The following is a 72,089-nucleotide window of genomic DNA, read 5'->3' as shown; positions in this document are numbered from 1 at the left end:
TCTATGGTTCATACCCTCCGATACTACTCATAGATTTATCAAAATAAGCAAACAACACAATGAAAACAGAATCTGTCAAAAACAGAACAGTCTGTAGTAATCTGGAGGTTTCGAATACTTTTGTAACTCCAAAAGTCCTGATAAATTAGTAAGTCTTAGGCAATGTGTATATTGATCTATTTCAGTTGGAATTGATATTTTATCGCTCTCTCGTAAAAAATGAAAAATATTTTTGTGAGCGCATACTTTCTATTTTTATCAGCAAGACTAAACAATAATCACCCAAGAAGATCCTAAAGGCTTTACTTGGCGCAAACACTAATTAAAACATAAAAAACACAATCATAACAGTAGCATAATTGTGATAACACACAAGAATAGAAAGTAAAAAAACAAAAATAAATTTATTCATTGGGTTGCCTCCCAACAAGCGCTTTTTTTAATGCCTTTTAGCTAGGCATGATAATTTCAATGATGCTCAGTGGCGGAGACAGGGGGACCAGCAGGGGCCCTGCCCCCCTAACATCATCTATTTGATGCATATTTTCTGATGAACAGTGCAAAATTGGTGATGATTTGCTGCTAAATTAATGCTTTGGCCCTCCTCAATCAGTTTTAATAGCACTTGGCCCCCCTAATTGATTTTTTTTGGCTCCGCCACTGATGATGCTCACATAAAAGGTAAGAATTGCAACATAAAGAGAGCATCATGAAGAATATGACTAGCACATTTAAGTCTAACCCACTTCCTATGCATAGGTATTTGTGAGCAAACAACTTATGGGAACAATAATCAACTAGCATAGGAAGGCAAAACAAGCATAACTTTAAAACTTTAAGCACATAGAGAGGAAACTTGTGTTGGGGAACGCAGTAATTTCAAAAAAAATTCCTACACACACACAAGATCATGGTGATGCATAGCAACGAGAGGGGAGAGTATCGTCTACATACCCTCATAGACCATAAGCGGAAGCGTTATGACAACGCGGTAGATGTAGTCGTATGTCTTCACGATCGACCGATCTAGTATCGAAGATACGACACCTCCACGATCTGCACACGTTCGGCTCGGTGACGTCCCGCGAACACACGATCCAGTAGAGCTTCGAGGGAGAGCTTCGTCAGCACGACGGCGTGATGACGGTGATGATGTTGCTACCGAAACAGGGCTTCGACTAAGCACCGCTACTATATTACCGAGGTGGATTATAGTGGAGGGGGGCACCGCACACGGCTAAAGATCAATGATCAACTTGTGTGTCTATGGAGTTCCCCCTCCCCCGTATATAAAGGAGTGGAGGAGGGGGAGGGGGCCGGCCTCTCTAGGCGCACCCCAAGGAGTCCTACTCCCACCGGGAGTAGGATTCCCCCCCCCCTCCCTTCCCTTTGTTGGTTTTAGGAGAGAAGGAAGGAGAGGAAGAAGGAAGGAAATGGGGGCCGGCCCCCTCCCAATTTGGATTGGGATTGGGGGGGTGCGCCCCCTCCTTTGCTTCTTTCCCCTCTCCTCCACTAAGGCCCAATAAGGCCCATATACCTCCCGGGGGGTTCCGGTAACCTCCTGCTACTCCGGTATACTCCTGATTTCACCCGGAACCATTCCGATGTCCAAACATAGGCTTACAATATATCAATCTTTACGTCTCGACCATTTCGAGACTCCTCGTCATGTCCGTGATCAAATCCGGGACCCCGAACTACCTTTGGTACATCAAAACACATAAACTCGTAATACCGATCGTCACCGAACGTTAAGCGTGCGGACCCTACGGGTTCGAGAACTATGTAGAGATGACCGAGACATGTCTCTGGTCAATAACCAATAGTGGAACTTGGATGCTCATATTGGTTCCTACATATTCTATGAAGATCTTTATCGGTCAAACCACATAACGATATACGTTGTTCCCTTTGTCATCGGTATGTTACTTGCCCGAGATTCGATCATCGGTATCTCAATACCTAGTTCAATCTCATTACCGGAAAGTCTCTTTACTCGTTCCGTAATGCTACATCCCGTAACTAACTCATTAGCTACATTGCTTGCAAGGCTTATAGTGATGTACATTACCGAGAGGGCCCAGAGATACCGCTCCGACAATCGGAGTGACAAATCCTAATCTTGATCCATGCCAACTCAACAAACACCATAGGAGAAACCTGTAGAGCACCTTTATAATCACCCAGTTACGTTGTGACGTTTGGTAGCACACAAAGTGTTCCTCCGGTATTCGGGAGTAGCATGATCTCATAGTCATAGGAACATGCATAGTTATGGAGAAAGCAATAGCAACAAACTAAACGATCCTCATGCTAAGCTAACAGATGGGTCAAGTCAATCACATCATTCTCTAATGATGTGATCCCGTTAATCAAATGACAACTCATGTCTATGGTTAGGAAACATAACCATCATTGATTCAACGAGCTAGTCAAGTAGAAGCAAACTAGTGACATTCTGTTTGTCTATGTATTCACACATGTACTAAGTTTCCGTTTAATACAATTCTAGCATGAATAATAAACATTTATCATGATATAAGGAAATATAAATAACAACTTTATTATTGCCTCTAGGGAATATTTCCTTCAGTCTCCCACTTGCACTAGAGTCAATAATCTAGATTACATTGTAATGATTCTAACACCCATGGAGTCTTGGTGCTAATCATGTTTTGCTCGTGAGAGAATCTTAGTCAACGGGTCTGCAACATTTAGATCCGTATGTATCTTGCAAATCTCTATGTCTCCCTCCTTGACTTGATCGCGGATGGAATTGAAGCATCTCTTGATGTGCTTGGTTCTCTTGTGAAATCTGGATTCCTTTACCAAGGCAATTGCACCAGTATTGTCATAAAAGATTTTTGTTGGACCCGATGCACTAGGTATGACACCTAGATCGGATATGAACTCCTTCATCCAGACTCCTTCATTTGCTGCTTCTGAAGAATCTATGTATTCCGCTTCACACATAGATCCCGCCACGACGCTCTGCTTGGAACTGCACCAACTGACAGCTCCACCATTTAATAAAAACACATATCCGGTTTGTGACTTAGAGTCATCCGGATCAGTGTCAAAGCTTGCATCGACGTAACTGTTTACGACAATTTGTTTGTCACCTCCATATACGAGAAACATATCCTCAGTCCTTTTCAGGTATTTCAGGATGTTCTTGACCGATGTCCGGTGATCCACTCCTGGATTACTTTGGTACCTCCCTGCTAAACTTATAGCAAGGCACACATCAGGTCTGGTACACAGCATTGCATACATGATAGCGCCTATGGCTGAAGCATAGGGAACACCTTTCATTTTCTCTCTATCTTCTGCAGTGGTCGGGCATTGAGTCTGACTCAACTTCACACCTTGTAATACAGGCAAGAACCCTTTCTTTGCCTGATCCATTTTGAACTTCTTCAAAACTTTATCAAGGTATATGCTTTGTGAAAGTCCAATCAAGCGTCTTGATCTATCTCTATAGATCTTGATGCCCAATATATAAGCAGCTTCACCGAGTTCCTTCATTGAAAAATTGTTATTCAATTATCCTTTTATGCTATTCAGAAATTCAGTATCATTTCCGATCAACAATATGTCATCTACATATAATATCAGAAATGCTACGGATCTCCCACTCACTTTCTTGTAAATACAGGCTTCTCCAAAAGTCTGTACAAAACCATATGCTTTGATCACACTATCAAAGCATATATTCCAACTCCGATAGGCTTGCACCAGTCCATAAATGGATCGCTAGAGCTTGCACACTTTTTTAACACCTTTTGGATCGACAAAACCTTTCGGTTGCATCATATACAACTCTTCTTTAAGGTATCCATCAAGGAATGCAGTTTTGACATCCATTTGCCAAATTTCATAATCATAAAATGTGGCAATTGCTAACATGATTCGGACGGACTTAAGCATCGCTACGGGTGAGAAGGTCTCATCGTAGTCAACTCCTTGAACTTGTCGAAAACCTTTCGCAACAAGTCGAGCTTTGTAGATAGTAACATTACCGTCAGCGTCAGTCTTCTTCTTGAAGATCCATTTATTCTCTATGTCCTGCCGATCATCGTTCAAGTCAACCAAAGTCCACACTTTGTTCTCATACATGGATCTCATCTTAGATTTCATGGCTTCAAGCCATTTTGCGTAATCTGGGCTCATCATCGCTTCCTCATAGTTCGCAGGTTCGTCATGGTCAAGTAACATGACTTCCAGAACAGGATTACCATACCACTCTGGTGTGGATCTTACTCTGGTTGACCTACGAGGTTCGGTAGTAACTTTATCAGAAGTTTCATGATCATCATCATTAGCTTCCTCACTTACTGGTGTAGGAATCACTCGAACTGATTTCAGTGATGAACTACTTTCCAATAAGGGAGAAGGTACATTTACCTCGTCAAGTTCTACTTTCCTCCCACTCACTTCTTTTGAGAGAAACTCCTTCTCTAGAAAGGATCCATTCTTAGCAATGAATATCTTGCCTTCAGATCTGTGATAGAAGGTGTACCCAACAGTCTCCTTTGGGTATCCTATGAAGACACATTTCTTCGATTTAGGTTCGAGCTTATTAGGTTGAAGTTTTTCACATAAGCATCGCAGCCGCAAACTTTAAGAAACGACAACTTGGGTTTCTTGCCAAACCACAGTTCATAAGGTGTCATCTCGACGGATTTAGATGGTGCCCTATTTAATGTGAATGCAACTGTCTCTAAAGCGTAACCCCAAAATGATAGCAGTAAATCAGTGAGAGACATCATAGATCGCACCATATCTAGTAAAGTATGATTACGACGTTCGGACACACCATTACACTGTGGTGTTCCAGGTGGCGTGAGTTGCGAAACTATTCCGCATTGTTTCAAATGAACTCCAAACTCATAACTCAAATATTCGCCTCCATGATCAGATCGTAGAAACTTGATTTTCTTGTTATGATGATTTTCCACTTCACTCTGAAATTCTTTGAACTTTTCAAATGTTTCAGACTTATGCTTCATCAAGTAGATATACCCATATCTACTCAAATCATCTGTGAAGGTGAGAAGATAACGATATCCGCCGCGAGCTTCAATGTTCATTGGACCACATACATCAGTATGTATGATTTCCAATAACTCTATTTCTCGCTCCATTGTTCCGGAGAACGGAGTTTTAGTCATCTTGCCCATGAGGCATGGTTCGCAAGTACCAAGTGATTCATAATCAAGTGATTCCAGAAGTCCATCAGAATGGAGTTTCTTCATGCGCTTTACACCAATATGACCTAAATGGCAGCACCACAAATAAGTTGCACTATCATTATCAACTCTGCATCTTTTGGCTTCAATACTATGAACATGTGTATTACTACTATCAAGATTTAGTAAAAATAGACCACTCATCAAGGGTGCATGACCATAAAAGATATTATTCATATAAATAGAACAACCATTATTCTCTGATTTAAATGAATAACTGTCTCGCATTAAATAAGATCCAGATATAATGTTCATGCTCAACCCTGGCACCAAATTACAATTATTTAGGTCTAAAACTAATCCCGAAGGTAGATGTAGAGGTAGCGTGCCGACGGCGATCACATCGACTTTGGAACCATTTCCCATGCGCATCGTCACCTCGTCCTTAGCCAATCTTCGCTTAATTCGTAGCCCTTGTTTCGAGTTGCAAATGTTAGCAACTGAACCAGTATCAAATACCCAGGAACTACCGCGAGCATTAGTAAGGTACACATCAATAACATATATATCAAATATACCTTTCACTTTGCCATCCTTCTTCTCCGCCAAATACTTGGGGCAGTTTCGCTTCCAGTGACCAGTTCCTTTGCAGTAGAAGCACTCAGTCTCAGGCTTAGGTCCAGACTTGGGTTTCTTCACTTGAGCAGCAACTGGCTTGCTATTCTTCTTGAAGTTCCCCTTCTTCCCTTTACCCTTTTTCTTGAAACTGGTGGTCTTGTTGACCATCAACACTTGATGCACCTTCTTGATTTCTACCTCCGCAACCTTTAGCATTGTGAAGAGCTCAGGAATCGTCTTATCCATCCCTTGCATATTATAGTTCATCATGAAGCTCTTGTAGCTTGGTGGCAGTGATTGAAGAACTCTATCAATGACACTATCATCAGGAAGATTAACTCCCAGTTGAGTCAAGTGGTTGTGGTACCCAGACATTCTGAGTATATGTTCACTGACAGAAATATTCTCTTCCATCTTGCAGCTGTAGAACTTACTGGATACTTCATATCTCTCAGTCCGGGCATTTGCTTGAAATATTAACTTCAACTCCTAGAACATCTCATATGCTCCATGACATTAAAAATGTCGTTGAAGTCCCGGTTCTAAGCCGTAAAGCATGGCACACTGAACTATCAAGTATTCATAAGCTTTGCTCTGCCGGGTGTTCATAACATCTGGCATTGCTCCTGCAGCGGGTTTATCACCTAGCGGTGCTTCCAGGATGTAATTCTTTTGTGCAGTAATGAGGATAATCCTCAAGTTACGGACCCAGTCCATGTAGTTGCTACCATCATCTTTCAACTTAGCTTTCTCTAGGAACGCATTAAAATTCAATGAAACAACAGCACAGGCCATCTATCTACAACAACATAGACATGCAAAATACTATCAGGTACTAAGTTCATGATAAATTAAAGTTCAATTAATCAAATTACTAAAGAACTCCCACTTAGATAGACATCTCTCTAATCATCTAAGTGATCACATGATCCATATCAACTAAACCATGTTCGATCATCACGTGAGATGGAGTAGTTTTCAATGGTGAACATCACTATGTTGATCATATCTACTATATGATTCACGCTTGACCTTTCGGTCTCCAGTGTTCCGAGGCCATATTTGCATATGCTAGGCTCGTCAAGTTTAACCCGAGTATTCCGTGTGTGCAAAACTGGCTTGCACTCGTTGTATGTGAACGTAGAACTTATCACACCCGATCATCATGTGGTGTCTCGGCACGACAAACTGTAGCAATGGTGCATACTCAAGGAGAACACTTATACCTTGAAATTTAGTGAGAGATCATCTTATAATGCTACCGCCGAACTAAGCAAAATAAGATGCATAAAGGATAAACATCACATGCAATCAATATAAGTGATATGATATGGCCATCATCATCTTGTGCCTTTGATCTCCATCTCCAAAGCACCGTCATGATCACCATCGTCACCGGCTTGACACCTTGATCTCCATCGAAGCATCGTTGTTGTCTCGCCAACTATTGCTTCTACGACTATCGCTACGCTTAGTGATAAAGTAAAGCAACTACATGGCGATTGCATTTCATACCATAAAGCGACAACCATATGGCTCCTGCTAGTTGCCGATAACTATGTTACAAAACATGATCATCTCATACAATAAAATTTAGCATCATGTCTTGACCATATCGCATCACAACATGCCCTGCAAAAACAAGTTAGACGTCCTCTACTTTGTTGTTGCAAGTTTTACGTGGCTGCTACGGGCTGAGCAAGAATGATTCTTACCTACGCGTCAAAAACCACAACGTGGTATAGTGATTGCTTCTTGATCGTCAGAAACAACCCTGTTCATTGAATCCGATTCAACTAAAGCTGGAGAAACAGTCACCCACTAGCCACCTGTGTGCGAAGCACGTCGGTAGAACCGGTCTCGCGTAAGCGTACGCGTAATGTCAGTCTGGGCCGCTTCATCCAACAATGCCGCTGAATCAAGAATCAACTAGTGACGGCAAGCAATATGTATATACCCATGCCCACAACTCCTTTGTGTTCCACTCGTGCATATAACATCTACGCATAAACCTGGCTCGGATGCCATTGTTGGGGAACACAGTAATTTCAAAAAAATTCCTACGCACACGCAAGATCATGGTGATGCATAGCAACGAGAGGGGAGAGTATCGTCTATGTACCCTCGTAGAACGTAAGCGGAAGCGTTATAACAACATGGTTGATGTAGTCGTACGTCTTCACGATCGACCGATCTAGTACCGAAGATACGGCACCTCCACGATCTGCACACGTTCGGTCGGTGATGTCCCGCGAACTCACAATCCAGTAGAGGTTCGAGGGAGAGCTTCGTCAGCACGACGGCATGATGACGGTGATGATGTTTCTACCGGAATAGGGCTTTGCCTAAGCACCGCTACTATATTACCGAGGTGGATTATGGTGGAGGGGGAACCGCACACGGCTAAAGATCAATGATCAACTTGTGTGTCTATGGGGTGCCCCCCTCCCCCGTATATAAAGGAGTGGAGGAGGGGGAGGGGGCGGGCCTCTCTAGGCACGCCCGAAGGAGTCTTACTCCCACCGGGAGTAGGATCCCCCCTTCCCTTTGTTGGTTTTAGGAGAGAAGGAAGGAGAGGGAAGAAGGAAGGAAAGGGGGGCCGCCCCCCTCCCAATTCGGATTGGGCTTGGGGGGCGCCCCCTCCTTTGAGTCTTTCCCCTCTCTTCCACTAAGTCACAATATGGCCCATATACCTCCCGGTACTCCGGTATACTCCCGATTTCACCTGAAACCATTCCGATGCCCAAACATAGGCTTCCAATATATCGATCTTTACGTCTCGACCATTTCGAGACTCCTCATCGTGTCTGTGATCAAATCCAGGACTCCGAACTACCTTCGGTACATCAAAACACATAAACTAGTAATACCGATCGTCACCGAACGTTAAGCGTGCGGACCCTACGGGTTCGAGAACTATGTATACATGACCGAGACATGTCTCCGGTCAATAACCAATAGCGGAACCTGGATGCTCATATTGGTTCCTACATATTCTATGAAGATCTTTATCGGTTAAACTGCATAACGATATACGTTGTTCCCTTTGTCATCGGTATGTTACTTGCCCGAGATTCGATCATCGGTATCTCAATACCTAGCTCAATATCGTTACCGACAAGTCTCTTTACTCGTTCTGTAATGCTACATCCTGTAACTAACTCATTAGCTACATGGCTTGCAAGGCTTATAGTGATGTACATTACCAAGAGGGCCCAGAGATACCTCTCCGACAATTAGAGTGACAAATACTAATCTTGATCCATGCCAACTCAACAAACATGATAGGAGACACCTGTAGAGAACCTTTATAATCACCCAGTTACGTTGTGACGTTTGGTAGCACACAAAGTGTTCCTCCGGTATTCGGGAGTTGCATGATCTCATAGTCATAGGAACATGTATAGTTATGGAGAAAGCAATAGCAACAAACTAAACGATCATCGTGCTAAGCTAACGGATGGGTCAAGTCAATCACATCATTCTCTAATGATGTGATCCCGTTAATCAAATGACAACTCATGTCTATGGTTAGGAAACATAACCATCATTGATTCAACGAGCTAGTCAAGTAGAGGCAAACTAGTGACACTCTGTTTGTCTATGTATTCACACATATACTAAGTTTCTGGTTAATACAATTCTAGCATGAATAATAAACATTTATCATGATATAAGGAAATATAAATAACGAATTTATTATTGCCTCTAGGGCATATTTCCTTCAACTCGATATTATTGCAATTCCTACAAGCATATATCCCTCCCTCATAAAATTTTCAGTAGCATCATGAATGAATTCAACAATATAACCATCACATAAAGCATTATTTTCATGATGCACAAGCATAGAATTTTTATTACTCTCCACATAAGCAAATTTCTTCTCATGAATAGTAGTGGGAGAAAATTCAACAAATTAACTATCATGTGAGGCATAATCCAATTGAAAATTAAAATCATGATGACAAGTTTCATGGTTATCATTATTCTTTATAGCATACATGTCATCACAATAATCTTCATAGATAGCAACTTTGTTCTCATAATCAATTGGAACCTCTTCCGAAATAGTGGATTCATCACTAAATAAAGTCATGACCTCTCCAAATCCACTTTCATAATTATCACAATAAGATTCAACACCCTCCAAAATAATGGGATCATCATTCCTAAAGTTGATACTCTTCCAACCCCACTTTCATCAATATAATCATCATAAATAGGAGGCATGCTTTCATCATAATAAATATTCTCATCAAAACTTGGGGGACTAAAAATATCATCTTCATCAAACATATCATCCCCAAGCTTGTGGCTTTGAATATCATTAGCATCATGGATATTCAAGGAATTCATACTAACAACATTGCAATCATGCTCATAATCCAAAGATTTAGTGCCAAACATTTTAATACATTCTTCTTCTAAAACTTTGGCACAATTATCGGAATCCTTATTTTCATGAAAGACATTAAAAAGATGAAGCATATGAGGCAACCTTAATTCCATTTTTTTTGTAAATTTCTTTCATAAACTAAACTCATGATAAAACAAGAAACTAAAAGATTCGATTGCAAGATCTAAAGATATACCTTCAAGGGATACCCTCCCTAGCAACGACGCCAGAAAAGAGCTTGATGTCTACTACACAACCTTCTTCTTGTAGACGTTGTTGGGCCTCCAAGTGCAGAGGTTTGTAGGACAGTAGAAAATTTCCCTCAAGTGGATGAACTAAGGTTTATCAATCCGTGGGAGGCGTAGGATGAAGATGGTCTCTCTCAAACAACCCTGCAACCAAATAGCAAAGAGTCTCTTGTGTCCCCAACACACCCAATACAATGGTAAATTGTATAGGTGCACTAGTTCGGCGAAGAGATGGTGATACAAGTGCAATATTGATGGTAGATGATACATCTCCAACGTATCTATAGTTTTTGATTTCTCCATGCTATATTATCTACTGTTTTGGACATTATTGGGCTTTATTATCCACTTTTATATTATTTTTGGGACTAGCCTATTAACCAGAGGCCCAGCCCAGAATTGTTGTTTTTTGCCTATTTTAGGGTTTCGAAGAAAAGGAATATCAAACGGAGTCCAAACGGAATGAAACCTTCGGGAACGTGATTTTCTCAACGAATAAGACCAGAGAGACTTGGACCCTAGGTCAAGAAATAAAACAGGAGGCCACGAGGTAGGGGGGCGCGCCTGCCTACCCTAGGCGCGCCCTCCACCCTTGTGGGCCCCCTGTTGCTCCACCGACGTACTCCTTCCTCCTATATATATCCACGTACCCCCAAACTATCAGAACAGGAGCCAAAACCCTAATTCCACCTCCGTAACTTTCTGTATCCACGAGATCCCATCTTGGGGCCTGTTTCGGAGCTCCGCCGGAGGGGGCATCAATCACGGAGGGCTTCTACATAAACACCATAGCCCCTCCGATGAAGTGTGAGTAGTTTACCTCAGACCTACGGATCCATAGTTAGTAGCTAGATGGATTATTCTCTCTTTTCGGATCTAAATACAATGTTCTCCCCCTCTCTTGTGGAGATCTATTTGATGTAATCTTCTTTTTGCGGTGTGTTTGTTGAGACCGATGAATTGTGGGTTTATGATCAAGTCTATCTATGAATAATATTTGAATCTTCTCTGAATTCTTTTATGTATGATTGGTTATCTTTGCAAGTCTCTTTGAATTATCAGTTTGGTTTGGCCTACTAGATTGATCTTTCTTGCAATGGGAGAAGTGCTTAGCTTTGGGTTCAATCTTGTGGTATCCTTTCCCGGTGATAGTAAGGGCAGCAAGGCACGTATTGTATTGTAGCCATTGAGCGAGGATAACAAGATGGGGTTTTTCTTCATATTGCATGAGTCTATCCCTCTACATCATGTCATCTTGCTTAAGGCGTTACTCTGTTTTTAACTTAATACTCTAGATGCATGCTGGATAGCGGTCGATGAGTGGAGTAATAGTAGTAGATGCAGGCAGGAGTCGATCTACTTGTCTCGGACGTGATGTATATATACATGATCATACCTAGATATTCTCATAACTATGCTCAATTCTGTCAATTGCTCAACAGTAATTTGTTCACCCACCGTAGAATACTTATGCTCTAGAGAAGCCACTAGTGAAACCTATGCCCCCGGTCTATCTTTCATCATATTAATATCCTACTACTTAGTTATTTCCTTTGCTATTTACTTTGCCTTTATTTTACTTTGCATCTTTTATCATAAAAATACCAAAAATATTATCTTATCATATCTATCAGATCTCACTCTCGTAAGTGGCCTATAGGGATTGACAACCCCTATTTGTGTTGGTTGCGAGGATTTATTGTTTTGTGCAGGTGCGAGGGACTCGCGCGTAGCCTCCTACTGGATTGATACCTTGGTTCTCAAAAACTGAGGGAAATACTTACGCTACTTTGCTGCATCATCCCTTCCTCTTCGGGGAAAACCAACGCAGTGCTCAAGAGGTAGCAAGAAGGATTTCTGGCGCCGTTGCCGGGGAGGTCTATGCAAAAGTCAACATACCAAGTACCCATCACATACCTTTATCTACCGCATTACATTATTTGCCATTTGCCTCTCATTTTCCTCTCCCCTCACTTCACCCTTGCCGTTTTATTCGCCCTCTCTCTCTATACCCCCCCCCCCCTCTCTATTTGCCTCTTTTTGTTCGCTTGATTTTTGTTTGCTTGTGTGTTAGTTTGCTTGCTTGTCGCGATAGCTCAAGATAATACTAAATTGTGTGACTTCACCAATACCAACAACAATGATTTTATTAGCACTCCGATTGCTCCTCTTACCAATGCTGAATCTTGTGAAATTAATGCTGCTTTTCTGAATCTTGTCATGAAAGATCTGTTCTCAGTCCTTCCTAGTGAAGATGCCGCTACTCATCTAAATAGCTTCGTTGATTTGTGTGACATGCAAAAGAAGAAAGATGTGGATAATGATATTGTTAAATTGAAGCTATTTCCTTTTTCGCTTAGAGATCGTGCTAAAGCTTGGTTTTCGTCTTTGCCTAAAAATAGTATTGATTCATGGAATGAGTGCAAAGATGCTTTTATCTCTAAGTATTTTCCTCCCGCTAAGATCATCTCTCTTAGAAATGATATTATGAATTTTAAGCAACTTGATCATGAACATGTTGCACAAGCTTGGGAGGGAATGAAATTAATGATACATAATTGCCCTACTCATGGTTTAAATTTGGGGATGATTATACAAAACTTTTAAGACGGATTGAATTTTGCTTCTAGAAATCTTTTAGATTCGGCCACGGGAGGCACTTTTATGGAAATCACTTTAGGCAAAGCTACTAAACTCCTAGATAATATTATGGTTAATTATTCTCAATGGCATACTGAAAGATCTACTAATAAAAAGGTGCATGCGATAGAAGAAATTAATGTTTTGAGTGGAAAGATGGATGAACTTATGAAATTATTTGCTAATAAGAGTGTTTCTTCTGATCCTAATAATATGCCCTTGTCTACTTTGTTTGATAATAATAATGAATCTATGGATGTGAATTTTGATGGTAGGAACAATTTTGGTAACAACACGTATAGAGGAAATTTCAATCCTAGGCCTTACCCTAGTAATCCTTCTAATAATTATGGTAATTCCTACAAAAATTCTTATGGAAATTATAATAAGATTCCCTCTGATTTTGAATCTAATATTAAAGAATTTATTACTTCGCAAAAGAATTTTAATGTTATGATTGAAGAAAAATTGCTTAAGATTGATGATTTGGCTAGGAACGTTGATAGAATTGCTCTTGATGTTGATTCTTTGAAACTTAGATCTATTCCACCTAAGCATCATATCAATGAGTCTCTCAAAGCCATGAGAATTTCCATTGATGAGTGCAAAGAAAGAACCGCTAGGATGCGTGCTAAGAAAGATACCTTTATAAGAGCGTGTTCTTCTAGTTGCTATGAAAATAAAGATGAAGATCTAAAAGTTATTGATGTGTCCCCTATTAAATCTTTGTTTTGCAATATGAATCTTGATAATGATGGGACTGAATATGATCCACCTTTACCTAGAAGGCGTTCCAAGAATTCGGAATTTGTTGATCTTGATGCTAAATTTGATAAAAGTGGGATTGAAGAAATTAAAACCCTAAATGTTGCTAAACCCACTATTATGGATTTCAAGGAATTTAACTATGAAAATTGCTCTTTGATTGATTGTATTTCCTTGTTGCAATCCGTGCTAAATTCTCCTCATGCTTATAGTCAAAATAAAGCGTTTACTAAACATGTCGTTGATGCCTTGATGCAATCTTATGAAGAAAAACTTGAATCAGAAGTTTCTATCCCTAGAAAACTTTATGATGAGTGGGAACCAACTACTAAAATTAAAATTAAATATCATGCATGATATGCTTTATGTGATTTGGGTGCTAGTGTTTCCACGATTCCAAAGACTTTGTGTGATTTGTTAGGTCTCCGTGATTTTGATGATTGCTCTCTAAACTTGCACCTTGCGGATTCCACTATTAAGAAACCTATGGGAAGAATTAATGATGTTCTTATTGTTGCAAATAGGAATTATGTGCCCGTAGATTTTATTGTTCTTGACATAGATTGCAATCCTTCATGTCCTATTATTCTTGGTAGACCTTTCCTTAGAACGATTGGTGCAATTATTGATATGAAGGAAGGAAATATTAGATTCCAATTTCCATTAAGGAAAGGCATGGAACAATTTTCTAGAAAGAAGATTAAATTATCTTATGAATCTATTATGAGAGCCACTTATGCATTGCCTACCAAAGATGGCAATACCTAGATCTATTCTTGCTTGTTATGCCTAGCTAGGGGCGTTAAACGATAGCGCTTGTTGGGAGGCAACCCAATTTTATTTTTATTCCTTGCTTTTTGCTCCTGTTTAGTAATAAATAATTTATCTAGCCTCTGTTTTGGTTGTGTTTTTTGTGTTTAATTAGTGTTTGTGCCAAGTAGAACCGTTGGGAAGACTTGGGGAAAGTCTTGTCGAACTTGCTGTAAAAAACAGAAACTTTAGCGCTCACGAGAACTGCTGTCATTTTTATTTGGAGAGTAATATTTAGTTAATTATTTTTTCATATGATTAATAGATAAATTCCTCACGTCCAGAAATTTATTTTAGAATTTTTGGGGTTCCAGATCTTGCGCTAGCTACAGATTACTACAGATTGTTCTGTTTTTGACAGATTCTGTTTTTCGTGTGTTGTTTGCTTATTTTGATGAATCTATGGCTAGTAAAATAGTTTATAAACTTTCTTTAGCCATGTTATTTTGAGAAGACATAATTGCTTTGTTAGTATGCTTGAAGTATTATTATTTTTTATGTCAATATGAACTTTTGTCTTGAATCTTTCGGATCTGAATATTCATACCACAATTAAGAAGAATTGCATTAAAATTATGCCAAGTAGCACTCCGCATCAAAAATTCTGTTTTTATCATTTACCTACTCGAGGACGAGCAGGAATTAAGCTTGGGGATGCTTGATACGTCTCCAACGTATCTATAATTTTTGATTGCTCCATGCTATATTATCTACTATTTTGGACATTATTGGGCTTTATTATCCACTTTTATATTATTTTTGGGACTAACCTATTAACCGGAGGCCCAGCCCAGAATTGTTGTTTTTTGCCTGTTTTAGGGTTTCGAAGAAAAGGAATATCAAACGGAGTCCAAACGGAATGAAACCTTCGGGAACGTGATTTTCTCAACGAATAAGACCAGAGAGACATGGACCCTACGTCAAGAAATAAAACAGGAGGCCACGAGGTAGGGGGGGCGCGCCTTCCTACCCTAGGCATGCCCTCCACCCTCGTGGGCCCCTGTTGCTCCACCGACGTACTCCTTCCTCCTATATATATCCACGTACCCCCAAACGATCAGAACAGGAGCCAAAACCCTAATTCCACCGCCGTAACTTTCTGTATCCACGAGATGCCATCTTGGGGCCTGTTCCGGAGCTCCGCCGGAGGGGGCATCGATCACGGAGGGCTTCTACATCAACACCATAGCCCCTCCGATGAAGTGTGAGTAGTTTACCTCAGACCTACGGGTCCATAGTTAGTAGCTAGATGGCTTGTTCTCTCTTTTTGGATCTCAATACAATGTTCTCCCCCTCTCTTGTGGAGATCTATTCGATGTAATATTCTTTTTGCGGTGTGTTTGTTGAGACCGATGAATTGTGGGTTTATGATCAAGTCTATCTATGAATAATATCTGAATCTTCTCTGAATTATTTTATGTATGATTGGTTATATTTGCAAGTCTCTTTGAATTATCAGTTTGGTTTGGCCTACTAGATTGATCTTTCTTGCAATGGGAGAAGTGCTTAGCTTTGGGTTCAATCTTGTGGTATCCTTTCCCGGTGAAAGTAAGGGCAGCAAGGCACGTATTGTATTGTAGCCATTGAGGATAACAAGATAGATGGGGTTTTCTTCATATTGCATTAGTCTATCCCTCTACATCATGTCATCTTGCTTAAGGCGTTACTCTGTTTTTAACTTAATACTCTAGATGCATGATGGATAGCGGTCGATGAGTGGAGTAATAGTAGTAGATGCAGGCAGGAGTCAGTCTACTTGTCTCGGACGTGATGCCTATACATGATCATACCTAGATATTCTCATAACTATGCTCAATTCTGTCAATTGCTCAACAGTAATTTGTTCACCCACCGTAGAATACTTATGCTCTTGAGAGAAGCCACTAGTGAAACCTATGGCCCCCAGGTCTATCTTTATCATATTAATCTCCTATTATTTGTTATTTCCTTTGCTATTTACTTTTACTTTATTTTACTTTGCATCTTTTATCATAAAAATACCAAAAATATTATCTTATCATATCTATCAGATCTCACTCTTGTAAGTAGCCTTATAGGGATTGACAATCCCTATTTCCGTTGGTTGCGAGGATTTATTTGTTTTGTGCAGGTACGTGGGACTCACGCGTAGCCTCCTACTAGATTGATACCTTGGTTCTCAAAAACTGAGGGAAATACTTATGCTACTTGCTGCATCATCCCTTCCTCTTCGGGGGAAAACCACGCAGTGCTCAAGAGGCAGTGCTCAAGAGGTAGCAGTAGATATAGGTTTTTGTAATCTGAAGATATAAAAACAGCAAGGTAACTAATGATAAAAGTGAGCACAAACGGTATTGCAATGCTTAGAAACAAGGCCTAGGGTTCATACTTTCACTAGTGCAAGTTCTCTCAACAATAATAACATAATTGGATCATATAACTATCCCTCAACATGCAACAAAGAGTCACTCCAAAGTCACTAATAGCATAGAACAAACGAAGAGATTATTGTAGGGTACCAAACCACGTCAAAGTTATTCTTTCCGATCAATCCATTGGGCTATTCCTATAAGTGTCACAAACAACCCTAGAGTTCGTAGTAAAATAACACCTCAAGACACAAATCAACCAAAACCCTAATTTCACCTAGATACTCCAATGTCACCTCAAGTATCCGCGGCTATGATTATATGATATGCATCACACAATCTCAGATTCATCTATTCAACCAACACAAAGAACTTCAAAGAGTGCCCCAAAGTTTCTACCGGAGAGTTAAGATGAAAACGTGTGCCAAACCCTATGCATAAGTTCACTAGGTCATAGAACTCGCAAGTTGATCACCAAAACATACATCAAGTGGATCACGTGAATATCCCAGTCACCACAGATAAGCACATGCAAGACATACATCAAGTGTTCTCAAATCCTTAAAGGCTTAATCTGATAAGATAACTTCAAAGGGAAAACTCAATCCATTACAAGAGATAGAGGGGGGAAACATCATAAGATCCAACTATAATAGCAAAGCTCGCGATACATCAAGATCGTGCCATATCAAGAATACGAGAGAGAGAGAGAGAGAGATCAAACACATAGCTACTGGTACATGCCCTCGGCCCTGAGGGTGAACTACTCCCTCCTCGCCATGGAGAGCGCCGGGATGATGAAGATAACCACCGATGATGGATCCCCCCTCCGGCAGGGTGCCGGAACAAGGTCCCGGTTGGTTTTTGGTGGCTACAGAGGCTTGCGGCGGCGGAACTCCCGATCTAGGTTTCTTTTCGGGGGTTTCTGTACTTATAGGAATTTTTGGCGTCGGTATCACGTCAGGGGGGTCTCCGAGTCATCCACGAGATAGGGGGCGAGCCCAGGGGGTAGGGCGCGTCATCCACCCTTGTGGATGGCTCGGGACTCTTCTGGCCCAACTCTTTTACTTCGGGGGCTTCTTTTGGTCCATAAAAATCATCAAAAATTGGCACGTCAATTGGACTCCGTTTGGTAATCCTTTTCTATAAAACTCAAAAACAAGGAAAAAAACAGAAACTGGCACTAGGCTCTAGGTTAATAGGTTAGTCCCAAAAATCATATAAAATAGCATATAAAACATCCTAGATAGATAATATAATAGCATGGAACAATCAAAAATTATAGATACGTTGGAGATGTATCACACATCGTCACCTTGCCCTTAACTAGTCTTTGTTCATTTTGCAACTCCTGTTTCGAGTTACTAATCTTAGCAACTATACCAGTATCAAATACCCTGGGGTTACTATGAACACTAGTAAAGTACACATCAATAACATGTATATCAAATATACTTTTGTTCACTTTTGGAGTAATTCAGCTTCCAGTGACCATTCCCTTTGCAGTAGAAGCACTCGGTTTCAGGCTTAGATCTAGCGTTGGGCTTCTTCACGGGAGTGGCAACTTGCTTGCCATTCTTCTTGAAGTTCCTTTTCTTTCCGTCGCCCTTTTACTTGAAACTAGTGGTCTTGTCAACCATCAACACTTGATGCTTTTTCTTGATTTCCACCTTCGCCAATTTCAGCATCGCGAAGAGCTTGGGAATCGTTTCCGTTATCCTTTGCATATTATAGTTCATCACAAAGTTCTAGTAACTTGGTGATAGTGACTAGAGAACTCTGTCAATCACTATCTTATCTGAAAGATTAACTCCCACTTGATTCAAGTGATTTTAGTACTCAGACATTCTGAGCACATGCTCACTAGATGAGCTATTCTCCTCCATCTTGTAGGCAAAGTACTTGTCAAAGGTCTCATACCCCTCGACTCGTGCATGAGTCTGAAAATACCAATTTCATCTCTTGGAACATCTTATATGTTTTGTGGCGTTCAAAATGTCTTTGAAGTCCCGGTTCTAAGCCGTAAAGCATGGCGAACTAAACTATCAAGTAGTCATCATACCGAGCTTGCTAAACATTCATAACGTCTGCGTCTGCTCCTACAATAGGTCTGTCACCTAGCGGTGCATCAAGGACATAATTCTTCTGTGCAGCAATGAGGATAAACCTCAGATCACGGAGCTAGTCCGCATCATTGCTACTAACATCTTTCAACATAGTTTTCTCTAGGAACATATCATAAATAAAACGGGGAAGCTATACGCGAGTAATTGATCTACAACATAGATACGCAAATACTATCAGGACTAAGTTCATGATAAATTAAAGTTCAATTAATCATATTACTTAAGAACTCCCACTTAGATAGACATCCCTCTAATCATCTAAGTGATCACGTGATCCAAATCAACTAAACCATGTCCGATCATCACGTGAGATGGAGTAGTTTTCAATGGTGAACATCACTATGTTGATCATATCTACTATATGATTCACGCTCGACCTTTCGATCTCAGTGTTTCGAGGCCATATCTGCATATGCTAGGCTCGTCAAGTTTAACCCGAGTATTCTGCTTGTGCAAAACTGGCTTGCACCCGTTGTATGTGAATGTAGAGCTTATCACACCTGATCATCACGTGGTGTCTCGGCACGACGAACTGTAGCAACGGTGCATACTCAGGGAGAACACCTATACCTTGAAATTTAGTGAGAGATCATCTTATAATGCTTCCGTCGAACTAAGCAAAATAAGATGCATAAAAGATAAACATCATATGCAATCAAAATATGTGACATGATATGGCCATTATCATCTTGTGCCTTTGATCTCCATCTCCAAAGTACCGTCATGATCTCCGTCGTCGCCGGCATGACACCATAATCTCCATCATCTTGATCTCTATCAACGTGTCATCACATGGTCGTCTCGCCAACTATTGCTTTTGCAACTATTGCTATCGCATAGCGATAAAGTAAAGCAATTATATGGCGCTTGCATCTTATGCAATAAAGAGACAACTGTAAGGCTACTGCCAGTTGCCGATAACTTTAACAAAACATGATCATCTCATACAACAATTCATATCTCATCACGTCTTGACCATATCACATCACAACATGCCCTGCAAAAACAAGTTAGACGTCCTCTACTTTGTTGTTGCAAGTTTTACGTGGCTGCTACGGGTTGAGCAAGAACCGTTCTTACCTACGCATCAAAAACCACAACGCGGTATAGTTATTGCGTTTTGATCTTCAGAAAGAAGCATGTTCATTGAATCTGATTCAACTAAAGTTCGAGAAACTGACACCCACCAGCCACCTGTGTGTGAAGCACGTCGGTAGAACCAGTCTCGCGTAAGCGTACGCGTAATGTCGGTCTGGGCCGCTTCATCCAACAATGCCGCTGAAGCAAGAACCAACTAGTGACGGCAAGCAATATGTATATACCCACACCCACAACTCCTTTGTGTTCTTCTCGTGCATATAATATCTACGCATAGACCTAGCTCGAATGCCACTGTTGGGTAACGCAGTATTTCAAAAAAAATCTACAATCACGCAAGATCTATCTAGGATATGCATAGCAACGAGCGGGGAGAGTGTGTCTACGTACCCTTGTAGACCGAAAGCTGAAGCGTTTAGTAACGCAGTTGATGTAGTCGAACGTCTTCATGATCCAACCGATGAAGTACCGAACGCACGACATCTCCGCGATCTACACACGTTCAGCTCGGTGACGTCCCTCGAACTCTAGATCCAGCTAAGGCCGAGGGAGAGTTTCATCAGCACGACGGTGTGGTTACGGTGATGATGAATTTACCGACGTAGGGCTTCGCCTAAGCACTACGACAATATGACTGAGGTGGAAATTTGTGCAGGGGGCACGGCACATGGCTAAGAAATCAACTTGTGTGTCTATGGGGTGCCCCCTCCCCTGTATATAAAGGAGGGGAGGAGGAGGAGGGCCGGCCTCAAGGGGTGCGCCCAAAGGGGGGATTCCTACTCCTAGTAGGAGTAGGTTTCCCCCTTTCCTAGTCCAAGTAGGAGAAGAAGGAAGGAGAGGGAGAGGGAGAGGGAGAGGGAAAGAGGGGGGCGCCGCCCCCTCCTAGTCCAATTCGGACCAGCCCATGGGGGACGCGCTGCCTCCCCTTGTGGCCCTTCTCTCCTTTTCACTAAAGCCCAATAAGGCCCAATACTTCCCCCGGTGAATTCCCGTGACTCCCCGGTTCTTCGAAAAATACCCGAATCACTCGGAACCTTTCCGATGTCTGAATATAGCATTCCAATATATGAATCTTTACCTCTCGACCATTTAGAGACTCCTCATCATGTCCATGATCTCATACGGGACTCCGAACAAACTTCGGTCATCAAATCACATAACTCATAATACAAATCATCATCGAACGTTAAGCGTGCGGACCCTACGGGTTCGAGAACTATGTAGACATGACCGAGACACATCTCCGGTCAATAACCAATAGCGGAACCTAGATGCTCATATTGGCTCCTACATATTCTACGAAGATCTTTATTGGTCAAACCGCATAACAACATACGTTGTTCCCTTTGTCATCGGCATGTTACTTGCCTGAGATTCGATCGTCGGTATCATCATACCTAGTTCAATCTCGTCACCGGCAAGTCTCTTTACTTGTTCAGTAATGCATCATCCCGTAACTAACTCATTAGTCACATTGCTTTCAAGGCTTATAGTGATGTGCATTACCGAGAGGGCCCAGAGATTACCTCTTCGACAATCGGAGTGACAAATCCTAATCTCGATCTATGCCAACTCAACAAACACGATTGAGACACCTGTAGAGCATCTTTATAATCACCCGGTTACGTTTGTGACGTTTGATAGCACACTAAGTGTTCCTCCGGTATTCGGGAGTTGCATAATCTCATAGTCATAGGAACATGTATAAGTCATGAAGAAAGCAATATCAATAAACTAAACGATCATAGTGCTAAGCAAACGGATGGGTCTTGTCCATCACCTCATTATCTAATGATGTGATCTCATTTATCAAATGACAACACATGTCTATGGCTAGGAAACTTAACCATCTTTGATTAACGAGCTAGTCTAGTAGAGGCATACTAGGGGCACTCTGTTTGTGTGTGTATTCACACATGTACTAAGTTTCCAGTTAATACAATTCTAGCATGAATAATAAACATTTATCATGATATAAGGAAATATGAATAATAACTTTGTTATTGCCTCTAGGGCATATTTCCTTCAGTATTTAGGGGCTATTTTGTTCAGTTCATCTGACTATAGGTATGCTTGAACTGTATAACGTACTTAAAATTAGTTAGTATATATAGTTTGAACTAGCTATTTCAGTACGTGGTTGGCAACAATTGGGGAAAAGTTTGTTCGATTCAGCTGTCGAGTTGAACTATTTATATAAAGAACGACTTCTTAATCTATGAATGAAATATATGCTGACTGAATTTAAGTTGCAAAATTAGACAGTGTTGGTGATTTGTAGGTGCAAAATTTTACGAATGGTAGTGTTACAAGATTGACACATGGAAATGTTGCTAGATTGACAAATGCCACTGTTTCCAATTTGACAAATGGCAATATACCCAATATGACAGATGTAAATCTTACCAAATTATATGTACGTGGTTGCACACAGGTCATCATAAAAAATTATTGGCAATGAAGAGATGTACAAATCCTGCGTGTCAGATTTTCTCTTGGCTTAGTGGCGAAGAACCATAGCTCTCCTTTGCATACAGTGTTCAACCTGAAATGTTTGCGATGAGGGACGTGCAGGTCGTATCGGTGAAAATTCTAGTGACATTTTTTGGCAGTCGCAGAAGATAGCTTCAGCGTCAAATTTGGGTTTGTCACCCAAGACACCATCTTGCGTGACAGTGGAAGTGGTAGCATCAAGATTTTATTTTCTATGAGGGCGCTTCAGTCGCAGTGGGGGTGACGGCTGGAAAACGTCACCAGGATATTTTCTGTGACAAAAACAATTTTATGTGACACAACTAAAATGTCACCAAATAGCCGAGATATTATAGTGTTGATTCCTACCAAAACTCAATACAAAACCATATATGTTGACAAAGACCCTTGGAAGCTTGGAGCACGGCTTGTAACAAATAGGGATCACCTGTGCTACTGATTTTATAAGGACTTCTACGCCCCCCCCCTCCCCAAAGCAGAAAGTGCTTGCTCCATTCAACCCTGGACCTGCTTACAAATTTGATCCTTCAAATATTTAAAACATCCCTACTTTGACCGGCCCACATCAGAGGGAAGCCCAAGATAATTATCTAATAATTTCTCATTTGGAACATGTAGTACATTTTTTATCTCTTGGAGCAGGATATCAGAACAACCTTTGCCGAAGAATAATGAGGCTTTGTCCTTATTTATACGCTGACTGGAGGCATCACAATACTTTTCAACAAGGAGCTCACTCTTGTCACCATACTCACTGTTGCATCAAAAAATAGGAGGCTATCATCAGCAAAAAAAAAGGTGGTTCACGTGCGGGGCCTCTGGTATTACATGACCCGACAGCACTGGAGGCAATCACATGTCGTGAGGGGATCGCTCTGGCAGAAGATTTGAATCTTCACTGTTTCATTATCGCATGTGACTCCAAGCAGGTAGTTTATGATATAATGAACAACAGCAGAGGCCAATATGGGCCTATTATCTCTTAAATAAGAACTAGGACAGAAAACCTGGAATGTAAATTCAAGTTTAAAGGTAGGGTTGCAAATGTAGAAGCCCGTAGTTTAGCTAAATAGTTGCTTTCTTTAGAGAGGCGACGCCACTTGTGACTGCTCCACCCCCATGACCAAGCTTGTATCCCACTAAGTGTGGACTTTGATGCATAGAAGTTTGGTTACACCTAAAAAAAGTTGGTTGATCTGACGGTGGAGGACGTGAAATTGTTGTGATTGCTCCTAGGTAGTTCCCTCTTACCGTTTCCTAATATAAATTTTCCTCGAAGAGACGAAGCTTTGTAGATGATTGTTGTTGGGAGGCCATGGTGATGGTCCAAGCATAGTGGGCTTAAGTTGCCACAAATGCCTCCAGGGCTATTTCTCGCCCATTGCGAGACCTAACTCAGTCTCACCTTTGGGCGCAAGTGAGTGGGTTGACCCACTATTGTAGCGCATGTGGCTTGAGTTTTTTTATTTTCTTTGTGTTTTTTATCGAATTTTATTTTTCCTTCAATGGTTTCTTCATTTTTCTATGTTTCTTGACTAGTTTTCTTCTTTTTTTATTTTTGTCAACACATTTCTTGTTTTACTACACATTGTGTATTTTTAGTATATATGTGAAACATTTTTTGATATACATTGAACATTTTTAAATACATGATGTATTGTTTTTCAAATGTACTTGTTTTGGAAAAAAACAATTGCATATAAAAAAATCAAATACATGGGCAACTTTTTTAATAGCATGAAACATGTTTTTAAACTATGAGAACATTTATTTACATAGTAATGTTTTTTCTAAAATGTTACGAACATTGTTTTGAAATACGTGAATATTTCTTTAAAATGTCAGTCACATTTTCCTTAATGGTACTTAAAAGTTTTTTGTGCTACAAAACATGTTTCTTTACATTATATGAACACATTTTTTAAATGTCATGACACATTTTTTTGAAACATGTTAACTTTTTTTGAAATTTCACATACAATTTTTTGAATGATAAGAAACATTTTTCTTGAAGTACATGATTTTTTTACATTGTATAGAGAGTTTTCTTAAAAATGACACGAACATTTTTTGAAACATGTGAGCACTTTTTAAATGTCACAACATGATATGTCGGATTTTGTCACAACATGATATGTCGGGTTTTGTCGCTTGGAGCTATTCAAAGAATGGAACTTTTTCTGTTCGATCAGCCTATGTAGTGCAATGGGAACACCAACACAGGGGAAAATTAAGAAGAACCGATGATATGGGATATATGACTATCAATCCTATTTGGAGTGAGATTTGGAAATTATCTTGTCCATCGAAGGTTAAAATTTTCATTCAGCGCACACTGCATGGCACCCTCCCATGTAGAGTTAATTTGGCGAATAGACATATAAAGGTTACCCCCAATTGTCCGGCATGTTCCTTTGGATCAGAGGATACAAAGCATATATGATTTCAGTGTCAGAAAGCAAAAGAGGTTTGGAAAAAACTGGGTCTAGATCAGGTCATTAAAAGAGCGTGTGAAGTTGATTATGTTGGTGAGGCAGTGCTTGAATTTTTGCTTTCTATGCATGAACGGGAGCTTACGATCTTGGGTATTCCGAATGTCCGTGAATTAATTGCAATTTCAACTTGGTATTTATGATGGAAGAGGCGAAAACTGGTCCATAAGAAGGAAACCCAAGATGCTAACCAGATCTCCATGGGAATTCGTGCAATTACATTAAACTATGTTTTGGCTATATCACCAAAGGCTACGATATAAAAAGGAGGTTGGGTCCAACCTCCAAAGGGTTTTGTAAAACTTAATGTGGATGCCTCTTTCGATCATGACCGGCTCAGGGGCACGGCTGGTGCTGTTTTGAGAGATGATAAAGGAAAAATCATTGCAAGAGGGAATTGGAGAATTGATTGGTGCACAAACGTTTTGACGGCTGAAGCTATGGCGCTTAGATATGGTCTTTCTATTGCTCAAAGGGCGGGCTGCAACCGCTTAGTTATTAACTCAGATAACATGGAGGTTATCGAAACCATGAACAATGGAGGACGGTCATCTAGTACAGCGGCGACAGTGTTTGACAATTGTTATTTTTTAGCATGTGACTTTCCCATTACTAAATTTGAGCATTGTTTTTTTTTGAAAGATCCAGCATAGCTGGCTTTTCCTGTTGATCATAGCAGGGAGCAATGGGTAAATTGGAAATACATGGAGATGATCAGAAGATCAAAAGGATTAAAGGAAAAACAAGGGGAACATCAAAGGGGAAATAAAACAGCAAGTCAATCAGCCTATCCCTTCTGGTGGCAGCGTGAATGGGTGCATCAGGCATGTTGCACCAGCGTGCCTCCATAGATCAATGCCTCGCCTGATGGCCTGCAAAATTTCTCTACCAGATGCCACTTTGTTCCTGAAAGTGCAGTCATTCCGGTGCCTCCAAATTTCCCAAGTTGCAAGCATCATGAGCGACTTTATGCCCTTTCTGAACTCCGGATTTGTACCCTCGACAATGCTTGTGATCCGATCGGTGCTGCTTTGGGATAGACGATCGAATTGGGCGTTCAGTGCTTCACAGCCCTTCCAAACCGAGAGGCTGTTCCAAATTGTGATGGTGAAAGGGCAGGACCAGAAGATGTGGTCGGCCGTCTCAAGGTTCCTGAAACAGAACTAACAGAAATATGCGTTGGGCCACCCTCTTCGCCGCAGTCGATCGTTGCACCAGAGCCTGTTCAGCAGCAACAGCCAGAAGAAGATCTTCAGTTTCCCGGGCGCCCAAGCCTTCCAGATGATCTGTGGATATGTGGAGGTGGTGTTCGCTTGGAATTGCACCCGATACGCCGAAGCAGTAGTGTAGCAGCCGGTGGCCTCCAAGTTCCATCGGATCTCGTCGCTCGTGTCTGAACTGAGGTTTACAGGCAGCAGTCACAACAGTCTTGCCAAGGCGACGCAGTCATGGACTATCTGATCTGTCTGCCCGTGCGATAGGTCCAGGATCCATCGATCATCGCGTATGGCATCAGCAACCGATTTGTTCTTCCTCCTAGAGTGTTTATATAGGTCTGGGAAAAGGAGATGCAGCGCGCCGGCCTGGTGCCAGGAGCAGGTCCAAAACCTGGCCGTCTGTCCGTTGCCAAGCGTGACCGAGGTGGCCGCGCTGAAGAACATCCGATCGGAGGCAGTGCACGGTACCTCCACGCCCACCCATGGCTTGTCTGGGTGCTTCCAGGTTTGCCATAGCCATCGTTGCCGCAGGGCCCGGCCAAAGCACTCGAGGTTGAGGATGCCAAGTCCTTGTTTATCCAAAGGTGTGCATACCTTACTCCAATTTACTTTACACTTGCCTCCGGATAGCTCATCCTCTTGTGCCCACAGGAAGCGCCGTCTGACTTTGTCAATTTCTTTGAAGAATTTCTTAGGCATGCGAAGCACTGTCATAGCAAACGCTGGGATTGCAGTCAGCACGGCTTTGACGAGAACCCGTCGACCAGCAATGGACATGAGCCTGCCCTTCCATCCGGCTAGCCTTGCTCTGATTCGATCCAGGACAAACTGGAGGTGAACAAGTCTCGTTCTTGTCAGAGTTAGCGGGAGGCCCAAATATTTTAGCGGGAAATCTGTGATGACGCCTCCAAAGCTCTGCAGAACTTGTTGAACATCCACTTCCTCGCATCTGATTGGGGTTGCTGTTGATTTCTGCCTGTTGATCCTCAGGCCCGTGGCCTCTCCAAACAGCTTTAGTATGGTGGTGACCACTTCCATCTCTTCTTGAACTGGGTTCATAAAGACAACTGCATCATCTGCGTACAGGCTGACCCTTAGTTTCAGCTCCCTCCTTGGCAATGGCTGCATCATTTGTTGCTGAACCGCTGCATCGATTAGGCGTTGCAACAGGTCAATGGCCAGGATAAATAGCAGCGGGGATAGTGGGTCACCCTGTCAGAGCCCCTTGCAGTGCCTAATCCTCCTCCCTGGCACTCCATTAAGCAGAACTTCCGAGTGCGATGATGCCAATAACCAGGCAATCCAGTCTCTCCATCTGGCACTGAAACCTAACTCCTGCAACAGCTCCAACAAGTAGTCCCAGGACATGCTGTCAAAGGCTTTGGAGATGTCCATTTGAGTAGCATAGCTGGGGTTTTGGAACGATGCAGAGCCCGCACACCATTCTGGACATAGAGAAAACTGTCTTGTATACACCTGGTCTTCAGGAATGCTGACTGAGCAGGAGAGACGAGCGTGTTGATAACTTTGGACAGCCGTATTGATAGCACCTTAGTAACCAGCTTTGTAAAGGAGTGGATTAGACTGATCGGGCGAAAATCTGCCATCCGCACAACCCCATCCTTTTTTGGCAGCAAAGCTACAAAAGCCGTGTTCAAAGCAGCTAGATTCCCGCCAGCTAGACGGTAGAATTGGTGAAATGCTGCCATGATATCAGCACTGATGATCGACCAGCAGGCCCTGAAGAAAGTTCCACTAAAACCATCAGGGCCTGGCGCCTTCTCTGCTGGTGACTGCATGATCACTGCCCAGACCTCTCCCTCCGAGAATGGATTATCCAGCCCTGCCGCTTCAACCCTTGGCAGCTGCAGCGTGCTCCAGTTGAGAGTCACACGTCGCCCCGAGCCTATGGTCATCATGCTGCTGAAGTGGTCGTGGATAATCTGCTCCTTGTCTCCATGCGCCGTGGCACACCGATCGTCGCTCTGAATTGTATGGATGAAGTTTTTGCGTCTTCTGGAGCAACACTTGGCGTGGAAGAACTTCGTGCTCGCATCGCCTGCTCGCAGCCAGAGCACCCTGGAGGCTTGTCTCTTTCTTGCCCTTTCGATTGCCGCCAGCCCCACTAGCCGGATCTTCAGCAATTTACGCAAGTTGAATTCTGCAACTGACAACGTTCTTGTCTCCTGCGCCACGTCCAGATGGAGAATCACCTCACTGGCAATGTGGAATTGAGTCTTCGCATCGCTGAATAGTGATATGCTCCACATCTTCAGATCCTTCGCCGCCCTGCTGAGCTTGACCTACAGTCGCGCAAAAGCACAATGTTGCTGAACCGGCCGGCTCCAGGCACGCTCCACTGTAGTGTGAAAGCGCGGGAATTGCGGCCAGAAAGATTCAAATCTGAAGCGAGCACGGCGGATCGGAGCTTCGCATGGCGCCAAGACCAACGGGAAGTGATCGGAGCACGCCGTGGCTGCGGCCATCAAGCCATAGGCGGGGTGTTGGGGATCATAGCAGAAATTCAAAATTTTCTACGCATCACCTAGATCAATCTATGGAGTAATCTAGCAACGAGGGAAGGAGAGTGCATCTACATACCCTTGTAGATCGCTAAGCGGAAGCGTTCAAGTGAACGGGGTTGATGGAGTCGTACTCGTCGTGATTCAAATCACCGATGATCCTAGTGCCAAACGGACGGCACCTCCGTGTTCAACACACGTACAGCCCGGTGACGTCTCATAAGCCTTGATCCAGCAAGGGGAGAAGGAGAGGTTGGGGAAGACTCCATCCAGCAGCAGCATGACGGCGTGGTGGTGGTGGAGGAGCGCGGGACTCCAGCAGGGCTTCGCCAAGCACTACGAGAGACGAGGAGGGAGAGAGGTAGGGCTGCGCCAACAGGGAGAGAAAATCACACGTGTTGGGGAGCCCCATACCTCAAGTATATATAGGGGGAGGGGAGGGGCTGCGCCCCCACCTAGGGTTCCCTCCCTAGGGGTGGCGGCAGCCCCCAGATCCCATCTGGGAGGCGGCCAAGGGGGGGAGAGAGGGGGGCGCACCTAGGGTGGGCCTTAGGGCCCATCTGCGCCTAGGGTTTGCCCCCTCTCCTCTTGAGGACGCCTTGGGCCTTGGTGGGAGGTGCCCCAGCCCACATAGGGGCTGGTCCCTTCCCACTTATGGCCCACGCAAGCCTCCGGGGCTGGTGGCCCCACCCGGTGGACCCCCGGACCCCTCCGGTGGTCCCGGTACACTACCGGTGATGCCCGGAACACTTCCAGTGGCCAAAATCATACTTCCTATATATCAATCTTTACTTCCGGACCATTCCGGAACTCCTCGTGACGTCCGGGATCTCATCCGGGACTCCGAACATCATTCGTTAACCGCGTACATACTTTCCCTATAACCCTAGCGTCATCGAACCTTAAGTGTGTAGACCCTACGGGTTCGGGAGTCATGCAGACATGGCCGAGACAACTCTCCGGTCAATAACCAACAGCGGGATCTGGATACCCATGTTGGCTCCCACATGCTCCACGATGATCTCATCGAATGAACCACGATGTCAAGGATTCAATCAATCCCGTATACAATTCCCTTTGTCTAGCGGTATGATACTTGCCCGAGATTCGATCGTCGGTATCCCGATACCTTGTTCAATCTCGTTACCGGCAAGTCTCTTTACTCGTTTCGTAACACATCATCTCGTGATCAACTCCTTGATCACATTGTGCACATTATGATGATGTCCTACCGAGTGGACCCAGAGATACCTCTCCGTTACACGGAGTGACAAATCCCAGTCTCGATTTATGCCAACCCAACAGACACTTTCGGAGATACCTGTAGTGAACCTTTATAGCCACCCAGTTACGTTGTGACGTTTGGTACACCCAAAGCACTCCTACGGTATCCGGGAGTTGCACAATCTCATGGTCTAAGGAAATGACACTTGACATTAGAAAAGCTTTAGCATACGAACTACACGATCTTTGTGCTAGGCTTAGGATTGGGTCTTGTCCATCACATCATTCTCCTAATGATGTGATCCCTTTATCAACGACATCCAATGTCCATGGTTAGGAAACCGTAACCATCTATTGATCAACGAGCTAGTCAACTAGAGGCTTACTAGGGACATGGTGTTGTCTATGTATCCACACATGTATCTGAGTTTCCTATCAATACAATTCTAGCATGGATAATAAATGATTATCATGAACAATGAAATATGATATAATAATAACTAATTTATTATTGCCTCTAGGGCATATTTCCAACACGGGGAAGAGAAGCTCCCAACTAATAGTGCAGAAGAATTTATCTATACTAACCAGCGTTGGATTTTGCCGCTCATTGCTCCAGGTGAAACGCCTGTTTTTACACTTAATTTCCCGCAAACCTGCCGCGTCTAGCACCGCCCTAAACTTCCCCATGATACGCCGATTAAGGTTGAAGTTGTTCTTATCCCTAGCTTCGTAGATAATGTTGAAATCACCGGTGAGGAGCCACGGCTCTCCAGGAGGGGGGGCAGATCGTGCCAGCTCCAGGAGGAACGCATCCTTACGGGCGTCGTCAGCAGGTCCATAGACCGCAGTTAGCCAAAAAACGGTGGCCGATTGGCTGACCGTAACTTTGGCAGTGATGGCGAATTCCCCTACTGCCTGGGACGCGATCGAGACGATCTCACTGTCCCAAAAAATGGCCACCCCGCCTCTAGACCCGATCGCAGGCAACACTACACAGTCGGCTAACCTGCTACCTCCAATGTCCCTAACTAGAGCTGGTGACCAGGCGTCTATTTTCGTCTCCTGAAGATAGAGAATCGCTGGTCGATGCGCCGCGATAGCTTCACAGTACGTTCCAACTAACTATCGGACAGCGGTTGTCATCCATATGGGCACTTGATCATACTCCAACGGCTACTAATTTCATTGATTGAAGATAAACGCACTACCGAAGACAAGCTAACTCCTCCAACTTTCAGGGAACGCTGCAGCCCACCAATAAGCCCCAAATTGCAGCAGCGCCAGCTACTCCTAACCACTAACCCTACAGGAATTACAGAGAGCCCTAACTCAACCCCGCTTAAGGCCGGGCGCCGCTGGAGATTCCTAAAATATTGCACTAACATGATCAGACAACGGCCTCCTCGGCCACTCCATCGGCGCCGGTCATGGCAGCCGCAACACGCAGCGCCTCCTTGTTGAGGCGGGTCAGCTTGGCGATGCAGGCGATGTTGTCATCAGTGAGCGGCTCGTTGAACTTTCGGAGCAGCTTCTCGGCGGCCTTGGCAGTCATCTTCTCCTTCGGGCCAAGCAGACCCAGCTCGCGCACAAGCCGCAGCGTCCCCCGCTGCGCGACTAGCACCGTCGATAGAGAAGCAAATAGGGTTGCACATGAACTTGCTAAGTTAGCTAGATTTTCTTCATCTTTGAACTAGTTTGAGGAGCCTTTGAGTGAAATTGTACTCCTCCTCATAAACGATGTACTTGTTATCGCAAATGAATAAAGTTTCTATGTTTCTTTTCAAAAAAATAACCAGGATATATCGGTGTTGAAGCTTGACTGATGAGGTGATGCCTTGTGGAGGTGTCGATCGATGACCAATCGAAACAGCTCTGTTCTGCTAGCTTCTCTGTGCTCAGCGGCCCTCTCTCTAGTCTCTGTTTGCTGCTCGTATTTGCGGGATGTGGAGTATCTACACCCGAGTTCAAATGAGCTCAGGTGAACAGTAAAATCAAAAAACATTTTAAAAATATTTAAAAAATTCTGATTTTTTTGTGACAAGCTTTAACAAATGTTCTAACTGCTTGCAAAATTTCATCTTCAGATCACATTCGTGGAAGGCGTGACAAAAAAAAAACAAAATCGATGCTCTGAAAATGCTACTTTCAAAGCATTTCAGAGCACTGATTTTTTTTGCCACGCCTTGTACGAATGTGATATGAAGATGAAATTTTGCAAGCAATTAGAATATTTGTCAATGTTTACCAAAAAAATTTAGAATTTTTAAGCATTTTTAAAATATTTTTTAATTTTACTGTTCACCCGAGCTCATTTGAGCTCGGGTTGAGAAAGGACTTTCTGGTATTTGCGTCGCTTCTTTGCTTTCTGTTATTGGTTATCTTTCGGTGCTCTTTTTCAATTTCCGTTCACCATCTCTTTAGTCTATATCTATATCTATATTTATATCTATATACTAATATAAAAGAACTTAAATAGACAAATTCAAAACATCTCAACCGTCAAATTATATTATTTAGCAGTTCAAATCGTTTTAATGTTGAGCACCAAACACGTTTAACGCTCTAATTACCCATTATTGCCATTGATTATAAACACGTTTTGACTCAACGTTATCCCTTAAAATCTATCATGTAATTAATATCCCACCATTTCCGCGAAAAAATAATTGATATTTTAGAGCAACTCCAATGGGGCGACCCATTTTGTCCGCCCGCGTCTATTTGGGTCGGCGCGGACAAAAATGGCGGCCCAACGCGCCGACCCAAACGGACGCGCGTCCGTTTTTCGTCCACGGGCGACCCATTTCAGGCCTAATTTTGAGCCGGATTTGCGTCGGCGCGGACACGAAACAGACGCGCGCGCGCCTACTCCTCTCCCCGGGCCCGCCTGTCGATGGCAACCACCACCATTTCCCCCCATTTTCCCCAAAAACGCTCCCGCCCGCGCGCGCCCCCGCCCCCCAACAAGTCATGGAGGACGCCATCGACCTCCACCTCGACGCCATCGCCGGCCTCGCCTCCCTTGCCTCGTCTGGCGCCGTCGCCCCCTTCAAGAAAGGCAAGCCTCGTGCCCCGCGCAAGACCGCCGCGGTGACCAAGCCGAAGAAGGCGCTGACGCCCGAACAGCGGGCAAGAGAGTCGGCCAAGAGGAAGGGCCGGAGGCACGCCGCGGACACGAGGGATGAGGCCGCTGCGCAGGCCGCCGCCGCCGCACAGCAGGAGTTCACCAACGCCCGCGTTGCCGTGGCAACGAGGGAGGCGCTCTACATGCTTGGGGTAAACCCTAGCCAACACAACCTCGTCCAAGCCGCTGTCGCCGCTGCCAGCACCGGCTCGTCGGCGTTTCCTCGGATGGTGATGCCCGACTCACCCCGCGCATCAGCTTGCAACCCGGTCCCCGGCTTCCACGTCTACCCGCAGGCCTCCCGCCTCTCCGGGGAGTGCTCACCCGACGTGAGCGTGGTCGCGCCTTCCACGCCCGCGCCCATCGACCTCAACGCCACCCCGGTGGTCGATGGCTCGTCGTCCGGCGGCACGAGGAAACGCGTGCGACAGACGCCGACCGGCGATCTCCCGGACGCCCGTAACCTGTTCGAGGAAATGATGTCCGCCGTCGACGAGGACTACATGCAACACCTCATCTTCGAGGATGGTGCGCCGGGCGCTGGCTACGATCCCGAGGAGACGCAAAGCCAGGATGGCCGCGGGACGTTCACGCCGGCCGCTGGCTATGATCCCCATCAGGCGGCCTTCATGCGTGATCAAGTCGGCATCGACCTGGACGGATTCCCCCTCGACCACGAGTTCCCGGAGGACTGTGGGCTAGAGAAAGAGGACGAGTGCGACATCGAAGTGGAGCCTTTGTTCGAGGACGAGCTCGCCAACCAAACCGCCGGTCCTAAGCCGAAGCGCAAGAGCAAGCGCACGAAGGCGTACACAGCTGCCGAGGACAAGCTTCTTTGCGAGTGTTGGCGAGACATTGGACAAGACCCAAAGACGGGCGCCGAGCAAAAGCATTCAACCTTTTGGACTCGTGTGCACCGCGAGTTTCATGAGCGCAAGAAGTTTCCATCCTATCAATTTGTGAGCGCGCGCGGGTGGGTCTCCATTCCCAAGCGGTGGAGGGCGATCCAACAAGAGTGCAATAAGTTTTGCGCCACCCTTGAGAGCGTCAAGGCCCGCCCCGTGAGCGGCATCGGCGTGCAAGACATGGTATGATAGCAAGTAAGCCGTCCTCTTTTGTGCCATCAAGATCATCCTTTTATGTCTTCATTTTGCTATCACTTGCCCATATGCTTGCATGGAAACATTTTATAGACATTTCAAGCTTTGGAGGCATTCAAGGTTCAACACAATGGCAAGTGCTTCAACCTCTCCCATTGCTATCGGGTCATCAAGGACGAAGAGAAGTTCAGGGCACAATATGCCGCGCTCAAGGCACGTGGGGGGAAGGTCGCTGTGGAGGATGTTGGGGAGGGCGAGCCGGCACGGCCTCGGGGGAAGACCAACTCCAAGAAGGAGGACAAGCGAGATGCCGCCACCAACGCCTTGATCGCAAGCGTGGACAGCATGATGAATAAGCAGGACTCAAGAGAGGAGGAGCGCCGACGTTTTAAGGCGGAGCAAATGGATGCTTTCATGGAGATCCAAAGGAGGAGGCTTGATCTTGACGCCGAGAAGCAAGCCAAGATGTTCGAGCTCGAGGCGGAGAAGCAAGTCAAGATGCTAGAGATCGAGGCCGCCAATGCCAAGACAAAGGCGAAAGAAGTGGCTCTTGCAAGCATGATGACCGGGGTGGAGATCATGAAGGTGGATCTCAACGCCTTGTCGCCAAGGAAGAGGCCGTGGTTCGAGAAGATGCAGGCCGACATGCTCAAGTTCAACGACGAGTGATCTATGACGTCGAGGGGCCATCTTTTTTGTATGCCGGCATGACCACGGGAGCCGCAATGGCATGGTCGAACTCAAGTCCCACCATTTTTTGTGTGCTGGCATGTGTGTCGGCCGGCTGGCAAGTACGTCAGCATGAACTGTGGTGTTTTCTGAAGCCGCCATTCTATGCCGGCGCTGGCATGATGCCGGCATGAGACATGGCCGCTGGCATGATCGGCCGCGGGACTTTTTTATTTAAAAGTTGAATGCGAACATGAAATGGGTCGGCGCGTTGGGCGCATTGTCGACCCAAATGCAAAACTAGGCAGACGGCGGGCGGGCGACCGACCCAAACGGACAAAAAGCAGACAAATGCACCGTCTGTTTGGGTCACCCCATTGGAGTTGCTCTTATTAAATACCAAGGTGCAACAAATATATCTTATCTAATATAACATGTAACTAATATCCTACGTAATACTCCCTCTGTTTCAAAATATTTGTCTTTTTAGTGATTTCAAATGGCTACCAGATACGAATGTATATAGACATATTTTAGAGTGTAGATTCACTCATTTTGCTTCGTATATAGACACTTGTTGAAATTTCTAGAAAGATAAATATTTAAGAACGGAGGGAGTAGAAATTATTACTAGTAGACACAAACAGGAGAAAAAACCATAGCGATGCAAACTGCAAACTCCATCGCATCGTGACACAGACAGACATGTCCGGGCGTCCACGCTGGCGCCGCGCCTTATCCGGCTCCAGAATCCCAGCCACCCAATCACGATCCGACTCGAGTGACGCCGCTCGCACAAACAAAATGGACGCGGCAGAGCAACTCCGGCGTGAACTCTGCCCCGCACAACCCCCACCTCCCGCTCCGCGCCCGCGGCCATGGAGACCCTCCTCTCCCCCTCCGCATTGCTCGGCCCGCTCCGGGGCTCCAGGAGCAGGAAGCCAGCGGCCCCCGCCGCCGTCTCCTGCTCGCTCAAGAAGCAGGCGCAGGCGGGCGTCGCCTGGCGTGGCGACGGCGACGGCGGCGTCGGGAGCTGGGCGTCGTTCCTGCACCACGGCCTCGCCGCCGCGGCGCTGTCCCTGGCCCTCACGCTGTCGCCGGCGCCCGCGCCGGCCGCGGCGTCGGAGTTCGACGTGCTCAACGACGGGCCGCCGGCCGACACGTACGTGGTGGACGACGCCGGCGTGCTGAGCCGCGTGACCAAGTCCGACGTCAAGCGCCTCGCCCGCGACCTCGAGGCCCGCAAGAACATCCGGATCAACTTCGTCACCGTCCGCAAGCTCACGGTACGTGTACTGTCTGGTCTCGATCAGTAAGCAGCTCGTCGCCGGCGGCCGGCTAGCAAAAGCTCACCCATGCTCTCGCATTGGGTACGTGTGTTCATGTGTGTGCAGAGCAAAGCCGACGCGTTCGAGTACGCGGACCAAGTGCTGGAGAAGTGGTACCCGACGGTGGAGGACGGCAGCAACAAGGGGATCGTGGTGCTGGTCACCAGCCAGAAGGAGGGCGCCATCACCGGCGGCCCGGCCTTCGTGCAGGCCGTCGGCGACGCCATCCTCGACGCCACCGTCTCCGAGAACCTCCCAGGTACGTAACTAGCTTCCCCTTTCCCCTAATGGCCATCAAATGCTAGTATGATGTTCATCACTACGGCGGCGACGGACGGAGCATGAGCGTCTGATATGCTCGCGTGCATTGCAGTGCTGGCGACGGACGAGAAGTACAACGAGGCCATCTTCTCGACGGCGAAGCGGCTGGTGGCGGCGATCGACGGGCTGCCGGACCCGGGCGGGCCGGCGTTCCAGGAGAGCAAGCGGGAGTCCAACTTCAAGAGCAAGGAGGAGACGGAGGAGAAGCGCGGGCAGTTCACGCTTGTCGTCGGCGGCCTGCTCGTCATCGCCTTCGTCGTGCCCATGGCGCAGTACTACGCCTACATCTCCAAGAAGTGATCCATTCCAGCGCCGTGCAGTGTACAGTACAGCACAGTAATTTTTCGAATCCCCCCGGTTTTCTGTTGGATTGGAGGTTTAGAAGTGAAACAGAGAGAGATCAATGCAAGCGCACCCGCGCTCGTGTGCAGTGTTTGCCGCCTGTTTGGAACTAGGTAATTTTACAGAGCACACAGTTCAGTTCCCGCAGTACTCGGACAAAAATTCTCACCCAAACAGGACTTATTAATTCTTCTTACGATAGCTCAACTGGATACTGTGATTAATTTGGATGCAAATCTACTCTTTCTTGCCAAGATTCTTTAGTAACTTCAATTGCTTGCAAAATGTGAAGCTCTCCTTCAAAACTTGCATGCTACAACGAAATTTCGAGTAATTTTGCCAAGAGAACAGTGCACATCACCAAAAAAACATATTTGAACTAATGAAAAAAGAAGCTATATGTGATTATTGACATGTGATAAATAATACATCAGTTGTGGTCAATACAACATTACATTGGTTTACTAATTCAGTTGTGGGAATAAATACCAGCTCATTAGAACCTCGGTTTTATAAGGAATGGCATCTTGTCGACGAACGGAGGATCTGAGTACTTCCCGGTCAGAATCTGCGATGTAACGTGGAAATTTGCAGCTTCCGTGTAATGTATTCCATCCCAATTGACATACTCAGTGCTGTCGCTGCATCCTTTCGCGGTTACGAGATTACCGTTCACAGATTTTGTCTGTCCACACGGCACTCTGCCATCATAGTTCAGGGGTGGCCCTCCGTATCCACAGCATGCTTCGGTGGGACTTTCAAATCCTGTAAAAGTTTGAAAGTGGAAATTTAAAAAACATTACTTCAATGATCTTTACGAGTATTACTGTGTAGATATTCTGATGATGAGGTAACATGAAAACTGATAATTCAGCATATGTAAAAATCCCTAGCACAAGAAAGTTGAAAAACTAGAAGACAGCATGAGCGAAGAGCCAAAATCCAAAGCGTCACTGTTTACTCTCTTTTAGTCCAAATGATAATCATATTTGAAGCATGATTAGTAATCTAGAAACATCTTCCTAGGCCCTATTGATATGATATACTGACAAGTCCAAATGATTTTTTATGCTTGGTTTTGTTGATAACGAGAGGATGTGGTTAACTCTAGTTTGCATACCATATCGAGAGTAATTGCCAATCAGGGCGTATTTGATGGAGTAGATGTCGACGTAAGTGATATTAGCTCCAGAAAACTGGCCTCTCAACTTTGTGCAAAGTGCATGCAGCTGTAAGTTGAAAATCTTCGCAGCACGATTGTGCTTTGCTACACAATGAAGTTCATCCAGTTGTGTTGGGTCTTTGCCAAAAAGATCTATGTTTTGAGGTAAGCAGCCAAGAGGACCTGTGTTGTGAATCCAGAACTTCCTGGCACCCTGATCGTATAGTGCCTGAAATAACAAGGAACACATAATAGAATAAGATTGTATTATAAATGAAAGAAAAATATCCTAAATGTGAGGCACTTATTTGGAAAACTATATAACTAAAAGAGTAATACCAAGATACATGTTACAGAATCTGAAACCTATATGAACTACAACAGAGATTTTTACCTCTATTAACAATGTGATTACCAAAGTGCAATGAGGCAAAATGACAACTGACAAGTCCATGGACTGAAAAATATTAGAACCATGAAGCACTATGTATTTACAAACCTTGAGCCCAGTTTCAAATTCCGACAAAATAGTCGGAATGGATGCAATGACTTGGTCCTCTGTTCTTGAGTAGAATTGACCAGCAAGGTCATTTTGACCTATATCAAACATGTAGAGTCCCTTTGAAAAGTAATCCAACTGAGGAATATACCGACGGTACCTATCTCCTGTAAAAATATAATAAGAGTTCCATAGTCTGAATTGGTGAAATCAAAAGAATTGGATGGTTATCTGTTGTATCGAGGAGCTTATCATTATTTACTCGTCAGTTGATATATACTCTTGGAACTTTGTACCACAACTGATGCTCGTCAGACTATTCAAAGAGGACAATCAAACTTTAGATTTTCTGATTGCACTCAGTGCAATAATTTCTAATGTGTTATGAATGTTATCCTATGTTGTATTGTCTAATTTATTCTGGTGAAATACAGAAATTGCACTTTCACAAATATGGTAATCAATCAACAATGTCTACTTATTCAGTTTGATGGTTCCAATTGTTCTGCTGAGATCTTTCATGAGTTCAGACTTTTTTGCACTAAGTCTTTAGAACAGCTGGCAAGTCACATCCATTTAATCAAGGGTTCTACTAAGGAATAAATACTTCTAGGATACTGCAGAAGACATGTACGTTTTGCTTTGCAGTCCACAAATATACAAAGGTTGTGCGTACCGTACAAGACAACCTGTTAATCAGTCATACCTTGAGAGAGCAGCCTGGTGACTTTTTCCTTGAATGCAAAGAATTGCTTAATCTGAAGACCAAATGAAAAAGGGCTGACAGATGTTGCACTTGCTGGAGTAATCGAACAGCCAGCTTGAGCAAAATTAACACCTGCCCGGAAGTTAGGCGCGCCAAGAGAATCCAAGTATGCATTGAGGAATGGCATATCCATCGCATCCACTACAAGGAGAAGTAGAGGAAACACATATCAGAATACAGAACACCCCATTATTTTTCTTTGACAAAAGTAAGAGCAATAGCCTGTCAGGTGTCAGCCATATCAAGAAAATCAAGGTTCAGTGGGATCAGCATTTCAGACAAAATATAATGCAATAGCCCCCCTAAAGCACCTCCTGACATGAGCAACTCAAATGAATCACCTTATCTGATATACAGCTTTGCATAAATTTTATTTGTGCCGATGAATCAGATACTGCAAAAATGTTTTTAATTAGACTCATTGCGATCAAACCATGGAACTCATGCTTATAAGTTAATGATCATTGATCAACAGCTTAACTACGGGGAAAATGTAGCTCCTACAAGGAGAACTGTGCAAGCCATTTGTTTGCTTCTTAGCTACTCCAAATTATTCTAAAAAACGTTTCTCCTCCAAACACCCATCATCAGTTCTTTTTTCCGAAAAGTAAACATCCATCATAACTTGGCCTCGTAATGATTTATAACCTATAAAAGTCAGGTGCAAAGTATTGGCCCTGTCAAACTACTAGTTAATAAGTTAAATGAGAGCACATGATATGTCTCGCTCACTACAGCCGGGAAGTTAGGCACCCGGATCGCAACAAACTAATTCTATGTACACTGCATGAACAGAATACCACCCAAGAAGCAGAGCTTGCTTTCCCCACAGATCCACACGATCTCACCAAAATGTTGCAACAATCAAGGGGTGCCAAACCGCACGAACAGAGCTGGACCCCTCACATCCAGCACAATTCCACTAGCATAATGTTAAGACAGTGAATGCAACTACCAAGGACCGGCTGCAGAGTGGTGCGTCGATCTCCACCCCTAAGGCCCTAACCACCGCCCCGGGGGTGCGTTTGACCTGTCGAGCAAAGGACAGTCCTAACCAATTCGGCCTTTTGCTCCAACCACCGGCTGGACCCGGCGGAGATGTGCACGCTGCCATCAGGGAAACGATCGGCTGCAGACGGTGGTGGTATCATCCGTACACGACGATTCGTTTCGTGCTGCTGCTGCAACATCCAGAGGGCGCACGCAAAAATCACGCACTGACGAGCCATTTCGATTTTCGACAGTCTACGACACGGCGATTCCTTCCGTCAGCACCGGTGCTGGTGGTGGTGAGATGCAGATGGCAGCGAAGCGTGGATGTGGAGACGAGACGGGCCGGGAATCGATGGGGGTCGGGAGCGGGAGGGGGTGCTCACTGAGGAAGTCGAGGATGAGGCGGCCGTCGGAGAAGCGGCCGGAGGGGGCGCCGAAGAAGGTGGAGCCGTAGGGCGGGGGCATGGGCTCGAAGCCCGCGGCGATGCGGCCGCCCGTGTCGGAGTTGGAGTCACCGAAGTTGAACGCCGCCGGGTAGTCGAAGTCGGGCGACGCGGACGCCGCGCGGCCGCCGACGAGGCAGAGGACGCCGGCGGCGAGGAGGAGCGCCGCGGCGGCACGCATGGTCGCGGCGGTGGTTGGAGGTTGGATGCTGTGAGGCTGCTGCGCTTGACCAGCTCCCTACGCCACTCCGCTGCGCTATCTTGTACTATCCTTGTGGTTCGTGCTTACTCCAGCCATGGGAGGGAGGGGAGATGGGTGAGAAGTAGAAGGGACGGAGATGGAGGGAGGTCGCTGGTGCTTGAAGCTTTGCAGTTTAGGGAGGCAGATTTGATTTCTGTTTAGGGGTGACGACGAAGGGGAGACCATTAATGATCAAGTGGCAATTGTGTGCTCCACTGATGACTTTTGTGTAGGCTGCTTTTTGCACTTTAGCCCTCCTAGTGCTGGATTATTCTGGGGTAGCTAATAATTCCCTGAGAGGGGACATATGATTATTGTGAAGGTTTCATGGGGTATGCAAGGAGTTGTTTTTCTCAACATCCTTTAAGTGAAGGATAAATTGTTTTTCTTGTCAATCTTGCAGTGAAGATAAGTGAGCTAGACGTTATTCCACATTCCGTCTTGGATAGTGTGTTCTATTTTCATGTTCAATCATAGCAGTATAACGAACACGAGACATAATAAAAATTACATCCAGATTCATAGACCACCTAGCGTACAAGTACTGAAGCGAGCCGAAGGCGTGCCGCAATCAACGTCCTCCATCCTCGAGCAAAACTTGTTGTAGTAGATAGTCGAAAAGTTGTCCTGCTAAGGTCTCATAAGACCAGCGCACCAGAACAGCAGCCATTGCTGGTGAAGAGTAGTGTAGATCGAAAGGATCCAATCTGAAGAGACATGAACGACGACCAGATCTGAACATATGCACCGAAGACAGATCCGACGGAAACACGCCTCTACACGCCCACTGACAATACTAGACGCATCACCGGGACGAGGTCTTCTTCATGGAATTGCCACTATCTATGAGTAGGACAATAGCCATAAAACTAAAACTAAAACATCTAAAAAAACCATGCCCTCCCCCCTCTCCCATTGTAGCTCTGAAATGTGATAATTTGCCAAGTGGTAGTCTTTGTGTGGAATTGCACGCAGTTTGGTGAAGCGGAAACATCACCTGGCCTGGACACCGGGAGCAAAATAGCCTTGAATTTGCTGTTAAAAATAAGGCCAACTCCAGCGCATCACCCCAAACTGACGTCCATTTAGCCTGGATTCTGTCCGTTTGGATAGGGCAATGGGGTTGTGTTCGGGCCTTTTCTGGTATGCGGTGGCCATGCGCTCAACGCGTGGACACATCCTTTGGCCCCATTCTGTCTGCCACGGCTAAAAATGCCCAAATGTTAATATTTCAATGTTCAAAACTAATTTGCACGTCCAAATATTAATTGTCTGAAATAAAAATAGTTTTACAACCCAATCAAAATTGTCTCTAATAAAATAGTTTTATAACCAAATCAAATTTTTCTTGAATGAACATAATGAACCAATACATCTATTGGTTGCCAATGTGATTCCACATGTGCTCAACCAAGCCATTTTGAAGATCCAAATGAGTATGTCAATCACGCATTTCACGATGAAATTGGGCAAACTGTTCAAACGTGGCATGTTCTTGGTGCAGGGGCTCAACACTTTCACCTTGAAAATCAAATCCTTGGTCGAACATGTTGTTATCACGCATGTCCTCGATGATCATGTTGTGCATGATCACACAAACAGTCATCAGCTCCCAAAGCTTCCCTTCATCCCATGGCAGTGCAGGGTTTCGAACGATACCCCAACGAGATTGAAGCACACCAAAAGCACGTTCCACATCCTTTCTAGCACTCTCTTGCTTTTGGGCAAATCTCTGTTTCTTCTCACTTTGGGGGTTCGAGATTGTCTTCACAAAAGTTGACAACTGAAGATATATACCATCAACTAGGTAGTATCCCTTGTTGTACTGGTGGCCGTTGATCTCAAAGTTGACAGGTGGGGAGTGGCATTCTGCAATCCTTGCGAAGACTGGAGAACGTTGCATCACGTTGATATCATTGTGAGAACCTGCCATGCCGAAGAAAGAGTGCCATATCCAAAGATCTTGCGAAGCCACCGCTTCTAACATGACAGTGCATGCTTTAGCATGCCCCTTGTACTGGCCCTGCCAAGCAAATGGACAGTTCTTTCACTCCCAGTGCATACAATCTATATTGCCAAGCATGCCTGGAAAGCCTCTAGCAGCGTTGATCGCCAACAACCTTTCTGTATCAGTGGTATTTGGCTGCCTCAAGTACTCAGGACCAAACACTGCCACCACGGCCTTGCAGAAGTTGTACAGTGATAGCAGACATGTCGACTCACTCATGCACACGTGCTTATCCACCAGATCGCCTGGAATTCCATATGCAAGCATGCGGATGGGCGCGGTGCATTTCTGCTAAGAGGAGAATCCAAGCTTACCAAGGGCATCCGTCTTGCACTCAAAGTATGGGTCATGACTCATGAGCAACCACTCCCTCTCGGATACGATTTAACAGATGCCTTGCCATACGAAAACGGCGACGAAATTTATCTGGCTTGAAGAGCGGGGTATTCGCAAAGTAATCAGCATAGAGCAGGGCGTGGCCTCTCTCTGTTGCGGTTCAGGTTGGAAGCACGGCCAGGGACTGACCCTATACCGAGGAAGCTGCCGTTCAATGTGGTCGTGAACGACCAGTGCAGCCACCACAAGATCTTCGTCATTCGAGGACGAATCATTCGATGAATAAATGAAGTGGTGGAAGAAAAATTCATCTCCATTGTCCATACCTTTGTGGGGAAAGTGTCAAACACCTTGCGGTCGTGGTGGCAAAAAGGCCGCGATGATCACCTCGATGCAGCAGGGGTGGTTGGCGGCCGGCTACTGGCCGCTCTGGAGCACCCGACGGAAGCTGTTGTGGTCCATATCTGTCGCCGGCGGTCGTATCCCCTCTGGCATCAGCTATGACGGTGACGGCCAAATCTCCTCCAACTGATGACCAAAACTCCTACAAAAGCGCGGGCACGGTAGCGGCCATGTCGAGATGTGGTTTGGTATGGACAGCTGAGGGGGTGAGCAGTGAGGAGGCGGCCGGAGAATAGTGGCGGCGCCGGCGGCGGGGTGGGGTGGGGTGGCGGGTGGAGGCGAATGGAGTGCTAGTGTCCTTGACAGGCGGGCCACGGGAAGGACAAGGGCGTGCGTCTAGCCCGTCTGCGCGATATCCGTTTCACCCCAAACGCGGCGTAAGTTTGGGCCAGAAATGAGTCAAAAACAAACGAAATCCAGACATTGTCCGTTTGGGACCGCATGTTGAGCCTGTAAGTGCATCTAGTGCCACCCCTAGTTGGTTTTGGAGTATTGACGACAAACCTAGTTGAGGGACTAATGTGTTTGTGAGAATTGCAGGATAACACAGGTAGAAGTCCCTCATTGATTCGGTTTTCCTACCAGAGATGACCCCTAAAAATGTATGAAGACATTGATGTCAAAGGTGGTATATGAAGATATTCTCATTGAAGACTATGACAAGAGAAGACATCGCATGAAGCCTATGGAGCTCGAAGACTTAGATCTTTTGTAGTTATGTTTCTTCTTTGTTGAGTCATAGGAACCACCGTACTGTTAAGTGGGGTCCAAGTGAACCAGTCAGAATGACTGAAGTGATGCTTAACCAAAACCTATGTCTTCGAGTGAAGACTGTGAGAGCAAATCTTGTCCAGAGTCGGACAAGTCAGCTTTGCTTGTAGCCCAAGTAAAGCTGTCGCATGAATTGAAATCTGACCGTTGGAACACGTGTCAGTTCCTTAGTGACCCAGGGTCATTTCGGACAAATCAGGTTGGGTTGCCTAGTGGCTATAAATAGCCCACCCCCTACAACCATAAACGGTTGGCTGCTCAGAGTTAGAGTACGGCTTTTGTCGTTTTGAGAGCAACCCACCTCGAAGCCTTTGAGAGAGAATTCCTTGCGAGGATAAAGCCCTAACCACCCAGTGCCAAAGAGAGTTAGGCATCACTTAAGTCTTCTTGTTTGTGTGATCTGAAGACTTATTACACTTGAGGACTGTGAATCCTCCAGCCGGTTAGGCGTCGCGTTCTGAGCATCCAAGAGCCATTGTGGATCGCCGGTGAACGAACTCTGTGAAGGTTTGGGAGTCTACCTTGAAGACTTACCAGAGTGATTGGGCGAGGTCTGTGTGACCTTAGCTCAAGGGGAATACGGTGAGGACTGGGTGTCCTGAGCTGCGTGTTCAGGACTGGGTGTCCGGGACTGTGTGTCCTCAGGTTTAAATACCTAGCCGCCCTAACCAGACGTACAGTTGTCACAGCAACTGGAACTGGTCCAACAAATCATTGTCTTCAACGAGTCACTGGTTTCATCCTTCCCTTTCCTTTACTTACTGTTGGTCCTTGTGAAGTCATTGTATGACTGTCCTATCTTTTGTCTTCACTAAGTGATTGCGTGTTCTGTTTGGCTTCATAATATCTTCCTACTTGATCCTCACTACATTGCTGCTATTAGTCATTGTGCTTTCACTTCATTGAATACTTGACTATGGTTTGCCTAGTGTAGTCTACCTTCCGCTGCATGATAATAGGTTTATTTCTATCGTTTGTCTTCGAAACTTTCACGTTTTGAAGACTTCCATAAAAATCGCCTATTCACCCCCCCCTCTAGTCGATATAACGCACTTTCAATTGGTATCAGAGCAAGGTACTCCCTTGTTCTGTGTGATTCGGTTTAACCACCTGGAGTTTTAGCTATGTCGACTGCAGGGATAATTAAAGTCTCTGCTGCGTGCCCCGTCTTCGATGGAACTGAATATCCCTACTGGAAGAATAAGATGCGCATGCATCTTGAAGCCATTGACGTCGACCTATGGTATGTCGTCAAGAACGGCGTTCCCAAGGATGGAGAAGGTGTCACTGCTGCTGATGTCAAGAAGTTCATTTAACTGGACTCTACTGCCAAGAATATCATCTGTGGTCATCTGACCAAAGGACAGTATGGCCGCGTGAGTGCTTTGGAAACATCTAAGCTAGTCTGGGACTGGCTCTCCAAGGTCAACGAAGGCGTCTCAATCCAGAGAGATCAGAGAATCGGTGTCCTTCGCAACCTCTTCAACTGCTTCAAGAGAAATGACAATGAGAATGTCCAGCTCACGTTTGATCGACTCACTAACATCACAAATGAGCTTCAAGCCCTTGGCGCTACTGAGATCACCAAGCATGAAGTCGTCAAGACACTACTGAGATCACTTGACAGTTCGTTTGACACCCTGGCCCTGATGATTCAAGAACGTCCTGATTTCAAGACACTCGATCCGTCTGACATACTTGAGAGGCTCAACACACATGAGTTTCAGCTTTATGAGAAAAGAGATATCTACGGTCCAAACTATGGGCGAACTCGTGCCTTGAAGGCAAAAGCTGTCTCCTCATCTGAAGAAGAATCTGACAGCAGTTCTGATGATCCTGAAGACATTGGAAGGGAACTTGCTATGCTTGTGAAGAAGTTCCAAAAATTCACCAAGAAGAAAGGTTTCAGAAAGTCTTCACGATCAAGCTCAAGGAATGATGAAGTTTCTGCTCATGACTACAAGAAGAAAACATGTCACAAGTGCAAGAAACCTGACCACTTCATCTCTAAGTGTCCGCAGTGGGACAATGAGAACAAGAAGAAGAAGAAGAAGAGCAAGGAATATGACTCTGATGACAAGAAGAAGAAGAAATACTCAAAGTCATCTTCCAAGTCTTCCTCAAAGTCTTCATCACACAAGAAGAGCTCATCTGGCAAGGCACGTGCATTTGTTGGCAAGGAAATGGATTCAGAGGAGGAGTACGCTTCTGAGGAGGCGGAGGTGGAGTCTGAGGAGGAGTCCGATTCTGGCGTTGCAGGTCTGGCTACAGCATACGTTGCCAAGTCCATCTTCAACACTAAAGACAATGACTTCATCACCGACACCGATGCAAATGACAAGGACTACTCCGCTCCTACCTACTGCTTCATGGCACGTGGTGCCAAGGTAAACACACGCACTACTCACTATCAAACATCTAGTGAAGATGACTCTGATTGTGGTTCTATACCCAGCTACAAAACACTTGCTAAAATTGCAACTGAACAACAGAAAGCCATGGAACATATTCAAAAACTATTAGACAAAAGCGATGATCTGTTAGGCGCTGAAATGACTTGATCTGAGTCCTTAATTGAAGACATAAAAAATCTTCACGTTAAGTATGAGGAACTTGAAAGTCGTCATGAAACGCTCTCAACAACTCATGAAAAGCTTTCCTATGATTATCTTCAAAGGAAGCAAGATCTTGAGAAATTGAGAGCGGCTCATGAATATCTTCAAAAGGAAAATGAGTCACTTCACACCAAACATATCAGTTCCGCTCAGGAAGGATTTGAACCACCATGTATTAAGTGCATCGAGCGTGACAACGCTACTTCTGTTGCTGAGTGTTCTACTACTGCTACTGTTGCAATATCTTCAACTGTTGATGTGGTAACTAACCCCTCTACTGCTGAGGATACCACTGCTATTGCTGATGAGAATGCTAGGTTGAAGACATTGCTTGAAACAGGGATGTACAAAAGTCTCAAAGGGCATCAGACACTATGTGATGTCCTCAAAAGGCAGATCCTGAACCGAAACCCTAGGAAAGAGGGTGTTGGGTTCGTAAGGAAAATGAATGCCGATGGCTCTTACTGGAAACCTGAGCAGTACCCCAAAACCACATGGGTTGCTGCAAAGGAACCTTCAGCAGATCCATCCAATCTATCTGGCTTCACTTGTGCTAACCCCATTGTCATTGATGAATCCTTTGATGCAAACTATAAACTGTTTAAGAATCAGAATGGTGAAGTGTTTGCCAGGTACATTGGTACTAACTGCAGGAATGGACTGCCTATGAAGAAGATCTGGGTGCCGAAAAGGTGTTTGGAAAATCTTCCTGTGAATGTCATCATGACACCACAGATGAAGAAGACAAACCCCAGACCACAGGCTTCATACGGCCCAAAGGCTTCATACAGACAGAGGACTCACCTGAGTCACACTAACACAAATGTTTTGTAGGGAAACCATACTCAGGCCTATGAATATGAGCGCGGTTCATCGAACCGCCATGTTCATAAGACCAAGAACTATTCTGCTTATTCTTATGAGTACTATTGTCTGCCTGCAAGACTTTTTGCTAGGGCTCCAAAGCCAAAGTTCTCAGACGATGCACTTAGACTTATTGCTTCTAAGCCACCCTTGAAGATGTGGGTGGCTAAGAAAGCTTAACTCTCTTTTGCAGGGAAAGGTCTCCAGCAGAAAACCAAAATCGTCTGACGCTATTGCTGGGGACCTTAAACATCTTGTAGGGCGCAAGATCAAATGCCCGAATGGTCTTACTATGTACTTCGTTCCTGAATCGCTTGCTACTCTCCCTATTAGTCCTAATCTGGATCTAAGCTTTCATAACCCACTGGTTCGTCAAATGTTTTTGCTTCACAATTCTCTTCGTGAAGCCTATCCCCCTAACTGCACTATAGGGTACGACACCAGCGTCTTCAGAATGGATTATTGATAGTGGGTGTACCAATCACATGACTGGCAAAAGAAGCCTTCTTATGGACTCAACCTTACGTCCATCCGACAAGAGTCATATCACATTTGCTGACACTGGTAAAAGTAAGGTATTGGGCTTAGGTAGAGTTGCAATCTCAAAGGATCAACACATGGATAAAGTCATGTTTGTTGAATCCCTTGGCTTCAACTTAATGTCTGTCTCAATGCTTTGCGATTTGAACATGATCGTAATGTTTGGAAAATATCGTTGCCTTGTTCTAATGGAATCTGACAAGTCTCTAGTGTTTGAAGGGTATCGGAAATATGATTTGTACGTGGTAGACTTATCAGCAGGACCACAACTTGCCGTATGTCTTCTAGCAAAAGCTTCAGAATGCTGGATCTGGCATCGGAAGCTAGGGCATGCTGGCATGAGGAACCTCCACACCCTTGCAAAGAAGAAGCATGTCATAGGCATCGAGGGCGTCAAGTTCAAGAAAGATCACTTATGCGGTGCCTGTGAAGCAGGAAAGATGACGAGGGCCAAACATCCCTCGAAGACAATCATGACAACCACTCGACCCTTCGAACTGCTCCACATGGATCTTTTCGGTCCCACTCATTACTCAACTCTTACTACTACTGCTTGTCTCTATGGCTTTGTCATTGTTGATGATTATTCAAGATATACTTGGGTGCACATAATTCTCTACAAGACTGAAGTGCAGGATGTCTTCAGACGCTTCGCCAATCGAGCAATGAACAACTATGGCGCCAAGATAAAGCACATCAGAGTGACAATGGCACTGAATTCAAGAACATTGGCCTTGATACATATCTTGATACTTTGGGTATCACACATGAATTCTCAGCTCTGTACACGCCACAGCAGAATGGCGTCGTCGAACGCAAGAACAGAACACTCATTGAGATGGCCCGAACGATGCTAGATGAATACAAGACGCCAAGAAAATTCTGGCCTGAAGCCATTGATACTGTATGCCATACAATCAATCGTGTTTATCTTCACAAGCTTCTGAACAAGACATCTTATGATCTCCTTACTGGCAAGAAGCCAAATGTCAGTTACTTCAGAGTATTTGGAGCCAGGTGCTGGATCAAGGATCCACATCACACTTCAAAATTTGCACCAAAAGCACATGAGGGTTTTATGCTTGGATATGGAAAGGATTCGCACTCCTACAGAGTCTTCAATCTCTTTCATTATAAAGTGGTTGAAACAGTGGATGTGCGGTTCGATGAGACTAACGGTTCACAGAGAGAGCACTTGCCAAATGTGCTAGATGAAGTTCCATCCAGTGAATCAATCAAACTAATGGGAACTGGAGAAATCATACCCTCTAAAGCTCAACCTGAAGAGGAACTTATCATCTCCGCACCTGATCAACCTGAAGACAACGCTCAGCCCGAAGACAATCCCTCAAACAAACAATGATCAGCAAGAGCAAAATCTTCGCCATGTACATCCTCGTGTTGCCAATGAAGTGCAGATTGAGAGAATAATTGATAGCATTAATGCACCTGGTCCGCTCACTCGGTCAAGGGCAACTCAGCTAGCAAATTTCTATGGGTACTTCGCATTCATCTCAATAACAGAACCCAAGAAAGTTGAAGAAGCCTTCATGGAGCCTGAATGGATTCAAGCTATGCAAGAAGAGCTTCAACAGTTTGAGCTGAATAATGTATGGGAACTGGTTAAGCGACCTGATCCTCGGAAGCACAACATAATAGGCACCAAATGGATATACCGCAACAAGCAAGATGAGCATGGTCAAGTTGTCAGAAACAAAGCTCGTCTCGTTGCTCAAGGATATACTCAAGTGGAAGGCATTGACTTCGATGAAACATTTGCTCCTGTGGCTAGACTTGAAGCCATACGCATACTGCTGGCCTATGCAAATCATCATAACATACTTCTATATCAAATGGATGTGAAGAGCGCCTTTCTCAATGGCAAGATTGAAGAAGAAGTGTATGTTGCACAACCGCCTGGCTTTGAAGATCCAAAACATCCTGACATGGTATACAAGCTCAACAAGGCACTGTATGGCCTCAAACAAGCCCCTCGGGCTTGGTATGACACACTCAAATACTTACTGAAGAGCAAAGGCTTCATACCTGGTTCCCTCGACCCCACTCTCTTCACAAATACATATGATGGTGAACTGTTTGTGTGCCAAATATATGTGGATGACATCATCTTCGGCTGCACCAATTAGAAGTACAGTGAAGAGTTTGGATATATGATGCAAGAGCAATATCAGATGTCCATGATGGGAGAGCTGAAGTTATTCCTCGGTCTTCAAATACGACAACAACGCAACGGCATCTTCATATCTCAAGAGAAGTATCTCAAAGATTGCCTGAAGAAGTTCGGTATGCAAGACTGCAAAGGCTTCACGACGCCAATGCCAGCCAAACATCATCTGGATCCCGACGACAATGGTAAAGAGTTCGATCAAAAGGTATACCGCTCCATGATTGGTTCTTTACTTTATCTATGTGCATCTAGGCCAGATATTATGCTTAGTGTTTGCATGTGTGCTCGATTCCAAGCGGCACCAAAGGAGTCGCATCACTTAGCTGTGAAGTGAATTCTTCGATATTTGGCTCACACCCCAACTCTAGGATTATGGTATCCAAAGGGCTCAGAGTTTGATCTGGTTGGATTCTCGGATGCTGATTATGCTGGTGACAAGGTGGATCGCAAGTCTACATCAGGCACATGTCATTTTCTGGGACGATCACTTGTATGTTGGTCTTCAAAGAAGCAGAACTGTGTATCTCTCTCCACTGCTGAATCTGAATAAATTGCTGCTGGATCTTGCTGCGCTCAGCTTATGTGGATGAAGCAAACACTCAAGGACTATGGCATTCATCTGAAGCAAGTGCCACTCTACTGCGACAACGAAAGCGCCATCAAGATTGCCAATAACTCAGTTCAGCACTCGAAGACAAAGCACATTGAAATTCGTCATCACTTTCTCAGAGATCATGTTGTGAAGGAAGACATTGATATCATACACGTCAACACTGAAGAACAATTGGCAGATATCTTCACCAAGCCCTTGGATGAGAAGAGATTTTGCAAGTTACGGTGTGAGCTAAATATCTTGGAATCCTCAAATGTCCTATGATTAGGCACACATCCTAACACTTATGCATATTGACGACTTAGATGTGCAACACACGAAGTAAAGTATATCTTCAATCAATGAAGACATACATTCTAAGTGTGAATACATTAATGTGGAATTTGACTTCGGAATGCCACGATAATTGTGCGCCGTGTCTGGGTCTAATACTTCCTATACGGTGGGTAACGCCACCACCAAAGGTTCTGTTCGAAGTGTTTCACTCATGGCGTTACATTTGCTATGTCTTCACATTTGGTTTGGCTTCAATTTCAACATGTCTTCATGATTATCTTCACTATGTTGAATATATATATACTAGTGTTTTGTCCTCTACAGCATTCACTTATAGCTATGTCTTCATGTTGAGTCTTTTGAACTAAGTGAATGTGATCGGACCCTAACCTCTCTATGCTTTCTATCTCAAACTCTATCTCTCCAAGTCATATGCATTCTATTGAAACTGTCGAATGTCTTCTCTGCGTCCTTGTCAGCAGAAGATACAGAGACAAACATTAAGTCAGTTTTCAATGCTCATTCCTTCACCTGAAACCCGGAGAAGTGGGAACGACAACCCGACAATCTAGGCATGCGTGGGACGTGGAACAACCTCCGACATGTTGCATGATGGCCACGTGTTCCTCAGATGTGAATCGCCAGGGGCACCTATGTAATAACACTGAGCCGCTCCTGTCCCTATAAATACATGCCTCACCGCAGTCATTATCTCTTCTTCCACTCTCGCACGAACCCTAGCACCACCGCTAGTCCTCGACGATGCCGGCGACGAAGCGCTTCGCTGCCGCAACCTCTCCGATGCCGTCTTCACACCGACCGCGGACATCGTCTTCTCCGCCGTCGCCGTAGGTGTCCTCCGTCGCCAAGTTAGGGCATGGACGATCGAACTGCTCGGCCTCCTCTTCCACTCCGTCTAGCAGTTCTTCGTGTGGTAAATAAAACTTCCTTTTTTACAGCCCCTTTGATCCTATAGCTGAAGGAAATATGCCCTAGAGGCAATAATAAAGTTATTATTTATTTCCTTATAATCATGATAAATGTTTATTATTCATGCTAGAATTGTATTAACCGGAAACATAATACATGTGTGAATACATAGACAAACAAAGTGTCACTAGTATGCCTCTACTTGACTAGCTCGTTAATCAAAGATGGTTATGTTTCCTAACCATGAACAAGTGGTTCTTATTTGATTAACGGGATCACATCATTAAGTGAATGATCTGATTGACATGACCCATTCCATTAGCTTAGCACCCGATCGTTTAGTATGTTGCTATTGCTTTCTTCATGACTTATACATGTTCCTATGACTATGAGATTATGCAACTCCCGTTTGCCGGAGGAACACTTTGTGTGCTACCAAACGTCACAACGCAACTGGGTGATTATAAAGGAGCTCTACAGGTGTCTCCAAAGGTAAATGTTGGGTTGGCGTATTTCGAGATTAGGATTTGTCACTCCGATTGTCGGAGAGGTATCTCTAGGCCCTCTCGGTAATGCACATCACTTAAGCCTTGCAAGCATTGCAACTAATGAGTTAGTTGCGGGATGATGTATTACAGAACGAGTAAGGAGACTTGCCGGTAACGAGATTGAACTAGGTATTTGGAATACCGACGATCGAATCTCGGGCAAGTAACATACCGATGACAAAGGGAACAACGTATGTTGTTATGCGGTCTGACCGATAAAGATCTTCGTAGAATATGTAGGAGCCAATATGGGCATCCAGGTCCCGCTATTGGTTATTGACCGGAGACATGTCTCGGTTATGTCTACATTGTTCTCGAACCCGTAGGGTCCGCACGCTTAAGGTTATGATGACAGTTATATTATGAGTTTATGCATTTTGATGTACCGAAGGTTGTTCGGAGTCCCGAATGTGATCACGGACATGATGAGGAGTCTCGAAATGGTTGAGACATAAAGATTGATATATTGGAAGCCTATGTTTGGATATCGGAAGTGTTCCGGGTGAAATCGGGATTTTACCGGAGTACCGGGAGGTTACCGGAACCCCCCGGGAGCTATATGGGCCTTAATGGGCCATAGTGGAAGAAGAGGAGAGGCTGCCAGGGCTTGGGCCGCGCGCCCCTCCCCCCTAGTCCGAATAGGACAAGGAGAGAGGGGGACGGCGCCCTCCTCCTTCTCTCTCTCTCTTTTCCACCTCATGAATCCTATTCCAACAAGGATTGGGGGAGAAGTCCTACTCCCAGAGGGAGTAGGACTCCTCCTGGCGCGCCATATGTGGCCGGCGGGCCTCCCCCTCTTGGTCCTTTATATACGGAGGCAGGGGCACCCCAGAGAGACACAAGTTGATCCACGTGATCATATTCTTAGCCGTGTGCGGTGCCCCCTTCCACCATAGTCCTCGATAATATTGTAGCGGAGTTTAGGCGAAGCCGTGCTGCAGTAGTACATCAAGATCGTCACCACGCCGTCGTGCTGACGGAAATCTTCCCCGACACTTTGCTGGATCGGAGTCCGGGGATCGTCATCGAGCTGAACGTGTGCTAGAACTCGGAGGTGCCGTAGTTTCGGTGCTTGATCGGTCGGACCGTGGAGACGTACGACTACATCAACCAAATGCTTCCGTTGTCGATCTACAAGGTACGTAGATCATACTCTCCCCTCTCGTTGCTATGCATCACCATGATCTTGCGTGTGTGTAGGAATTTTTTTGAAATTACTACGTTCCCCAACAGTGGCATCCGAGCCTAGGTTTTATATGTTGATGTTATATGCACAAGTAGAACACAAGTGAGTTGTGGGCGATATAAGTCATACTGCTTACCAGCATGTCATACTTTGGTTCGGCGGTATTGTTGGATGAAGCGGCCCAGACCGACATTACACGTACGCTTACGTGAGACCGGTTCTCCCGACGTGCTTTGCACAGAGGTGGCTTGTGGGTGACAGTTTCTCCAACTTTAGTTGAACCAAGTGTGGCTACGCCCGGTCCTTGCGAAGGTTAAAACAGCACCAACTTGACAAACTATTGTTGTGGTTTTGATGCGTAGGTAAGATTAGTTCTTGCTTAAGCCCGTAGCAGCCACGTAAAACTTGCAACAACAAAGTAGAGGACGTCTAACTTGTTTTTGCAGGGCATGTTGTGATGTGATATGGTCAAGACATGATGCTGAATTTTATTGTATGAGATGATCATGTTTTGTAACCGAGTTATCGACAACTGGCAGGAGCCATATGGTTGTCGCTTTATTGTATGCAATGCAATCGCGATGTAATGCTTTACTTTATCACTAAACGGTAGCGATAGTCGTGGAAGCACAAGCTTGGCGAGACAACAACGATGCTACGATGGAGATCAAGGTGTCACGCCGGTGACGATGGTGATCACGACGGTGCTTCGGAGATGGAGATCACAAGCACAAGATGATGATGGCCATATCATATCACTTATATTGATTGCATGTGATGTTTATCTTTTATGCATCTTATCTTGCTTTGATTGACGGTAGCATTATAAGATGATCTCTCACTAATTATCAAGAAGTGTTCTCCCTGAGTATGCACCGTTGCGAAAGTTCTTCGTGCTGAGACACCACGTGATGATCGGGTGTGATAGGTTCTACGTTCAAATACAACGGGTGCAAAACAGTTGCACACGCGGAATACTCAGGTTATACTTGACGAGCCAAGCATATACAGATATGGCCTCGGAACACGGAGACCGAAAGGTCGAGCGTGAATCGTATAGTAGATATGATCAACATAATGATGTTCACCAATGAAACTACTCCATCTCACGTGATGATCAGACATGGTTTAGTTGATTTGGATCACGTAATCACTTAGAGGATTAGAGGGATGTCTATCTAAGTGGGAGTTCTTTAAGTAAATTAACTGAACTTAAATTTATCATGAAACTTAGTACCTGATAAGTATCTTGCTTGTTTATGCTTGTTTGTAGATAGATGGCTTGTGCTGTTGTTCCGTTGAATTTTAATGCGTTCCTTGAGAAAGCAAAGTTGAAAGATGATGGTAGCAATTACATGGACTGGGTCTGTAACTTGAGGATTATCCTCATTGCTGCACAGAAGAATTACATCCTGGAAGCACCGCTGGGTGCCAGGCCTGCTGCAGGAGCAACGCCGGATGTTATGAACGTCTGGCAGAGCAAAGCTGATGACTACTCAATAGTTCAGTGTGCCATGCTTTACGGCTTAGAATCGGGACTTCAACGACGTTTTGAACGTCATGGAGCATATGAGATGTTCCAGGAGTTGAAGTTAATATTTCAAGCAAATGCCCGGATTGAGAGATATGAAGTCTCCAATAAGTTCTATAGCTGCAAGATGGAGGGGAACAGTTCTGTCAGTGAGCATATACTCAAAATGTCTGGGTATAATAATCACTTGATTCAATTGGGCGTTAATCTTCCAGATGATTGCGTCATTGACAGAATTCTCCAATCACTGCCACCAAGCTACAAGAGCTTCGTGATGAACTATAATATGCAAGGGATGAACAAGACTATTCCCGAGCTCTTCGCAATGCTAAAAGCTGCGGAGGTAGAAATCAAGAAGGAGCATCAAGTGTTGATGGTCAACAAGACCACTAGTTTCAAGAAAAAGGGCAAAGGGAAGAAGAAGGGGAACTTCAAGAAGAAAAGCAAGCAAGTTGCTGATCAGGAGAAGAAACCCAAGTCTGGACCTAAGCCTGAAACTGAGTGCTTCTACTGCAAGCAGACTGGTCACTGGAAGCGGAACTGCCCCAAGTATTTGGCGGATAAGAAGGATGGCAAGGTGAACAAAGGTATATGTGATATACATGTTATTGATGTGTACCCTTACTAGAGCTCGCAGTAGCACCTGGGTATTTGATACTGGTTCTGTTGCTAATATTTGCAACTCGAAACAGGGACTACGGATTAAGCGAACACTGGCAAAGGACGAGGTGACGATGCGCGTGGGAAATGGTTCTAAAGACGATGTGATCGCGGTCGGCACGCTACCTCTACATCTACCTTTGGGATTATTATTAGACCTAAATAATTGTTATTTGGTGCCAGCGTTGAGCATGAACATTATATCTGGATCTTGTTTAATGCGAGACGGTTATTCATTTAAATCAGAGAATAATGGTTGTTCTATTTATATGAGTAATATCTTTTATGGTCATGCACCTTTGAAGAGTGGTCTATTTTTGATGAATCTCGATAGTAGTAACACACATATTCATAATGTTGAAGCCAAAAGATGCAGAGTTGATAATGATAGTGCAACTTATTTGTGGCACTGCAGTTTAGGTCATATCGGTGTAAAGCGCATGAAGAAACTCCATACCGATGGACTTTTGGAACCTCTTGATTATGAATCACTTGGTACTTGCGAACCGTGCCTTATGGGCAAGATGACTAAAACGTCGTTCTCCGGTACTATGGAGAGAGCAACAGATTTGTTGAAAATCATACATACAGATGTATGTGGTCCGCTGAATGTTGAGGCTCATGGCGGATATCATTATTTTCTCACCTTCACAGATGATTTAAGTAGATATAGGTATATCTACTTAATGAAGCACATAAGTCTGAAACATTTGAAAAGTTCAAAGAATTTCAGAGTGAAGTTGAAAATCATCGTAACAAGAAAATAAAGTTTCTACGATCTGATCGTGGAGGAGAATATTTGAGTTACGAGTTTGGTCTACATCTGAAACAATGCGGAATAGTTTCGCAACTCACGCCACCCGGAACACCACAGCGTAATGGTGTGTCCGAACGTCGTAATCGTACTTTACTAGATATGGTGCGATCTATGATGTCTCTTACTGATTTACCGCTATCGTTTTGGGGTTATGCTTTAGAGACGGCCGCATTCACGTTAAATAGGGCACCATCAAAATCCGTTGAGACGACGCCTTATGAACTGTGGTTTGGCAAGAAACCAAAGTTGTCGTTTCTGAAAGTTTGGGGCTGCGATGCTTATGTGAAAAAGCTTCAACCTGATAAGCTCGAACCCAAATCGGAGAAATGTGTCTTCATAGGATATCCAAAGACTATTGGATACACCTTCTATCACAGATCCAGGCAAGACTTTTGTTGCTAAATTCGGAAACTTTCTAGAGAAGGAGTTTCTCTCGAAAGAAGTGAGTGGGAGGAAAGTAGAACTTGACGAGGTAACTGTACCTGCTCCCTTATTGGAAAGTAGTGCATCACAGAAAACTGTTTCTGTGACACCTACACCAGTTAGTGAGGAAGCTAATGATGATGATCATGAAACTTCAGAACAAGATACTACTGAACCTCGTAGATCAACCAGAGTAAGATCCGCGCCAGAGTGGTATGGTAATCCTGTTCTGGAAGTCATGCTACTAGATCATGATGAACCTACGAACTATGAAGAAGCGATGGTGAGCCCAGATTCCGCAAAATGGCTTGAAGCCATGAAATCTGAGATGGGATCCATGTATGAGAACAAAGTATGGACTTTGGTTGACTTGCCCGATGATCGGCAAGCAATTGAGAATAAATGGATCTTCAAGAAGAAGACTGACGCTGACGGTAATATTACTGTCTACAAAGCTCGACTTGTCGCAAAAGGTTTTCGACAAGTTCAAGGGGATTGACTACGATGAGACCTTCTCACCTGTAGCGATGCTTAAGTCTGTCCGAATGATGTTGGAAATTGCCGCATTTTATGATTATGAAATTTGGCAGATGGATGTCAAAACTGCATTCCTGAATGGATTTCTGGAAGAAGAGTTGTATATGATGCAACTGGAAGGTTTTGTCGATCCAAAGGGAGCTAACAAAGTGTGCAAGCTCCAGCGATCCATTTATGGACTGGTGCAAGCCTCTCGGAGTTGGAATAAATGCTTTGATAGTGTGATCAAAGCATTTGGTTTTATACAGACTTTTGGAGAAGCATGTATTTACAAGAAAGTGAGTGGGAGCTCTGTAGCATTTCTGATATTATATGTGGATGACATATTACTGATTGGAAATGATATAGAATTTCTAGATAGCATAAAGGGATACTTGAATAAGAGTTTTTCAATGAAAGACCTCGGTGAAGCTGCTTACATATTAGGCATTAAGATCTATAGAGATAGATCAAGACGCTTAATTGGACTTTCACAAAGCACATACCTTGACAAGTTTTGAAGAAGTTCAAAATGGATCAAGCAAAGAAAGGGTTCTTGCCTGTGTTACAAGGTGTGAAGTTGAGTAAGACTCAATGCCCGACCACTGCAGAAGATAGAGAGAAAATGAAAGATGTTCCCTATGCTTCAGCCATAGGCTCTATCATGTATGCAATGCTGTGTACCAGACCTGATGTGTGCCTTGCTATAAGTCTAGCAGGGAGGTACCAAAGTAATCCAGGAGTGGATCACTGGACAGCGGTCAAGAACATCCTGAAATACCTGAAAAGGACTAAGGATATGTTTCTCATATATGGAGGTGACAAAGAGCTCATCGTAAAAGGTTACGTTGATGCAAGCTTTGACACTGATCCGGACGATTCTAAATCGCAAACCGGATACGTGTTTACATTAAACGGTGGAGCTGTCAGTTGGTGCAGTTCTAAACAAAGCGTCGTGGCGGGATCTACATGTGAAGCGAGTACATAGCTGCTTTCGGAAGCAGCAAATGAAGGAGTCTGGATGAAGGAGTTCATATCCGATCTAGGTGTCATACCTAGTGCATCGGGTCCAATGAAAATTCTTTGTGACAATACTGGTGCAATTGCCTTGGCAAAGAATCCAGATTTCACAAGAGAACCAAGCACATCAAGAGACGCTTCAATTCCATCCGGCGATCTAGTCCAGGTGGGAGACATAGAGATTTGCAAGATACATACGGATCTGAATGTAGCAGACCCGTTGACTAAGCCTCTTCCACGAGCAAAACATGATCAGCACCAAGGCTCCATGGGTGTTAGAATCATTACAGTATAATCTAGATTATTGTCTCTAGTGCAAGTGAGAGACTGAAGGAAATATGCCCTAGAGGCAATAATAAAGTTATTATTTATTTCCTTATATCATGATAAATGTTTATTATTCATGCTAGAATTGTATTAACCGGAAACATAATACATGTGTGAATACATAGACAAACAAAGTGTCACTAGTATGCCTCTACTTGACTAGCTCGTTAATCAAAGATGGTTATGTTTCCTAACCATGAACAAGAGTTGTTATTTGATTAACGGGATCACATCATTAGGTGAATGATCTGATTGACATGACCCATTCCATAGCTTAGCACCCGATCGTTTAGTATGTTGCTATTGCTTTCTTCATGACTTATACATGTTCCTATGACTATGAGATTATGCAACTCCCGTTTACCAGAGGAACACTTTGTGTGCTACCAAACGTCACAACGTAACTGGGTGATTATAAAGGAGCTCTACAGGTGTCTCCAAAGGTACATGTTGGGTTGGCGTATTTCGAGATTAGGATTTGTCACTCCGATTGTCGGAGATGTATCTCCGGGCCCTCTCGGTAATGCACATCACTTAAGCCTTGCAAGCACTGCAACCAATGAGTTAGTTGCGGGATGATGTATTACAGAACGACTAAAGAGACTTGCCGGTAACGAGATTGAACTAGGTATTTGGAATACCGACGATCGAATCTCGGGCAAGTAACATACCGATGACAAAGGGAACAACGTATGTTGTTATGCGGTCTGACCGATAAAGATCTTCGTAGAATATGTAGGAGCCAATATGGGCATCCAGGTCCCGCTATTGGTTATTGACCGGAGATGTCTCGGTCATGTCTACATTGTTCTCGAACCCGTAGGGTCCGCACGCTTAAGGTTATGATGACAGTTATATTATGAGTTTATGCATTTTGATGTACCGAAGGTTGTTCGGAGTCCCGGATGTGATCACGGACATGACGAGGAGTCTCGAAATGGTCGAGACATAAAGATTGATATATTGGAAGCCTATGTTTGGATATCGGAAGTGTTCCGGGTGAAATCGGGATTTTACCGGAGTACCGGGAGGTTACCGGAACCCCCCGGGAGCTATATGGGCCTTAATGGGCCATAGTGGAAGAAGAGGAGAGGCAGCCAGGGCTTGGGCCGCGCCCCTCCCCCCTAGTCCGAATAGGACAAGGAGAGAGGGGGCCGGCGCCCTCCCTCTCCTCTCTCTCTCTCTTTTCCACCTCATGAATCCTATTCCAACAAGGATTGGGGGAGAAGTCCTACTCCCGGAGGGAGTAGGACTCCTCCTGGCGCGCCTATGTGGCCGGCCGGCCCTCCCCCTCTGTCCTTTATATACGGAGGCAGGGGCACCCCTAGAGAACACAAGTTGATCCACGTGATCATATTCTTAGCCGTGTGCGGTGCCCCCTTCCACCATAGTCCTCGATAATATTGTAGCGGTGCTTAGGCGAAGCCCTGCGAGTAGTACATCAAGATCGTCACCACGCCGTCGTGCTGACGAAACTCTTCCCCGACACTTTGCTGGATCGGAGTCCGGGGATCGTCATCGAGCTGAACGTGTGCTAGAACTCGGAGGTGCCGTAGTTTCGGTGCTTGATCGGTCGGGCCGTGGAGACGTACGACTACATCAACCAAACGCTTCCGTTGTCGATCTACAAGGTACGTAGATCACACTCTCCCCTCTCGTTGCTATGCATCACCATGATCTTGCGTGTGCGTAGGAATTTTTTGAAATTACTACGTTCCCCAACAATAGCTTCGTCACTTTCTACCACAATCAGTTTTTGTTCACACAAGTTGGATCTCTTACATACTGCATCTCATAATATGCCTAGTATATTCACTTGTACTTGACAAAGTAGTTAGATTCCTCACTTGTACTGATCCATGGATTCATACAAATCTGGAACCAACTCCTTATCTATGAGTGAATGTCTTCGCACGATGAGTTCAATGTCTTCTAAACTGATTTATCTTCAAAATCTGCTGAGAATGCATATGACCTCTTCCCCTTCCCTCGCACCTTAATGCTGTCACAGATACATGTCCGTGGGAGAATCCCTTGGTTCTCATAGTCTGCATTCATTTGCAGAATTCCTACAGCATCATATAAATTCTCCCGAAGCCAGTTCCTGTTTGTCCAGCAAACAAAAGCCCTTGAAGCCTTTGAACGTATTGAAGCCTTTCAGTTTAAAATTCATGGCTTCAGAGAAATCTGCAAGGAAGGGAGGCAGACAACGTCGTGGCGGAACATCAAGAGATCTGCCTGATGACCTCTCAGAACTTTACAAGACAGATCCTGAAGAGGATTATAATCAGCTCAAGACCCGAATCCAGTGGATTCGAAGATATTGGGCAGAACAATGGTTCAAATACCGGTTTGTGACCCAAGAATATGCTGAGAAAAATTCCATCAAGCGACCGTGGGGATACATCCTATACAAGAATCTTCAACCCAGGTCCAGAGAAGAAGCCATTGAACAAGGCTTCTATCCCTGCATGGTCCATGGGCCACAGCCTGCAGATGCACACCCGCCGTCACTACTATGTGCCGTGACGACAATCTGTTCAAGCGCAACTTCCAGTTTGCCAAGAACTCAGCGAAGCAGAACAAGAAGTCTTTGGGTTTAGACTTCAACCCTGGTCCCTCTGCTCCCCGTGCCGATGGAACTCGCGAAGCTGAACCCAATCTTCTTGGGCCCTTCTACAACCTTGAGGGTCTCATCACCCATATTGTGGTTCAAGGGACTGCCGTAAATGAGCCTGCAGATGACGCTGACTCAGATGAAGCGCCTGCAGCGCCGAAGCCAAAGAAACTGAAGCAGCCAAAAGCTTCCAAGCCTGCCTCTGCACCAAGAATCTCACGGGCGAAGCCATTGGCCACTGCACCTCCTGAAGACAGTGTGCAGTCTGAAGATTTGTCACGCATCTCCAAGCCCCAGAAGGTCAAGATGCCTCTGCCACACACAGGCCACCAAGAGCTGACAGCTGCTGCCATACTGCGCAACGACGCCATTGATCTGTCCAGTGATGAAGATCTTGCAGATGACGCTCTTGAGCAGCTGATCAAGAGCAAAGAAGAAGCAGAAATCTTCAACAATTTGCCGCTCTTTGGCGTGGCAATCATCCACGACTTCATTGATGAGTGGTTTGAAACTCCCAACCTCAGCTTCGAAGACCTGCAACTTCTCATTGGCCTCAGTGTCGCCTTCCATGGCGCCATTGCTTCAGAATTAGCTATCGCCCAACGCATTGTTGAACTGAAGCAAAAGATTGACTATGAAAAGGCTCAGTTCAAGAAGCATATGGCCAAGCTCAGTGTTCAAGAGGTCAAGAACTTCAAGCTCATGCTGCACGAGCTTAAAGAAGCCTTTCTCAAGAAGCGTGAAGAAGCTCAAGGCTCTCGTGAGCGCATGAAGAGCCTGGCTGACAAGTGTGTGCAAGCCTACAATGAGGCTGAGAAGCGCAAGGCCCTTGGGCGTCCTGGCATCGACCCCAGGATGGCTGCAAAGAAGAAAAAGAAGCCCGCTATGGCCGAACCCAACGCACCAAGGAAGGAAGAAGATCCCATTGTCTTCCCAACTAGCATGACTGGCTTGAAGCCAAAGGTCCGATCAACCGCTTCAGAGCTAAAGAAGACGAGGACTGCTGAGGCTGAAGCCAGAAAGGGGAAACATCCTGAAGCCTCTGCTACTGCTCCCTCCAAAAAGAAAGCGGAAGACCAAGAAGGAACGGGCTGCTCCCACAGAGCCCTTGAATGTTGAACCCATCTCCATGGTTCGCCCTGACGCCGAACCTCAAGAACGTCATCTGACTGTCCATGAGCCTGCTTTCACAGAGGCTCATGAAGCTGAAGACTCTCCAGCAGCTGATCCCCTCGCTGCTGAAGACATTGGTCACCATGACCATGTTGAAGATGATGCAGTCCTTCCTCAGCTCGAGCACCAATAGGTATCATCGCCTGTGATAACGCACAGCAAACTCATCAGCATTGGTCATCCTTTAACGCCAATTGATCAGGATGCATCATGGGCTGATCGCCCACAAGCACAAGAGGAAGAAGACTTTGAAGCCCGGCCAACTCCAACTCCACAGGCGTCGCCAGCGTTACGCAGGCTTCGCAAAGGACCAAGGCCTCCAGTCTCTGAGTCTGAAGCTAAAGCCGCTGAAGACATTCCGGCTGCATCAGCCGATGAAGAAGAAACCCCAAAAGCTGCTACTCTCCCGTCCCACCAAGAAGCTGTTCTCGAGGAGAACGTGACTGTGACCGACCCTCCAGCTCGTCAAGTGGAGGTTGAGAATCTTGAGGCTGCCACCACCAACACCAATGAAGCCACTGACGCTGTCATGGCTGAAGCCAATGTGGAGCCTTCACCAACTCAAGTACCAGAAGTCAGCGAAGCCACTGATCCCACTGCTTCTGTTCCTGCGCCTACTGCTGGTCCTCAGTTCGACTATCATGTTGAGCACAGGCCTCAGGTACAGAAGCCAATCCCAAGATTGCCTGGGTTTCTAGGTCCTGCATCAGCACCTGGATCCTTCAATGTCAATGGCTTCAGAGCAGACAACACTTTCTTCAATAGCTCCAGGAACCCCTACTCAAGGGAAATAATATCATCTGATCGGTTCTGGAGCTATCCGCAGCGAAGCTATTACTCCTGCATTCTATACAATCAAGGTCGCATCTTCCCACACAAGCATCTTGACATTGAAGCAATAGCTGGTCTGCCCTGCCTGAAAGAAGCTCTGGATTGCTTCAAAGAGGTTGGATTGCTGCCGTTTGTCACCGACCAAGAGCATTGGAATGAAGAGTTGCTGCTTGAATTCTATGCCACACTTCACATCCGCGGGTACAACAGAGATCCGAAGACTTGGGTCCTGGAGTGGATGACAGGAAACGTTCATCACGAAGCCAAAGCCTTTGACATCATTGAGCTCACTGGTCTACCCACTCCTGGTGATCTCTACGAAACTGGTTGTCTGCTTCACAGTGAAGCCGTGGAGAGCATCTTTCAGAAGCCTGAACCTAATATGAGTCAGATGCTCAGTATGATGAATCCATTGCCCCAAGATGCTGTGTATCCCAAGGAGTTCCTTGTTGAAGACCTTGAGTATCTGCCAAGGACTATTTATCATATCATAAGGCGAACTCTCTGGTCCATCAAAGGACATTCTCCACATGCCAAGCTGGAAGGTGCAATGAAGACATTGGTCTTCTATATTCTTCATGGTAAATGCTTCAATGCACAGGATTTCTTCATCCGCCAACTTGCTGCATCAGGCTCTGATCTTTTTGGCTTGAAGTTCTACGCTCCATGGATAATGCGGCTAATCAAACTTCACTCGACTATCTCATATCAGCCATCTGCTCACAATCATCGGATCTTTCTGCCTGATGTGGATATGTCTATTGAAGCCATTTATCCTGAGCCTGCCAAGGAACCTCTAAGTCTTCAGAATGCGGAGCATCAAAGTTTTTCTCAGAACATTGAAGGAGTTGAAGCAGTCACTCATGTGTATCCTTTGGCTGGAACTACACGTGCACCACATCCTGCCCTTACTGAAGCCATCGACAGCACAACTGCCCAACGACCCAAGAAGCGCACTCGTGTTCTTAATGACCGAGAGCTTCTGATGGCTCTTCATCAGAAACAAGATAGGCATCATGACTGGCTGAAGCGCCAAATGCAAAGCCTCTTGGTGGATGTCAACCGCATTCGCAATCTTGCCACCAAGAATGCTTTTGTTGCCCATGAAACCTCTCGACGCACATGGAAAGGGCTGACGCTGATGTGCTATGAAGATGATCTTCAAGAGGATGGCTTCTCTGAACGCTTCAAGTTTGACTCCACACCTCCTCGAAGGGCAGTGCTGCGATGAACTCCATCTCTTGAAGACTCTGAGTTCTCTTCCTCTGCTGCAACTGTGAATGCCAAAGTGATCGAGGATGAAGACGATGCTACTTCACCGCCACCTCCTTCAGCACGCTTCGACACTGCTCCAAGTTCTTCTGCACCGCCAAACACCACCGACGACCCTGCTGCTTCACCTACTCTTCATGGGAACGAGTAGATGCTCTATGTCTTCAAACCTTTTTGGTCCTTACTGACAAAAGGGGGAGAAGCATATGAGTTTGATAGTCTTCAAGTGGGTCCATATGGGTGGGTGCTTTATATTTTGCTTCGTGTTTACAACTCTCGTTTTGATACATTTGGTTCTTTGAGTTGTAACACTTAAACTCGATGGTCGTCTGCTACTTATTTGCTACTTTGTGGTGCGACGATAAATTCCGCACTTAGATCATTTTGCAGACGTCCATTTTCCATTATGCATGTCATTATCTTCACATACCTTCACATGCATAGTGGATTGTCATCATAAGTTGAAGAGGATCTCCACAAGCACAACCTGCCATGTGCATTTGCATTCCAAAAGCAAATTACTTATATGCACATCTTCAGGGGGAGCCCTTGCAACTTATGAAGACAATTCCCTATCCTTTACAATTTCACATATTATATTCCCCGTTGAAAACTTCAACTAGTTTGTCATCAATCACCAAAAAGGGGGAGATTGTAAGTGCATCTAGTGCCACCCCTAGTTGGTTTTGGAGTATTGACGACAAACCTAGTTGAGGGACTAATGTGTTTGTGAGAATTGCAGGATAACACAGGTAGAAGTCCCTCATTGATTCGGTTTTCCTACCAGAGATGACCCCTAAAAATGTATGAAGACATTGATGTCAAAGGTGGTATATGAAGATATTCTCATTGAAGACTATGACAAGAGAAGACATCGCATGAAGCCTATGGAGCTCGAAGACTTAGATCTTTTGTAGTTCTGTTTCTTCTTTGTTGAGTCATAGGAACCACCGTACTGTTAAGTGGGGTCCAAGTGAACCAGTCAGAATGACTGAAGTGATGCTTAACCAAAACCTATGTCTTCGAGTGAAGACTGTGAGAGCAAATCTTGTCCAGAGTCAGACAAGTCAGCTTTTCTTGTAGCCCAAGTAAAGCTGCCGCGTGAGTTGAAATCTGACCGTTGGAACACGTGTCAGTTCCTTAGTGACCCAGGGTCATTTCGGACAAATCAGGTTGGGTTGCCTAGTGGCTATAAATAGCCCACCCCCTACAACCATAAACGGTTGGCTGCTCAGAGTTAGAGTACGGCTTTTGTCGTTTTGAGAGCAACCCACCTCGAAGCCTTTGAGAGAGAATTCCTTGCGAGGATAAAGCCCTAACCACCCGGTGCCAAAGAGAGTTAGGCATCACTTAAGCCTTCTTGTCTTCTGATCTGAAGACTTATTACACTTGAGGACTGTGAATCCTCCAGCCGGTTAGGCGTCGCGTTCTGAGCATCCAAGAGCCATTGTGGATCGCCGGTGAACGAACTCTGTGAAGGTTTGGGAGTCTACCTTGAAGACTTACCAGAGTGATTGGGCGAGGTCTGTGTGACCTTAGCTCAAGGGGAATACGGTGAGGACTGGGTGTCCTGAGCTGCGTGTTCAGGACTGGGTGTCCGGGACTGTGTGTCCTCAGGTTTAAATACCTAGCCGCCCTAACCAGATGTACAGTTGTCACAGCAACTGGAACTGGTCCAACAAATCATTGTCTTCAACGAGTCACTGGTTTCATCCTTCCCTTTCCTTTACTTACTGTTGGTCCTTGTGAAGTCATTGTATGAGTGCCCTATCTTTTGTCTTCACTAAGTGACTGCGTGTTCTGTTTGGCTTCATAATATCTTCCTACTTGATCCTCACTACATTGCTGCTATTAGTCATTGTGCTTTCACTTCATTGAATACTTGACTATGGTTTGCCTAGTGTAGTCTACCTTCCGCTGCATGGTAATAGGTTTATTTCTATCATTTGTCTTCGAAACTTTCACGTTTTGAAGACTTTCATAAAAATCGCCTATTCACCCCCCCTCTAGTCGATATAACGCACTTTCAGAGCCACGTTATTTGTCTGTTTTACCTCAAACGGACTGTCCGGGATAGCGTCGATCATTGGAGTTGGCCTAAGGTGTGGTGGCACAAGGGAGGGGGGCATAGGTGGCATGACGCAAGGTAGGGATGGCAATGGGTGTAACATCCCAAATTTTCAATTTGGAATGTTATACATTAGATCATCATTGCATATCATATTTTATTTTTTTGCATTTTGGTTGATCCTAGAAATTCTACGCAACTCAATGACCCACGGAGAGAGTTGGGGATTTCGTTATTTTCATATTTGAGTTTTCTCAAATTTTGAGAATAGGATCATTTGATTTTTATTATTTTATCATCAATTATTTCTATTAAAAAATATGAGAGAGGGAATAAAATGACTTTCCCAACATAAAGAAATATTGAGGATTTAATAATAAAATCAAATAAGATTTTATTTCGGAGTTTTTCGGTGTTTTATTTGAATTTAGGAAAAATGTGCGTTTTTGAAAATTGCATTTAGGCCCCAAATAAATGTTCACCTTGTGAGGCTTGATTTTAAAAGCCTGTGAAAATTTATTTCGGAATTTTTGGAGTCCGTTTAGTATTTCTTTTTATTTTTCTTCTGCGCGTAAAAAACGCGCACCGACCTAGGGCCGTGTCCGACTAGGACTCCCGGCCCGTTAGGCTATATATAGCCGGGGGAGGCCCAGCCGAAACCCTAGCCAGCCCCAAGCCGCGCCAGCCCCTGCCGCCGCCGCGCCGCGCCGCCCTGCCGCCGGACGCCGCCGCCGCCGCCTCGATTTCCACACCGTTTTTTTTCTTCGAAAAACCGTTCGGTTTTTCCGTCGGTTTTTTTAGATCCGGTTTTTTTAAATAGATCGGTTTTTCCGGTTTATTTAAATAGCGAGCGTTCGTCCGTTCGTTCGTTCTAGCGAACGTTCGTCATTTTTTTCTTTTTCTCGGATTAAATCCGCGATTTTTCTGATGGCGATTCCTGATCCGATTTTCGTTTTAGTATATCTTTTCGCTCGTTTATCGGAATCAGGCGATTCAAGCGCCTGGAGTTTCGTCCCGAAACCCTCTATCCGTTTAACCAACTTAAACAAGATTTTGCTACTGTAAAAATTGCCCTAGATCTAGATTTGTAGAATGAAGTTGTTTTCTTTCGCCGTTTGACTTTCGTTGTTTCGTTCGATTTGATTCTTTTTGCCAACCGAAGTTCTTAAGTTGAACCTTCTGGTTAGATATCTTATTTGAGTTTTACCCGTGCATTAGATGAGTATTTATTGTATGCTTGTTTGTTTGTTTGTTTGCGATAGAGTACCCGGAGTGCGCCGCTTGTTACTTCGAATCTCTAGGTTTCGCGGATCATCAGCAAGGCAAGTAACACTTTGATCATACCTTTTCTACTACCCAGTTTTATTGCATTAGATCAAATCCTCACACATTGCATGATTAGGATTCTAATTAAATTGTGGGATGGGAAGTAGTTGAGGTAGTACCTATTACCTATTTATTATCAAACCTTTGGGAGTTACTTCCGCGTTTGCTTATTATGCCATGCTATGCTAGTAGACGTGGATTGGGTGAGTGATATCCATGACAGATGTGAGTTTGTTAATTAATGGTTTATCTAAGGTGGCAACTTAAACACACATCTGGGTGGATTGAGGCACTTGGGTATTCCAGGACTTGCCTGTTTTCTTTCGGACCGCCACCTAGGCTCAAAGGGATCATGAGACTATTCATACTAGAAACTTCCGTGTGCAGCCACAAGCTATTATGGGCTCTAGCATAGTTGACTAAGTCATGCGAACTCTTACAGTGGTAGACTAGCAGATGTAGGGGATGTAGGTGGTACGGTCTACCCGATCGTAAGGTGCTAGCGCTTATAAAAGACTATGTCTCGGTCATCCGTCTTCTCAAACACCTTGTAGTGCGAGAAACCAAACAGAGGCGATCGAGTCTTGTGGGGAAAAGTGCGCAAACCTCTGCAGAGTGTAATAAACTAATCATGATTAGCCGTGTCCCCGGTTATGGACATCTTGAGTATCTAGTACTTGGATTATCATATGAATCTCAACATGTTACTCTAAATTAATTTTGTTGGGTTTTGTTTAATGATGATGCTTAATTGGGATTGAGGATGCTGTCAACCATTCTCAATGTTTAACAACTACCATGATACTAATTAAATTTATTCCTTTGAAGTAGGGAAAAATTGGCTTTACGCAAAACTATAACCATAGAGCTTTCCACCAGCCAAATATGCATATAGTATAGTTGTTTCATTCCATTAACCTCTATGTGTTACATTGCCAACATATTCCATGTGCTGACCCGTTTCGGGCTGCAACGTTAATGTTGCAAACTTTTTAGACAACGATTAAGGAGTTTTTAGGTCGTGGTTCTATACTCAGTGATGCCGTTGGAGTTGATGGACTCACTTATCTTCCAAGCCTTCCGATGTTATTGCTATTAGATGGCCGTAAGCCATATTAATTGTAATAAGTTCTCTATTGAGACACTCGATGTAATAAGTGTGTGATTGCTACTCTGTTATAAATCCTCCGAGTACTGTGTGGTGTCAGCATTACTGATCCAGGGATGACACCGGAGCACAGAGATCAGACTGTTTGAGGTCTGGTCGCTACAGAGATGGTATCAGAGCACACGCTGACTGTAGGACACGACCACTAAGTTAGAGACCTAGATCACTATTCACTCTCTTCTCTTCTGATCTCTCATCTTTTCTACTCTGTAGGATGGCGGATGCAAAGAACAAGTTCACGCAACCGGATGAAGATACACCCTTTGGACGTCACTTGAAGGAAGTCACTAGATACCTGAACATAGGAATACCAAGCTTCACCGGAACCTACAACGCCACTTTACTTGAAGAAGAGCGCTGGATGATTCAAGTTCAAGTTCCAGGAAGGACGTTCATGCCAGTCACTGAGCCCATAGAGTTTTCTTTTGGTGCACCAACTTGGAGTCTAGGAATGAGCATGGCAGCTTACATCGCCATGGGACTCATTAGAGAAGTCTACCGCAATGACCTCAAGGATACTATCTACCAGATTTGTGGGCACCGAGATGAACACTGGGAGATGATCAGCACCAGGAAGGATAGATCAATTGCAGCTTTTATCCAGGAGTTAAACCAGCACATTCGACGACAGGAGAACCAGATGTGTGCCGACATGATAGATCTGAAGAAGGCTAAAACTAGAATCAAGGAATTGGAGGAAGAACTCAAGGCTACACGTGAAGATTATGAAGAAGAAATTGAAGTATTGGTGGAGAAAAATGACGACCTAATCAAGAAGATTGGAATATTTATGGGAGGCCCTACACCAGTAGAGGAAGATGAAGAACCCAAGGAGATTAGCCCGGAAGACTACATCATCATAGACGACACCGATTCGGGTCCAGACGGAAGCGATGATGACTATGTTGATGAAGCTAGAGCAGATATCATGGAGTCTGCAACCGAAGAATATTTCTAGTAGACCACCTCATCAGTAGTAGTAGTCCACCATGTAAATATAGTAGTCCGAGCACTTTTGCGATAGTTAGATCGATTGTATGCCCTTGTTTGATTGAATGAAGTGAATTGTTTGTTTTTGCCTCATGTGCATATGGGTAGTGTTTTCTCTTTAGACCCCCTCTATTCTTAGATCTCATCTTTTCTAAACCCTCAGATGCCTCCGAGACGTGACTGTTGGAAATATGCCCTAGAGGCAATAATAAAATGATTATTATATTTCCTTGTTCATGATAATTGTCTATTATTCATGCTATAATTGTATTATCCGGAAATCGTAATACATGTGTGAATACATAGACCATAATGTGTCCCTAGTGAGCCTCTAGTTGACTAGCTCGTTGATCAACAGATAGTCATGGTTTCCTGGCTATGGACATGGGGATGTCATTGATAACGGGATCACATCATTAGGAGAATGATGTGATGGACAAGACCCAAACCTAAGCATAGCACAAAGATCATGTAGTTCGTTTGCTGTAGCTTTTCTGAATGTCAAGTATCATTTCCTTAGACCATGAGATTGTGCAACTTCCGGATACCGTAGGAGTGCCTTGGGTGTGCCAAACGTCACAACATAACTGGGTGACTCTAAAGGTACATTACAGGTGTCTCCGAAAGTGTCTGTTGGGTTGGCACGAATCGAGACTGGGATTTGTCACTCCGTATGACGGAGAGGTATCTCTGGGCCCACTCGGTAATGCATCATCATAATGAGCTCAATGTGATCGAGTGGTTGATCACGGGATCATGCATTACGGCACGAGTAAAGTGACTTGCCGGTAACGAGACTGAACAAGGTATTGGGATACCGACGATCGAGTCTCGGGCAAGTAACGTACCGATTGACAAAGGGAATTGAATACGGGATTGATTAAGTCCTC

At 44.7% G+C, this 72,089-nt stretch overlaps 2 protein-coding genes across 2 annotated transcripts; one reads left to right on the top strand and one right to left on the bottom strand.

Annotated features, from left to right (window-relative positions):
• The first annotated feature begins 35,908 nt into the window (after positions 1-35,908).
• Positions 35,909-37,286, top strand: LOC125517222 (UPF0603 protein OsI_019212, chloroplastic). The gene is made up of 3 exons (XM_048682402.1): positions 35,909-36,374; positions 36,483-36,675; positions 36,790-37,286. Exons 1-3 carry the CDS (start codon positions 35,967-35,969, stop codon positions 37,035-37,037), a joined length of 849 nt encoding a protein of 282 aa, XP_048538359.1. The 5' UTR covers positions 35,909-35,966; the 3' UTR covers positions 37,038-37,286.
• Positions 37,287-37,459: 173 nt separating this feature from the next.
• Positions 37,460-41,377, bottom strand: LOC125517213 (GDSL esterase/lipase At1g54790). The gene is made up of 5 exons (XM_048682393.1): positions 40,883-41,377; positions 39,447-39,647; positions 38,741-38,907; positions 38,200-38,470; positions 37,460-37,844 (listed from the first exon to the last, which is right to left on the bottom strand). Exons 1-5 carry the CDS (start codon positions 41,121-41,123, stop codon positions 37,576-37,578), a joined length of 1,149 nt encoding a protein of 382 aa, XP_048538350.1. The 5' UTR covers positions 41,124-41,377; the 3' UTR covers positions 37,460-37,575.
• Positions 41,378-72,089: the final 30,712 nt, after the last annotated feature.

The sequence above is a fragment of the Triticum urartu genome, chromosome 1 (genome assembly GCF_003073215.2).
Source record: "Triticum urartu cultivar G1812 chromosome 1, Tu2.1, whole genome shotgun sequence".
Classification (NCBI taxonomy): domain Eukaryota; kingdom Viridiplantae; phylum Streptophyta; class Magnoliopsida; order Poales; family Poaceae; genus Triticum; species Triticum urartu.
The sequence above is the reverse complement of the archived record's forward strand: the minus strand, read 5'-3'. Positions and strand labels throughout refer to the sequence as shown.

What these genes read in the sequence shown, in the direction of transcription:
- LOC125517222 (XM_048682402.1), top strand. Translation starts at nt 35,967, where the DNA reads ATGGAGACCCTCCTCTCCCCCTCCGCATTGCTCGGCCCGCTCCGGGGC. An exon ending in TCACCGTCCGCAAGCTCACG is followed by an intron (nt 36,375 to 36,482) that starts GTACGTGTACTG and finishes ATGTGTGTGCAG; the next exon opens with AGCAAAGCCGACGCGTTCGA. An exon ending in CGTCTCCGAGAACCTCCCAG is followed by an intron (nt 36,676 to 36,789) that starts GTACGTAACTAG and finishes CGTGCATTGCAG; the next exon opens with TGCTGGCGACGGACGAGAAG.
- LOC125517213 (XM_048682393.1), bottom strand. Translation starts at nt 41,123, where the DNA reads ATGCGTGCCGCCGCGGCGCTCCTCCTCGCCGCCGGCGTCCTCTGCCTC. An exon ending in CCTCATCCTCGACTTCCTCA is followed by an intron (nt 39,648 to 40,882) that starts GTGAGCACCCCC and finishes TTCTCCTTGTAG; the next exon opens with TGGATGCGATGGATATGCCA. An exon ending in TGGCAATTACTCTCGATATG is followed by an intron (nt 37,845 to 38,199) that starts GTATGCAAACTA and finishes AAACTTTTACAG; the next exon opens with GATTTGAAAGTCCCACCGAA.